This window comes from Triticum aestivum, chromosome 7A (genome assembly GCF_018294505.1).
Source record: "Triticum aestivum cultivar Chinese Spring chromosome 7A, IWGSC CS RefSeq v2.1, whole genome shotgun sequence".
In the NCBI taxonomy this organism is placed as follows: domain Eukaryota; kingdom Viridiplantae; phylum Streptophyta; class Magnoliopsida; order Poales; family Poaceae; genus Triticum; species Triticum aestivum.
In genome coordinates this window covers 100,946,347-101,018,435 of record NC_057812.1, presented here as the reverse complement: position 1 = coordinate 101,018,435, position 72,089 = coordinate 100,946,347, and the positions used below count along the sequence as shown (strand labels likewise).

At 45.4% G+C, this 72,089-nt stretch overlaps 2 protein-coding genes across 2 annotated transcripts; one reads left to right on the top strand and one right to left on the bottom strand.

Annotated features, from left to right (window-relative positions):
• Positions 1–31,781: 31,781 nt before the first annotated feature.
• LOC123151232 (ethylene-responsive transcription factor ERF003) lies at positions 31,782–32,745 on the bottom strand. The gene is made up of 2 exons (XM_044570977.1): positions 32,546–32,745; positions 31,782–32,447 (listed from the first exon to the last, which is right to left on the bottom strand). Exons 1-2 carry the CDS (start codon positions 32,626–32,628, stop codon positions 32,030–32,032), a joined length of 501 nt encoding a protein of 166 aa, XP_044426912.1. The 5' UTR covers positions 32,629–32,745; the 3' UTR covers positions 31,782–32,029.
• Positions 32,746–46,798: 14,053 nt separating this feature from the next.
• Positions 46,799–47,476, top strand: LOC123150917 (60S ribosomal protein L39). Its single transcript, XM_044570723.1, has 3 exons — positions 46,799–46,891; positions 47,006–47,109; positions 47,201–47,476. The coding sequence occupies exons 1-3, from the start codon at positions 46,889–46,891 to the stop codon at positions 47,247–47,249; spliced, it is 156 nt and encodes a 51-aa protein (XP_044426658.1). The 5' UTR covers positions 46,799–46,888; the 3' UTR covers positions 47,250–47,476.
• Positions 47,477–72,089: the final 24,613 nt, after the last annotated feature.

Below are 72,089 nucleotides of genomic sequence, written 5' to 3'. Positions count from 1 at the left end.
TCTTCTATCGCATGCACATTTTTATTAGTAGATCTTTCAGTATGCCATTGAGAATAATTAACCATAATATTATCTAGGAGTTTATTAGCTTCTCCTAAAGTGATTTCCATAAAAGTGCCTCCCGCGGCCGAATCTAAAAGATTTCTAGAAGCAAAATTCAATCCGGCATAAAAATTTTGTATAATCATCCACAAATTTAAACCATGAGTAGGGCAATTACGTATCATTAATTTCATTCTCTCCCAAGCTTGTGCAACATGTTCATGGTCAAGTTGCTTAAAGTTCGTAATATCATTTCTAAGAGAGATGATCTTAGAGGGAGGAAAATACTTAGAGATAAAAGCATCTTTGCACTTATTCCATGAATCAATACTATTTTTAGGCAAAGACGAAAACCAAGCTTTAGCACGATCTCAAGCGAAAAAGGAAATAGCTTCAATTTAACAATATCATTATCCACATCTTTATTCTTTTGCATGTCACACAAACCAATGAAGCTATTTAGATGGGTAGCGGCATCTTCACTAGGAAGGCCGGAAAACGGATCTTTCATGACAAGATTCAGCAAAGCAGTATTAATTTCACAAGATTCAGCATTGGTAAGAGGAGCAATCAGAGTGCTAATAAAATCATTGTTGTTGGTATTGGTGAAGTCACACAATTTAGTATTATCTTGAGCCATCATGACAAGCAAGCAAACTAACACACAAGCAAACAAAAAGCAAGCGGGCAAAAAGAGGAAAATAGAGAAAGAGAGGGAGGATAGAGAGAGAGAGGGCAAATAAAATGGCAAGGGTGAAGTGGGGGAGAGGAAAACGAGAGGCAAATGGCAAATAATGCAATGCGGGAGATAAGGGTATGTGATGGGTACTTGGTATGTTGACTTTTGCGTAGACCTCCCCGGCAACGGCGCCAGAAATCCTTCTTGCTACCTCTTGAGCACTGCGTTGGTTTTCCCCGAAGAGGAAGGGATGATGCAGCAAAGTAGCATAAGTATTTCCCTCAGTTTTTGAGAACCAAGGTATCAATCCAATAGGAGGCTACGCGCGAGTCCCTCGTACCTGCACAACACAAATAAATCCTCACAACCAATGCAAATAGGGGTTGTCAATCCCTATAAGGCCACTTACGAGAGTGAGATCTGATAGATATGATAAGATAATATTTTTGGTATTTTTATCATAAAGATGCAAAGTAAAATAAAGGCAAAGGAAATAGCAAAGGAAATAACTAAGTAGTAGGAGATTAATATGATAAAGATAGACCCGGGCACCATAGGTTTCACTAGTGGCTTCTCTTGAGAGCATAAGTATTCTACGGTGGGTGAACAAATTACTGTTGAGCAATTGACAGAATTGAGCATAGTTGTGAGAATATCTAGGTATGATCATGTATATAGGCATCACGTCTGAGACAAGTAGACCGACTCCTGCCTGCATCTACTACTATTACTCCACTCATCGACCGCTATCCAGCATGCATCTAGAGTATTAAGTTAAAAACAGAGTAACGCCTTAAGCAAGATGACATGATGTAGAGGGATAGACTCATGCAATATGAAGAAAACCCCATCTTGTTATCCTTAATGGCAACAATACAATACGTGCCTTGCTGCCCCTACTGTCACTGGGAAAGGACACCGCAAGATTGAACCCAAAGCTAAGCACTTCTCCCATTGCAAGAAAGATCAATCTAGTAGGCCAAACCAAACTGATAATTCGAAGAGACTTGCAAAATAACCAATCATACATAAAAGAATTCAGAGAATATTCAAATATTATTCATAGATAGACTTGATCATAAACCCACAATTCATCGATCTCAACAAACACACCGCAAAAAGAAGATTAAATTGAATAGATCTCCACAAGAGAGGGGAGAACATTGTATTGAGATCCAAAAAGAGAGAAGAAGCCATCTAGCTAATAACTATGGACCCGTAGGACTGAGGTAAACTACTCACACTTCATCGGAGGGGCTATGGTGTTGATGTAGAAGCCCTCCGTGATCGATGCCCCCTCCGGCGGAGCTCCGGAACAGGCCCCAAGATGGGATCTCGTGGATACAGAAAGTTTGGGGGTACATAGGTATATATACGAGAAAGGAGTACGTCGGTGGAGCAACAGGGGGCCCACGAGGGTGGAGGGTGCGCTTGGGAGGGGGGGTAGGTGCGCCCCCCTACCTCGTGGCCTCCTCTTTTCTTTCTTGACGTAGGGTCCAAGTCTCCCAGGCCTTGTTCGTTGAGAAAATCACGTTCCCGAAGGTTTCATTCCGTTTGGACTCCGTTTGATATTCCTTTTCTTAGAAACCCTAAAACAGGCAAAAAACAACAATTCTGGGCTGGGCCTCTGGTTAATAGGTTAGTCCCAAAAATAATATAAAAGTGGATAATAAAGCCCAATAATGTCCAAAACAGTAGATAATATAGCATGAAGCAATCAAAAATTATAGATACGTTGGAGATGTATCAGTGCCATGGGCATCCCCAAGCTTAGGCTCTTGCCACTCCTTGTTCCATAATCCATCAAATCCTTACCCGATGCTTGAAAACTTCACAACACAAAACTTAAAGTAGAAAATCCCGTGAGCTCCGTTAGCGAAAGAAAGCAAAAGGCCACTTCAAGGTACTGTAATGAACTCATTCTTTATTTATATTGGTGTTAAACCTACTGTATTCCAACTTATCTATGGTTTATAAACTATTATACTAGCCATAGATTCATCAAAATAAGCAAACAACACACGAAAAACAGAATCTGTCAAAAACAGAACAGTCTGTAGTAATATGTAGCTAGCGCAAGATCTGGAACCCCAAAAATTCTAAAATAAATTGATGGAAGTGAGGAATTTATCTATTAATCATCTTCAAAAAGAATTAACTAAATAGTACTTTCCAAATAAAAATGGCAGCAGTTCTCGTGAGCGCTAAAGTTTCTGTTTTTTACAGCAAGACTAACAAGACTTTCCCCAAGTCTTCACAACGGTTCTACTTGGCACAAACACTAATTAAACACAAAAAACACAACCAAAAAATAGGCTAGATAAATTATTTATTACTAAACAGGAGCAAAAAGCAAGGAATAAAAATAAAATTGGGTTGCCTCCCAACAAGCGCTATCGTTTAACGCCCCTAGCTAGGCATAAAAGCAAGGATAGATCTAGGTATTGCCATAATAGTAAGATAGATCATTAAAGCTCATTTCATATTCTCTACGTTCGGCAGCAAGTTTTCTTTGAGGCAAGCAAAAGTGATCAAAAGGGCTAAATTTAATGGGACAAAAGTCCCCAAGGTCAACTTTGGGAGGTATAGGTTCCTCTCTTGGCCCTTCGTATTGCACAACCAATTCATCATTGTAAGCATTCTTTTGACAGAACTTTGTGAGCCTATTGTCAGTGTCAAAACCGGCAGATCTCGGGTAGGGGGTCCCGAACTATGCGTCTAGGCCGTATGGTAACAGGAGTCAGGGGACACGATGTTTTACCCAGGTTCGGGCCCTCTTGATGGAGGTAAAACCCTACGTCCTGCTTGATTAATATTGATGATATGGGTGTTACAAGAGTAGATCTACCAAGAGATCAGAGAGGCTAAACCCTAGAAGCTAGCCTATGGTATGATTGTATGTTGTGATTGTTATCCTACGGACTAAAACCCTTTGGTTTATATAGACACCGGAGAGGGTTAGGGTTACACAAGGTCGGTTACAAAGGAGGAGATATCCGTATACGTATCGCCTAGCTTGCCTTCCACGCCAAGTAGAGTCCCATCCGGACACGAGACGAAGTCTTCAATCTTGTATCTTCATAGTCTAATAGTCCGGCCAATGGATATAGTCCGGCTATTTGGAGACCCCCTAATCCAGGACTCCCATAGTATCCCCTAAACCAGGCTTCAATGACGACGAGTCTGGCGCGCAGTTGTCTTCGGCATTGCAAGGCGGGTTCCTTCTCGGAATACATCACAGAAGAATTTGAATACGAGGATAGTGTCCGACCCTGCAAAATAAGTTCCACATTCCACCATAGAGAGAATAATGTTTTCGCAGATCTAATCCGCTAGCTTGTTTTGGCCACATGACATTACGTCATGGCCCGGTGAGTATTCGAACCGTTTCTTTTAACCAGCCCCGCACATAACGCGAGGTAGTTCTTCGACACGTCTTGTCAAAGCAGAGATCGTGTCCCCTTATTACGGGATTCTCATCAATACGGGCGTGGGTAACCCAACCGCGCCATCAATTACAGCGCTTGGGGGATAAGCGAGTTTTACCAGGCAAGTGGGGACGCTTAGTTTTGTCCGCCCATATAAAGGGGTAAGGATTCACCTTTCTATCCACGCCTTCTTCCTCATCTGCTCATCCGCTCCCGAACACTCGAGCTCTAGCGCCCAAGTCCTCACTTCCATCTCAACCTTATCCAACCATGTCCGAAGCGGGAGGCAAGTGGATGGTCTCCTCCGTCACGGAGGGAGACGTCAAGAAACTGAGGAGATCCGGATACCTGCCCGACGACATCGCACACCGGCTCCCAGATGAGGGGCAACTCATCCCCACCCCCAGGCCCCATGAGAGGGACATATTCCTCACCCATTTCTTCTGCGGACTGGGATTCCCTCTCCATACCTTCGTCCAGGGGCTCATGTTCTATTATGGCCTGGATTTCCATGATCTGGCCCCGAACTTCATCCTCAACATCTCGGCGTTTATCGTCGTGTGCGAGGCCTTTCTCCACATCAAGCCCGACTTCGGCCTATGGCTGAAGACCTTCAACGTCAAGCCGAAGGTGGTGGGCATCCGCCAAGCAGAGTGTGAAGGCGCCATGGTGGGCAAGATGCCCAACATAACATGGCTCGAGGGCTCCTTTGTGGAAACCATAAAGGGGTGGCAATCGGGGTGGTTCTACATCACCGAGCCGCGTGACCCCGCATGGTAGCGGCCCCCGAGTTCCGATCTGGCACCCCCATGCGGCTCACCTCCTGGAAGGAGAAGGGCCTATCCTGGGGTAATTCAAAAGAGCTGACCGGACTCCAGTCATGTATTCAAAACATGGTGGACAAGAAGCTCAAGCTTGTCAACATAGTCCAGGTTATGCTCATCCGCCGGATACTCCCGTGCCAACAACGGGAGTTCACTTTGTGGGAGTTCAATCCGGCGCAGCACCAAACTCTGAACAGGCTCTTCGACACAACTCATGAAGATGCCTGGAGGTTGCTGTTCAAGAGTGCCGAGGTCCCTCCCCCCATTACTGAGGATCACGGATTCAGCGCAAAGCGCCAAGCCAGCGCGGTAAGTTGTTTTACCTTTCACAGGATACTTATTTTTATATAGATTGACTCTATGCGGGATCTAAACTCCCGTAATTTTGACAGGACTGGCAGAAGATGGCCGGACAGATCGACTGTCCGACTCCCTTGCCCGAAGGCCCCGCAGACACTCTTCTGACGAAGATGCTGACTTCGGCCCCTTATAAGGTGCCGGAGAAGACCAAGAAGGCCAAGGGAGCTCGAAAGAGTTCCCGATGCCAGGCGTCGTTAGACTCACCATCCGACGACTCTGCGGCGCACTCTTCCCCCAAAGATGAGGAAGAGGAAGAAGAGGCTCCCCCACCAACTAGGGGAGACAAGAAAAGGAAGGCCGCCCCAACTGGGGAGGCCAGAGGGTCCAAGAAGGGAAGGACTCTCCTTTCGGACAGCTCCACCGCCGCCGACGAAAGTGAAGACGAGTGGTTGCCCAGGGCCAAGCCCTAGGGGAGATTGTAAGTATTCGGATACCAAAGTAACCCATAGGATTCCTTTGTCGCATTGCTTTCCCTAATCGCCGAACATAATTACGCAAGCCGCCATGAGCCAATATCGAGGTATCATTAGACGGCTCCCTGGGTTCGTCGGACATGGATAGCGATCCAGTCCCGACTGCCACCTCCCCTCATCCTGCCGAGGACGCCGAGGTGTTGTCTCAAGAGGCACCGGATCGAGGGGAGACAGTCCTGGAGGCACCTCAAGGCGACCTTCCGGACTCCGGGAGCAGAGGGGACGGGGCCCCTGAGAGCTTCGAGTTCGGCCCTCAGCCGAACACCGCGCCGGAACCTCCAGCGGTTCCGGGCTCGGGCAGGCTGTCTCCTTCTAAGAGGGGTGAGACGCCTGTGCCGGTGACCTCTGTCCATCTAGAGGCGCCGGACAATATGTTGGAAGCGGTTCGCAGCGCTTCCATCGAGGAGGAGCACCGCACTATCATGAGTGCGGTGATCCAGAAGGTTCAGTCCGCCAAGAGCAGATTGACTGAAGCCTGTACTAGCCTTCTAACAGGCTTCGAGGTAAGTATGTTTAAAATGTAGTAGAAATATTACCGCATAGACAGTAGCCCCTGATGCTTTGTTCGGTGTTCACAAAGAAAAGCAGAACAGAGGATCAAATAATACCGCAGGAGTCTAATATAAGTATGTCAATATGCATATGCAGGCTTCGCTGCTGGCGTCCGCCGCACTAACTGCGGAGGTCGCCGTACTGAAGGAGGCCCTCGAGGGGTCCTGGAAAGAGCTCAGCCTTGCTAAGAGGCAGCTCGAGGAGAACAAGGGTAAGTAATACCCCGTCTATAGATGAGAAAAAGGATGCGATTGCTAAATGACAGGATCATTGTATGTTTGCCAGGGGCCACGACCGAGGTGGCGACCCTGAAGCAAGCGTTGTCCCAGGCCGAAGAGAAGGCGGCCCAGGAGCGCACCGAGTGGGAGAGGCACGATGCTCGGGTGGGCGAGGTGCAGCAAGAGCTCCAGGCTCTCGTGATGAAGCACGAGGCGTTGGAGCTTGACTTGAAGACCGAGAGTCTGAGCTTGCCGCGGCCCGTGAGAGCGTGAAGAGTGCCAAGGCCGAGGCCCAGAAGGCCCTTCAGGAGATCGACGCGATGAAGAGGATAGCGGCGGGTAAGGCTTTCTATATGCAAAGCAAGCATGTAAAAGTAAATTATCGATTACTTACCCGGATCCGGAGCTCTTCAGGAGCATTCACAGATTTGCCCCGCGGTGTGTCCGATGCCGCACAATTTTACCAGGCCGAGGACGGGAGCTCGATAGAGAAGCTGTTCTGGTCTTAGTATGCTGAGGCTGAACATCCGGTGCCGATGAGCGACCAACTGAAGCAGATGGTCGAGCTACATAAGGCGGCCGATCAGGCCATGAAGGGCTTCATAGTCCGGTTGTGGCCTGGCGACGCCCTTCCGAACAGCTTCTTCGGCCTGGTGAGGTGGCTTGTAGATGCCTGCCCACGGCTGGAGGTTGTCAAGCGATTCGTCTGCATTGAAGGTGCATGTCGGGCTTTCGCCCGTGTAAAAACGCAGTGGGTCAAGCTAGACGCCGTGAAGCTGATCAAGGAGGGGCCGCCGGAGGGCAAGGAGCACCGCCACCCCGAGATGTACTACGAGGGTGTTCTGCCGGGCGCCCGTCTTATCGCGGATGAGTGTTCACAAAATGTAATATTTGAATGAGACTTGCTCGTTTTGTCCTGTATGTATGAAAAGTTGTATCATATTCGCTGTGCAACACTTGTGTGAATTTAAAATATTTCCTTCTGTTTGGCTGTTTATCCAATCTGAGAGATGGCTAGTCCTCGGCTTCTGCCCCCATGCCACGAGTGCTGGGGTGTTCGGGATAAACCTGAGCACTCTTGTTCCCATGTTTGGGTCCTTCGAGGGAGGTGCTCAGCACAACGAACAAGGCAACCAGACTAATAATGCTTTATCACTCTCACTTAGCCATAGAATTCTATAATTTTAAATTTCGGCGAAGCCCCTGGTATTCAGAAGGCCGAATTCGGGGCATGATACACGCCTGTAAGCCGGACGGAGCCGGCCCCTCGCCCTAAGCGGCATAAGTCTTTAGGGACTCGAAAAACCTCGCCGAATAGCGACCAGTCTCTCGCCTTATCATGACAGTCAGTTTTATCTTTCTCTACTGAGGTGCTCAGCCCGGTAGAACCGGGGCACAATCGCAGTAGTTCTCCTAGCGCTACCTTAGCCGATAGAGCGGAACGTAAGGTACCAAAACATAGGATCCGGGCAAACCCAACATTTGACCAAAGACATGATTCGGAGCTGATGCATATAATGCTATAAGTTCAGGGTGCCGCACTTGTGAAAGTGTTCGGACTTTTCACACCATATTGTGGGTACGTAAGCCCCTGGTGCATTGGTCGTACCAGAGTGTACGGTTGCAAGGCGTCATTAATGAACACAGAGGTATATATATATAACGAAAATGCAATAATAGTCGTAATGTCATGCATTGTATATTAAAAATTTGCATTGAAGCAGAGTGATACAGATAGTGCAATAAGCAAAAAAGTAGGATTGTGTCCCTTCCAAGGGCGAGCTGAGGAATGATATGAAATCTGTAATCAACCTGGGAATTTCGTAGTTGTCTGCCTCCTTGGTTGCTCTATCATGTGTTTGGCAATAGAGCTGTCGGATAGTGTTTCCAGAGATTAAAGTCCTGAAAGAAAAAGAAAAATAACCAAACGAGAAGCCCCTAGTGTGGTTTAGGCTGCGTTTTGGGGCGTGCCGCAGTTGTGCCCCCCCCCCTTCCCACCTGTGCCCATGGTATTTTTAATGCGTAATTATGTACGCGTGACACGAATAACATCGTTGGGCTGGGATTGGGGTGGCCGTCGTATTGCTACGCGAGCTCAGATCGCGCCAGGCGGTCTGTTTGCCAATTGCCTCGAGTGTGCTTGAAGGTGTCCGGGCTTTGAAACGCCGAACTGGTAGATTGCCTTGGGAGGCTGCTTTGCGCTTCTGCTGCAAGGGTCGCGGTGTGCTCCTCTGTTCGGAGAGAGCGCTATGTGTTTCCATTGACTGTAATAACTCCGTGAGGTCCTGGCATCTTGGTATGCATAATGTGGTACCGCATTGAATCTAGCAAATGCGGTTCGTCCGAGCAGCGTGTGATAACCACTGCAGAACGGGACTATATCGAAGATTAACTCTTCGCTTCGGAAGTTATCCGGGGATCCGAAGACCACTTCCAATGTAATTGAGCCTGTGCAGTGGGCCTCTACGCCTGGAATGACGCCCTTAAAGGTCGTTTTTATGGGTTTGATCCTTGAGGGGTCTATACCCATTTTGCACACTGTGTCCTGATAAAGCAGGTTCAGGCTGCTGCCGCCGTCCATAAGGACTCGAGTGAGGTGAAATCCATCGATGATTGGGTCTAGGACCAGTGCGGCGAATCCGCCATGACGGATACTAGTGGGGTGGTCCCTGCGATCGAAGGTGATCGGACAGGAGGACCAAGGGTTGAACTTTGGGGCGACTGGCTCCAACGCATATACGTCCCTGAGCGCACGCTTCCGCTCTCTCTTGGGGATGTGGGTTGCGTATATCATGTTCACCATTCGCACTTGTAGGGGAAACCTCTTCTGTCCTCTAGTGTGTGGCTGCCGGGGTTCTTCCTCGTCATCGCTATGCGGCCCCTTGTCCTTGTTTTCGGCAATTAACTTGCCGTCCTGCTTGAACACCCAACAATCCCTGTTGGTGTGATTGGCTGGATTGTCTGGGGTGCCGTGTATTTGACACGAGCGATCGAGTATACGGTCCAAGCTGGACGGACCCGGCGTACTTTGTTTGAATGGCTTTTTCCGCTGACCGGGTTTAGAGCCTTTGAATCCGGCATTGACTGTCGTATCCTCAGTACTTTCGCCGTTAATGCGGCGCTTATGCTTGTTGCGACGTGACCTGCTATTGTCGTCCTTGGTATCTGAGGTACCACGGTTCTTTGATATGTTATTACTGCAAGCCAACCAGCTGTCTTCTCCCGCACAAAAGTGGGTCATGAGCGTCGTGAGGGCTGCCATAGATTTCGGCTTTTCCTGACCAAGGTGCCGGGCTAGCCACTCGTCTCGGATGTTGTGCTTGAAAGCCGCTAAGGCCTCCGCATCCGGACAGTCAACAATTTGATTTTTCTTTGTAAGGAACCGAGTCCAGAATTGCCTGGCCGACTCTTCTGGCTGCTGAATTATGTGGCTCAAGTCATCGGCGTCTGGTGGTCGCACATAAGTGCCCTAAAAGTTGTCGAGGAATGCGGCTTCCAGATCTTCCCAACAGCTAATGGAGTCCATTGGCAAGCTATTAAGCCAATGCCGCGCTGGTCCTTTGAGTTTTAGTGGGAGGTACTTGATGGCATGTAAGTCATCACCGCGGGCCATGTGGATGTGGAGGAGGAAGTCCTCAATCCATACTGCGGGGTCTGTAGTGCCGTCGTATGATTCAATGTTTACAGGTTTGAAACCTTCCGGGAATTGATGTTCCATTACTTCGTCTGTGAAGCATAAGGGGTGTGCGGCGCCTCTGTATTGGGCTATATCGCGACGTAGCTCGAATGGGTCCTGCCCGCTGTGTTCGGCCCGGCCGGATTTTCTTTTACTGTATCCGATGTGACGTTTATTGTCTCATAGAGTGGTGCGCCCTCATGATCCGTAGATCGATCTTGAATGCTTTGTTTTGTCCTCCAATATGTCTCGCAGGTCTGGTGTATCTCCCCATGCCTTTTTATTTGGATGGCGTTGGGGTGGAGGCTGAGCTTTTGGCTGGAATGCCTCTCTATCACGGCCACAAGGTGGCCGATCAGCCGTTTCATACGCTTCTTCCTCCAGTCGGGGTAGTAACCTGCGCCTTGGATAACTCTTGGAGGGACGCTCGAGTTTATATTCCTCGGCCGCGAGGACTTCAGTCCATTTGTCAGCTAGCAGATCTTGATCATCTTGAAGCTGCTAGTGCTTTCTCTTCAGGCTGTTTGCCGTGGCCATAAGCCTGCGTTTGAAGCACTCTTGTTCGACGGGATCCTCTGGTACGGTGAATTCATCATCGCCGAGGCTTGCCTCATCTTCGAAGGGGGCATGTGATTGTCATCCTCCTCCTCTCCACCAGCCGCTCTCTCAGGAGAGCTGGCTCTTTCATCCTCCTGCTCTAAACCTTGCTGGAGGGGATTGTTGTTGTCTTCGGCGCTATGCGGAGTGTTATTATCTCCTGTGCCGGTATCACCACTTTTTCTTTGGCGGGACTTAGAGCGGCGCCGCTGACGTCGGCGCTTGGGTTGCTTCTTGGAGGGGTCATCCTCCGCTATCTCGTCGACATTGCCTTCATTGGGTGTATCCACCATGTATATGTCATACGACGAGGTGGCTGTCCAGTGCCCTATAGGTGTTGGTTCATGTTCGTATCCTACATCGTCGTCCATACCGTTGATGTCGTCGGAGTCGAAGTCGAGCATGTCGGTTAAATCATCGACACTGGCTACAAAGTGGGTGGTGGGTGGGCGTCGAATTTCTTCGTCGTCTGCATCCCAATCATGTTGGCCATAATCCGGCTAGGGCTCTCCTGACAAAGAGAGAGACCTTAGTGAATTCAGAATGTCGCCGAAGGGCGAGTGCTGAAAGATATCCGCGGCGGTGAATTCCATGATCGGTGCCCAATCGGATTCGATTGGCAGGGGCGCGGATGGTTCGGGGTCCGGAAGAGAGTCCGACACCTTGGAGTCATGGGCTGCGCAGAGGATTATGCTAGTGTTTGGCTCGATCGCTGTCGAGACTGCAGCCCCTGAGGCGGTGTCTAGCCACATGTCCTCAATTAGCGCAGTTGGCTCCGAGCTAAGGGTCGAAGCTCATGTGGGCGCGGCCTCTAGAGTACCGTCCGGTGGCAGAGCTAGGTCATACCCATCGCGATAGTGCGGCGCACCCGGCTGTGGCTCGAATCCGTCGAAGATCAAGTCCCCACGAATGTTGGCCGTGTAATTCAAACTTCCAAATCTGACCTGATGGCTAGAGGCATAGCTTTCAATCTGCTCCAGATGGCCAAGCGAATTAGCCCGCAGTGCAAAGCCGCCGAATACGAAGATCTGTCCGGGGAGAAAAGTCTCACCCTCGCTATCGATGATAGTAGGAGCCATCAAGCCTAACGACGACAACATAGAGGAACTCTCAATGAAAGCACCAATGTCGGTGTCAAAACCGGCGGATCTCAGGTAGGGGGTCCCGAACTGTGCGTCTAGGCCGGATGGTAACAGGAGGCAGGGGACACGATGTTTTACCCAGGTTCGGGCCCTCTTGATGGAGGTAAAACCCTACGTCATGCTTGATTAATATTGATTATATGGGCGTTACAAGAGTGGATCTACCATGAGATCAGAGAGGCTAAACCCTAGAAGCTAGCCTATGGTATGATTGTATGTTGCGATTGTTGTCCTACTGACTAAAACCCTTCGGTTTATATAGACACCGGAGAGGGTTAGGGTTACACAAGGTCGGTTACAAAGGAGGAGATATCCATATACGTATCTCCTAGCTTGCCTTCCACGCCAAGTAGAGTTCCATCTGGACACGAGACGAAGTCTTAAATCTTGTATCTTCATAGTTTAACAGTCCGGCCAATGGAGATAGTCCGACTATCCGGAGACCCCCTAATCCAGGACTCCCACACCTATATTCAAGAGAAAATCCTAGTTCATTATTTTGAATAGCCAAATCATCATTAAGTTCAGAAATTCTATCAACTAGAACATTGGTAGGAACCCTTTTTCTAAGATTTTCATTGAAAGCAACATAGTCTAGAGATTGAAAACGCATTATTTCTTCTTGATCAAAAAGGATAGCCTCTATGGGAGGACGGCAAGCGTCCACCCTATAATGCGCAAAGATTTCTTTGGCCTCTTTTATTATGAATCTAAACTCATGAGCCAAGAAGATAGTAGCGGCATGCTTAACAGAAGAATGCTCAATATTAGGGGGTTCTTCAGCAGGAGCATCGGAATTTTTCATGATATTATTATTGTCCATATCGACAATAATTTCCCCAATTTCAGACATAACGGCAGAAAGTGCAAAAGGCAAAAAGAGGCAAATAGAGAAAGAGAGGGAGGATAGAGAGAGAGGGCGAATAAAACAGTAAGGGTGAAGTGGGGGAGAGGAAAACGACAGGCAAATGGCAAATAATGTAATGCGGGAGATAAGGTTTGTGATGGGTACTTGGTATGTTGACTTTTGCGTAGACCTCCCTGGCAACGGCGCCAGAAATGGCTCGTTGTCGGGAGTCAATTCTTTACTTGCGCGAACCTCTCCGGCAACGGCGCCAGAAATCCTTCTTGCTACCTCTTGAGCACTGCGTTGGTTTTCCCTTGAAGAGGAAAGGGTGATGCAGCAAAGTAGCGTAAGTATTTCCCTCAGTTTTTGAGAACCAAGGTATCAATCCAGTAGGAGGCTACGCGTGAGTCCCTCGCACCTACACAAAACAAATAAATCCTCGCAACCAACGCGATAAGGGGTTGTCAATCCCTACACGGTCACTTACGAGAGTGAGATCTGATAGATATGATAAGATAATATTTTTGGTATTTTATGATAAAGATGCAAAGTAAAATAAAAGCAAAGGAAATAACTAGGTATAGGAAGATTAATATGATGAAGATAGACCCGGTGGCCATAGGTTTCACTAGTGGCTTCTCTCAAGAGCATAAGTATTTTACGGTGGGTGAACAAATTACTGTTGAGCAATTGACAGAATTGAGCATAGTTATGAGAATGTCTAGGTATGATCATGTATATAGGCATCACGTCCGAGACAAGTAGACCGACTCCTGCCTGCATCTACTACTATTACTCCACACATCGACCGCTATCCAGCATGCATCTAGAGTATTAAGTTCATAAGAACAGAGTAACGCCTTAAGCAAGATGACATGATGTAGAGGGATAAACTCATGCAATATGATGAAAACCCCATCTTGTTATCCTTGATGGCAACAATACAATACGTGCCTTGCTGCCCCTACTATCACTGGGAAAGGACACCGCAAGATTGAACCCAAAGCTAAGCACTTCTCCCATTGCAAGAAAGATCAATCTTGTAGGCCAAACCAAACTGATAATTCGAAGAGACTTGCAAAGATAACCAATCATACATAAAATAATTCAGAGAAGATTCAAATATTGTTCATAGATAAACTTAATCATAAACCCACAATTCATCGGTCTCAACAAACACACCGCAAAAGAAGATTACATCGAATAGATCTCCACAAGAGAGGGGGAGAACTTTGTATTGAGATCCAAAAAGAGAGAAGAAGCCATCTAGCTAATAACTATGGACCCGTAGGTCTAAGGTAAACTACTCACACTCATCGGAAGGGCTATGGTGTTGATGTAGAAGCCCTCCGTGATCGATGCCTCCTCCGGTGGAGCTCCGGAACAGGCCCCAAGATGGGATCTCGTGGATACAAAAAGTTATGACGGTGGAATTAGGGTTTTGGCTCCGTCTCTGATCGTTTGGGGGTACGTAGGTATATATAGGAGGAAGAAGTATGTCGATGGAGCAACAGGGGCCCCACGAGGGTGGAGGGCGCGCCTGGGGGGTAGGCGTGCCCCCCTACCACGTGGCCTCCCTGTTGGTTGCTTGACGTAGGGTCCAAGTCTCCTAGATCTTGTTCATTCCAAAAATCATGTTCCCGAAGGTTTCATTCCGTTTGGACTCCGTTTGATATTCCTTTTCTTCGAAACCCTAAAATAGGCAAAAAAACAACAATTCTGGGCTGGGCCTCCGGTTAATAGGTTAGTCCCAAAAATAATATAAAAGTGGATAATAAAGCCCAATAATGTCCAAAACAGTAGATAATATAGCATGGAGCAATCAAAAATTATAGATAAGTTGGAGACGTATCAAGCATCGTACCAATGTTGATCCTTTAAGGCTGCTTTATAGGAAGAAGGGAGTGGTGAAATAGTTTGGGAGGTGGTGAGGGGTGGTTGAGTGAAACCGCGTTTGGCCCAGGTCATCATTTTATGTGAATTAACATGTGGTGCGACGGGGACTACAGGACGACATGGCGGACTGGGGGTGGACAGCTCAGAAGACGATGTTGATGCGGTGGGGTCCAGAGTAGAGGAAGAGAGCGAGGTGGAGGCAGAATCCACGGCAGATCCGAGGAAGATATTGGGGGACGATCCGAGGGAATCGGGTGCAGGCGGTGCATGAGAATGCGCATGGGGCGAATGGGAAGGCGCCGCGGGACACGGGCTGGGTGGGTGGTCAGATGCGATCGGCTCGGTGGGGGAGCCGCGGGGCGTGGAAGACGCGGGATTGGGTGGAGAGGAAGGTGGGGTGGATGGCATGGGACCGCTGGCAGCGGAGGGAAGTGGGGAGAGGATCCCGGGGCGGATACGTTGCATGGCCAGGTGATCACGGGCGGGATTATCTGCGACATGTGTGGGTGTGGCAGTCAGGGAAGGAGGCGTGTATGGAAAGATTGATTCATCAAAAATGACATGCCAAGAAATAATAACCCGACGTGAAGTGAGATCGAAGCAGCAGTAGCCTTTATGCTCCAAGGTGTAGCCTAGGAAAACGCAACGGGTGGAACGGGGGGCTAATTTGTGAGGGCTAGTGACGTATAGGTTGGGAAAACAGAGGCACCCAAAAACCCGTAGATGATCATAGCATGGTTGAACACTGGTAAGAAGAAAATAGGGGCTGTGGGGCGTAGTGCGGATCGATGGACGACGATTAAGTAGATGTGTAGCAGTGTGTAAAGCCTCAACCCAAAAGGGTGGTGGAAGGGAAGCATGGAGAAGGAGTGTGCGAAGGACGTCGTTGGTGGTTCGTATCATGCGCTCGACCTTTCCGTTTTGTGGAGAGGTATGGGGGCAAGAGAGACAGTAGATGATACCGTGGTTGGAGAAAAAGTACGAAGGGAAGTGTTAATGAATTGGCCATTGTTATCACATTGTCTGCACTTAATAAGAGTAAGGAATTGGGTGAGGATGTAGGTAAAGAAGCGTTGGAGAGTAGGCGAAGTCTCAGATGTATGACATAAGGGAAATGTCCACGAGTAGTGGGAAAAATCGTCAAGGATGAGAAGATAATATTGATTGCCTGAAAAACTCGTAAGCGGAGCGGTCCAGAGATCATAGTGAATAAGTTGAAATGGAGCACTATTACAATTATTGGAAGAAGTAAAATATAAATGAGGTTGTCGTCCAAGTTGGCAAGCCGTACAAGGGGATCGTGCAGCATTATTACAATTGGGAAGAAAATCTTTAGAAATAGATGCTAAGGATGCCTTGCCGGGATGGACAAGACGTTGGTGCCACAAATCTCCTGGAGTGATGAAGAACGTGGTGCCGCCAGGGGTGTGCTTGCCGTAGAATGAGTAGAGAGGGCCTGGGCTACTGGACGTCATGATGGGCGTCCTGGTTGGAAGAGCCTTCACGGAGAAACCAGAGGGGTTAAACTCAACAGAAACATTATTATCACAAGACAATTTACGAACAGATATGAGATCTTTAACGATGGAAGGGCAAACGACAACATCGTGGAGAGAGAGATTCGTGGGAGGGAGAGTGGTGGAACCAACGCCAGAAATAGGCAAGCGAGCACCATTGCCGACGATGATGCTAGCAGAATTGTGCTTTGGAAAAGAATGAAACGAGGAGAGGTTACCTGCGTTATCCGTGACATGTGTGGCGGCGCCAGAGTCGAGGATCCAGTCCACACCGTGTTGGGGCAGACCCAGCAGGCTGTAGGCTTGCTGGAGAAGGGCGACATGATCCCAGCCAGGAGCGCTGAGAGGGAAGGTGGAAGGGCCCGGCTGCTAAGGGGTTGGGCAAGAGTACATCAACGGTTAGGCCTGTGAATGAACCCCTGGGCAAGGGCCGAAGATGCCAGCAGCGTTGGAAGGGACCCAGTGATAACCCACAAGTATAGCGGATTGCAAGAGTTTTTGAGGGTAGAGTATTCAACCCAAATTTTTTGATCCGACACAAGGGGAGCCAAAGAATATTCTCAAGTATTAGCAGCTAAGTTGTCAATTCAACCACACCTGGAAACTTAATATCTATAGCAAAGTAATATGATAGTAGTGGTAACGATAGCAAAAGGTAATGGTAGCAAAAGTAGTGTTTTTGGTATTTTGTAGTGATGATAGCAATAGCAACGGAAAAGTAAATAAGCGAAGAATATATGGAAAGCTCGTAGGCAATGGAACGGTGATAGAGAATTATGCCAGATGCGGTTCATCATGTAACAGTCATAACCTAGAGTGACACAGAACTAGCTCCAATTCATCAATGTAATGTAGGCATGTATTCCGAATATAGTCATGCGTGCTTATGGAAAAGAACTTGCATGACATCTTTTGTCCTACCCTCCCGTGGCAGCAGGGTCCTAATGGAAACTAAGGAATATTAAGGCCTCCTTTTAATAGAGTACCAGACCAAAGCATTAACACATAGTGAATACATGAACTCCTCAAACTACGGTCATCACCGGGAGTGGTCCCGATTATTGTCACTTCGGGGTTGCCGAGTCATAACACATAGTAGGTGACTATAGACTTGCAAGATAGGATCAAGAACTCTCATATATTGATGAAAACATAATAGGTTCAGATCTGAAATCATGGCACTCGGGCCCTAGTGACAAGCATTAAGCATAGCAAAGTCATAGCAACATCAATCTCAGAACATAGTGGATGCTAGCGATCAAACCCTAACAAAACTAACTTGATTACAAGATAAATCTCATCCAACCCATCACCGTCCAGCAAGCCTACAATGGAATTACTCACGCACGGTGGTGAGCATCATGAAATTGGTGATGGAGGATGGTTGATGGTGACGATGGCGATGGATTCCCCTCTCCGGAGCCCCGAACGGACTCCAGATCAGCCCTCCCGAGAGGTTTTAGGGCTTGGCGGCGGCTCCGTATCGTAAAATGTGATGAATCCTTCTCCTTGATTTTTCTACCCGAAAGTGAATATATAGAGTTAGTGTTGAGGTCGGAGGAGCTCCAGGGGGCCCACGAGGTAGGGGGCGCGCCTCCCACCCTCGTGGCTAGGGTCTGGGCCCCTGGTCTTCATCTTTTGCAAGGATTTTTTATTATTTCCAAAAATACGTTCCGTGAAGTTTCATGTCATTCCAAGAACTTTTGTTTCTGCACATAAATAACACCATGGTAATTCTGTTGAAAACTGCGTCAGTCCGGGTTAGTTCCATTCAAATCATGCAAGTTAGAGTCCAAAACAAGGGCAAAAGTGTTTGCAAAAGTAGATACGGCGGAGACGTATCAACTCCCCCAAGCTTAAACCTTTTCTTGTCCTCAAGCAATTCGGTTGATAAACTGAAAGTGATAAAGAAAAACTTTTACAAACTCTGTTTGCTCTTGTTGTTGTAAATATGTAAAGCTAGATTTCAAGTTTTCAACAAAGATTATGAACTAACCATACTCACAATAACGCATAGGTCTCATGTTTACTCATATCAATTGCATAATCAACTAGCGAGCAATAATAATAAATCTCGGATGACAACACTTTCTCAAAACAATCATAATATGATATAACAAGATGGTATCTCCCTAGCCCTTTCTGAGACCGCAAAACATAAATGCAGAGCACCTTTAAAGATCAAGGACTGACTAGACATTGTAATTCATGGTAAAAGAGATCCAGTCAAGTCATACTCAATGTAAACTAACAGCAAGGAATGCAAATGATAGTGGTGCTCTCCAACTGGTGCTTTTTAATAAGAGGATGATGACTCAACATGAAAGTAAATAGATAGGCCCTTCGCAGAGGGAAGCAGGGATTTGTAGAGGTGCCAGAGCTCGGTTTTGAAATAGAGGTGAATAATATTTTGAGCGGTATACTTTCATTGTCAACATAACAACCAAGAGATGGCGGTATCTTCTATGTTGCACACATTATAGGTGGTTCCCAAACAGAATGGTAAAGTTTATACTCCCTCTCCACCAACAAGCATCAATCCATGGCTTGCTCAAAACAACGAGTGCCTCCAACTAACAAGAGTCCCAGGGGGAGTTTTGTTTGCAATTATTTTGATTTAGTTTGCATAAAGCATGGGACTGGGCATCCCGGTGACCAGCCATTTTCTCGTGAGTGAGGAGCGGAGTCCACTCCTCTTGAGAATAACCCGCCTAACATGGAAGATACGGACAGCCCTAGTTGATACATGAGATATTCGAGCATACAAAACAGGATATTTATTTGAAGGTTTAGAGTTTGGCACATACAAATTTACTTGGACGGTAGGTAGATACCATATATAGGTAGGTATGGTGGACTCATATGGAATAACTTTGGGGTTTATGGAGTTGGATGCACAAGCAGTATTCCCGCTTAGTACAGGTGAAGGCTAGAAAAAGGCTGGGAAGCGACCAGCTAGAGAGCGACAACAGTCATGAACATGCATTAAAATTAATCAACACCGAACGCAAGCATGAGTAGGATATAATGCACCATGAACATAAATATCGTAGAGACTATGTTGATTTTGTTTCAACTACATGCATGAACATGTGCCAAGTCAAGTCACTTAAATCATTCAGAGGAGGATACCACCCTATCATACCACATCACAACCATTTTAATAGCATGTTGGCACGCAAGGTAAACCATTATAAGCTCCTAGCTAATCAAGCATGGCACAAGAAACTATGATCTCTAGTTGTCATTGCAAACATGTTTATTCATAATACACTGAATCAGGAACGATGAACTAATCATATTTACAAAAACAAGAGAGGTCGAGTTCATACCATCTTTTCTCATCTCAGTCAGTCCATCATATATCGTCATAATTGCCTTTCACTTGCATGACCGAACGATGTGGATAATAATAATAGTGCACGTGCATTGGACTAAGCTGGAATCTGCAAGCATTTAATAAACAGGAGAAGACAAGGCAATATGGGTTCTTTTGTCAGATCAACAATAATGCTTATAAGAGCCACTTCAACAATTTAATTATGGTCTTCTCCTATCGACCCCCAAAGAAAAGGAAAGAAATAAAACTATTTACACGGGAAAGCTCCCAACAAGCAAAAGAAGAACATGAAATCTTTTTTGGGTTTTCTTTTTAATTACTACTACAAGCATGGAAAGTAAACTAATTAAAAGCTACAACTAATTTTTTTTGGTTTTTCTTAAGGTTTATTAAACACACAAGGAGAAAGCATAAAAAGGAAAATAAACTAGCATGGATATTACAATGAAAAAGTATGAGCACCGACATCTAACAATGAGTGTGTGAACATAAATGTAATGTCGGTGAGAAATGCGTACTCCCCCAAGCTTAGGCTTTTGGCCTAAGTTGGTCTATGGCCACGGCTGACCTGACGGATATCCATAGTAATAGTTGGGGTCGTACTGCAAAGAAGAAGACTCTGATTGCCACTGGTTGGCAATCATCTCCGGATCCCACTAGTAATTAGACTGTCATGGAGGATTAACTTGTGGTTCCGACTCTGGCTCTGTGGCTGATGTAGGGTTCCGGTAGGCGTGAATAGCCTCTATAGGAACAAGGTACTTGATGTTCGTGTTGGTTGTGGAGGAAGGCGGTGAGGCCTGCATTCTCATCCAATTCATAAAAATCGTCATAAATCCCGGTTGCTCTCAAGAAATCATCGGAAGGCCATTCACACGGCCGAACCTTCGCGGTGCGAGGCAGATTATATTTGGGCCTCTCTACTTTTTCATTTTGCTTTTCCTTCGAGCTTCGGCTCAATGAGCCCCTCAAAAATCTCTTCATTATTTTCTGAAAAATTCTAAAAGTTTTAGTAACTTCAAAATAAAAGTGAACCAAACTCAACAAAATTGATAGCAACTACTCCTGCAAGTGCCTAGAGCCTACATCATGCATTAGAGCTACTTGGAACCATGTAAATTTGACATGCAAACTCAAGAACATGGTCACCTAGGCAGCACAAATTTGCAATGAATAGAGCACTAGAACAAAAACTAATTGGACCAATGGAGGAGTCACATACCAAGGAACAATCTCCCCAAGTAGTTTTGTGAGAGGTGCTTTGAGCAAGGAGATCGAAAATCGCAGCAAAATGAGCTAGAACTCGTGCTTGAGCTGGATATTGGTGTTTGTGGGAGGAAGAAGAAGTGTGTGGGTGCAGGAATAAGTGGAGGAGGGCCACCATGGGCCCACGAGGCAGGGGGAGCGCCCAGGGGGGTAGGGCGTGCCCTCCACCCTCGTGGCCAGGTGGATGCCCCCCTACTGTGTTCTCAGTGCCAAATATTCTCAAATATTCCAGAAAAAATCATATTTAAATTTCAGGGCATTTGGAGAACTTTTATTTTCGGGGTATTTTTATATTGCACGGATAAATGAGATAACAGACGGAAAATACTTATTTTAATTTTATTTAATATAAATAACAGAAAGTAGAAAGAGGGTATAGAGAGTTGTGTTTTCTAAATTCATCCATCTCATGATCATCAAAAGGAATCCATTAACAAGGTTGATCAAGTCTTGTTAACAAACTCATTCCGAATAACATGGAACCGGAGAATTTTCGAATAACACTAGGTTACCTCAACGGGGATATGCACATCCCCAATAATAAGAATATCATATTTCTTCTTGACAGTGGGAAGAGGAAATTCAAATCCTCCAAAAATAATCGATGGAATTTTTCCAATAGAATTGATACTGTGGACTTGAGGTTGTTTCTTCAGAAAGTGTACCATATGCTCATTACCATTAACATGAAAAGTGACATTGCCTTTGTTGCAATCAATAACAGCACCTATAGTATTCAAAAAGGGTCTTCCAAGAATAATAGACATACTATCATCCTCGGGAATATCAAGAATAACAAAGTCCGTTAAAATAGTAACGTTTGCAACCACAACAGGCACATCCTCACAAATACCGATAGGTATAGCAGTTGATTTATCAGCCATTTGCAAAGATATTTCAGTGGGTGTCAACTTATTCAAATCAAGTCTATGATATAAAGAGAGAGGCATAACACTAACACCGGCTCCAAGATCACATAAAGCAGTTTTAACATAGTTTCTTTTAATGGAGCATGGTATAGTGGGTACTCCTGGATCTCCAAGTTTCTTTGGTATTCCACCCTTAAAAGTATAATTAGCAAGCATGGTGGAAATTTCAGCTTCCGGTATCTTTCTTTTATTAGTAACAATTTCTTCCATATACTTAGCATAAGGATTCATTTTGAGCATATCAGTTAATCGCATACGCAAAAAGATAGGTCTAATCATTTCAGCAAAGCGCTCAAAATCATCATCATCCTTTTTCTTGGATGGTTTGGGAGGAAAAGGCATGGGTTTCTGAACCCATGGTTCTCTTTCTTTACCTTGTTTCCTATCAACAAAGTCTTTCTTATCATAACGTTGATTCTTTGATTGTGGGTTATCAAGATCAACAGCAGGTTCAATTTCTATATCATTATCATTGCTAGGTTGAGCATCAACATGGACAGTATCATTAACATTATCACTAGTTTCAGGTTCATTACCAGATTGTGTTTCAGCATCAAAAATAGAAATATCATTTGGATTCTCGGATGTTTCAGCAATAGGTTCACTAGAAGCATGCAAAGTCCTATCATTTTTCTTTTTCTTCCTTTTAGAAGGACTAGGTGCATCTATATTATTTTTTTGAGAATCTTGCTCAATTCTCTTAGGGTGGCCTTCAAGATACAGAGGTTCCTGAGTCATTCTACCAGTTCTAGTAGCCACTCTAACAGCATAATCATTATTCTTACTGTTCAATTCATTGAGCAAATCATTTTGAGCTTTAAGTACTTGTTCTACTTGAGTGGTAACCATAGAAGCATGTTTACTAATGAGTTTAAGTTCACCTTTAACATTAGTCATATAATCACCCAAGTGTTCAAGCATATCAGCACTGCGTTTTAATTCTCTACCAAAATAAGCATTGAAGTCTTCTTGCTTAACCATAAATTTATCAAACTCATCTAAGCATGGGCTAGAAAATTTAGTAAATGGGATTTCAGCTTTATCATATCTATAGAGAGAATTTACTTTTACTACCTGTCTCGGGTTATCAAGACCATGTATTTCTTCAATAGGTAATGGATTAAGATCATATGTTTCTTCAACAGGCGGTAAATTAAGACCAAGTATTTCTTCAATAGGAGGTAAATTCTTAACATCTTCAGCTTTAATACCTTTTTCTTTCATAGATTTCTTTGCCTCTTGCATATCTTCAGGACTGAGAAATAGAACACCTCTTTTCTTCGGAGTTGGTTTAGGAATAGGCTCAGGAGTTGGCTCAGAAAGTGTCCAATTATTTTCATTTGTCAACATATTATTCAATAAAATTTCAGCTTCATCCAGTGTTCTTTCCCTGAAAACAGAACCAGCACAACTATCCAGGTAATCTCTGGAAGCATCGGTTAGTCCACTATAAAAGATATCAAGTATTTCACTTTTCTTAAGAGGATGATTAGGCAAAGCATTAAGTAACTTGAGAAGCCTCCTCCAAGCTTGTGGGAGACTCTCTTCTTCAGTTTGCACAAAATTATATATATCCCTTAAGGCAGCTTGTTTCTTATGAGCAGGGAAATATTTAGCAGAGAAGTAATAAATCATATCCTGGGGACTACGCACACAACCAGGATCAAGAGAATTAAACCATATCTTAGCATCACCCTTTAATGAGAACGGAAATATTTTAAGGATGTAAAAGTAGTGAGTTCTCTCATCATTAGTGAACGGGGTGGCTATATCATTTAATTTAGTAAGATGTGCCACAACAGTTTCAGATTCATAGCCATGAAAAGGATCAGATTCAACCAAAGTAATTATATTAGGATCAATAGAGAATTCATAATCCTTATCAGTAACACAGATAGGTGAAGTAGCAAAAGCAGGGTCAGCTTTCATTCTAGCATTAAGAGATTGATGCTTCCATTTAGCTAATAATTTCTTAACATCATATCTATCATTGCAAGCAAAGGTAGCTTTAGCAATTTATTCATCCATAACATAGCCCTCAGGCACATCAGGCAATTCATATTTATTAGGGGGAGAGTCTTCATCATCACTATCATCAATATTATTAGTTTCAATAATTTCATTCTCTCTAGCCCTAGCAAGTTGTTCATCAAGAAATTCACCAAGTGGCATAGTAGTATCAAGCATAGAAGTAGTTTCATCATAAGTATCATGCATAGCAGAAGTGGCATCATCAATAACATGCGACATATCAGAACGAATAGCAGAAGCAGGTTTAGGTGTCGCAAGCTTACTCAAAATAGAAGGTGAATCAAGTGCAGAGCTAGATGGCAGTTCCTTACCTCCCCTCGTAGTTGAGGGATAAATATTGGTTTTTGGACTCTCAAGTTCTTCAAAATGATAAGCAGATATAAATCCCAAGTGACTCAAAGAATAGAACTATGCTCCCCGACAACGGTGCCAGAAAATAGTCTTGATAACCCACAAGTATAGGGGATCGCAACAGTTTTCGAGGGTAGAGTATTCAACCCAAATTTATTGATTCGACACAAGGGGAGCCAAAGAATATTCTCAAGTATTAGCAGCTGAGTTGTCAATTCAACCACACCTGGAAACTTAATATCTACAACAAAGTATTTAGTAGCAAAGTAATATGATAGTGGTGGTAACGATAGCAAAAGGTAATGGTAGCAAAAGTAGTGTTTTTGGTATTTTGTAGTGATGATAGAAATAGCAACGGAAAAGTAAATAAGCGAAGAACAATATATGGAAAGCTCGTAGGCAATGGATCGGTGATAGAGAATTATGCCAGATGTGGTTCATCATGTAATAGTCATAACCTAGAGTGACACAAAACTAGCTCCAATTCATCAATGTAATGTAGGCATGTATTTCGAATATAGTCATGCGTGCTTATGGAAAAGAACTTGCATGACATCTTTTGTCCTGCCCTCCCATGACAGCGGGGTCCTAATGGAAACTAAGGGATATTAAGGCATCCTTTTAATAGAGTACCAGACCAAAGCATTAACACATAGTGAATACATGAACTCCTCAAACTACGGTCATCATCGGGAGTGATCCCGATTATTGTCATTTCGGGGTTGCCGGATCATAACACATAGTAGGTGACTATAGACTTGCAAGATAGGATCAAGAACTCTCATATATTGATGAAAATATAATAGGTTCAGGTCTGAAATCATGGCACTCGGGCCCTAATGACAAGCATTAAGCATAGCAAAGTCATAGCAACATCAATCTCAGAACATAGTGGATACTAGGGATCAAACCCTAACAAAACTAACTCGATTACATGATAAATCTCATCCAACCCATCACCGTCCAGCAAGCCTACGATGGAACTACTCACGCACAACGGTGAGCATCATGAAATTGGTGATGGAGGATGGTTGATGGTAACGATGGCGACGGATTCCCCTCTCCTGAGCCCTGAACAAACTCCAGATCAGCCCTTCCGAGAGGTTTTAGGGCTTGGCGGCGGCTCCGTATCGTAAAACGCGATGAATCCTTCTCCTTGATTTTTTCCTACTCAAAAGTGAATATATAGAGTTGGGGTTGAGGTCGGAGGAGCTCCAGGGGGGCCCACGAGGTAGGGGGCGCGCCCAGGGGGGCAGGCGTGCCCCCCACCCTCGTGGCCAGGGTGTGGGCCCCCTGGTCTTCATCTTTTGCAAGGATTTTTTATTATTTCCAAAAAGACGTTCCGTGAAGTTTCAGGTCATTCCGAGAACTTTTGTTTCTGCACATAAATAACACCATGGTAATTCTGCTGAAAACAACGTCAGTCCGGGTTAGTTCCATTCAAATCATACAAGTTAGAGTCCAAAATAAGAGCAAAAGTGTTTGGAAAAGTAGATACGACAGAGACGTATCACCCAGTCGGGGCGGGGAGCCGGCAATGCCATGCCGAACCGAGCGAAGTAGCGGGTCCACGGCGACGGCGGGTAAGACGAGGACCCACGGCCGCCAGAGTTCGAGCGGCCACGACCGCGACCGCCGTTGTGACCACGGCCACGGCCACGACCGCCACCACTGTTGCCGCGGGCGTCACTAGTGCCACGGCCAGAAGGACGAGCGCGGTCGCCGCGATCAGATCGGTCACCATGATCACCGCGGTCAGGGTTGGTGCTGGGATCGCCAGTGATGGTGAGGGCCGCGGATCCCGCCTCAGCTATGCGGAGATTGAGGTTGTACTCCGTGAGATCGAGCCGGGACCGCGTGGCGGCGAAAGGAGGCAGAGGAACGGTGTCGCCGAGGATGGTGCGGATGGTGTCGAAGCGGGCGTCGAGGTCGTGCAGGAGCTGCATTATTAGGTCGTGGTCCTTGACGGGGTGGCCGGTGTCCGCAAGGGCGTCGGCGAGCGCCTTCAGGCGCCGTGCATAGTCCGAGACCGTGAGGTCACCCTGCTTGAGGTTATGGAACTGACGAGTGAGATGAAGGTATTGAGCACCTTGGTTGGCTTGGAAGTAGTCCCGGATACGGGTCCAGGCGGTGTAGGCGTCGGTCGCGCCTCCCACGATGAGCTCAAGGAGGGAGTCGGCCAAGGTGAAAAGAATCCAGAGGATCAGCCGTAGATCGACAGCAAGCCAGGTAGGATCGGGCTGGGCGGGAGGCGGCTGGAGAACGTGATCTTGGACACGGTGTTGCTGGAGAACGCAGTTGAAGAAAGCCCTCCACTTGATGTAGTTGTTGGCAGAGGGATCAAGTTTGAAGGTGATATGGTTGGAGATGTGATCTTGATGGAAGTTGAGGAGGTAGGGATCTGCAGGAGGAACTACCATGGTGAAAAGAGCAGAGGTGGCGGCAGGAAGAGTGGGGGTGGGAGGTGCAGAGGAACCAGGAGGAAAGGACTGAAGGTCGGCAGCAGCAGTGGCGGAGGCGGCCGGAGAGGAGAGGTCGCCGAAGATGTCCTCGAAGGCCATGGAAGCTGATACCAAGATAGACGAGATGGTTCTCATTGTGCTGTTGTATTCAACGATTTGGAGCAGGTTACAGGGTACATATATATCAGAGAACCCAAGTCTCCCATTATGCAAGGCACGCAGGCCATGACGGGAGAGTGGTTAGTGATCCTAGAAAGTAGGAGAGGATACAACAGCTATTACAACAGCTAGTCAAAGTACAACAGAGTACAGTACAAATACAAGTATGTTAACAGTTATGACTCCTGACCAGTTCATCCTCTTTTCCTTGTTCTATGATGTTATACATAGGTACTAAAAGTTGATTGAATCGAGTATATTCATTATTCCAAGTCTTATAAATTAACAAGAAGGAAGTTATTCCATTGATTTTTAGCTTCTACGAAGTCTCTCTCTCTCTCTCTCTCTCTCTCTCTCTCTAATAAATTCTCTTGAATCATTCCTGAAAGGGGTATTGAAATCGCTGTCTTTTTCATGCTTCTCGTGGACAGATTATACACATTGCGTTCTAGCTGGTAAACAAATTCTTTTTGCAATAACTCAAGGCATTTCGAATTGATGTGTTGCTTTCTGTGGTCTAACTCTGAACATTTTTTCTTAGTAAATTTCAATTTTTTACCGCGGGTTACTTCGCACACATGCAACGATCTGAAGGTATATGCATATTTATGTTTCTCGGGTAAGTCATATACATGTTTTAGTGCTGATCGTGATGGCTTACTTTTTTTTCTTCCTGAATTCCGCAATAATTTCATCTATACTAAACATTGTATAAGTGTTTTGTATAGATTTTAGGTAAAGGATCATTCGGCATAAATGGTGAACTATATCCAAAAGAATGAATAATAGATTTTAGGTAAAATGCATATTTGTATGGATGCATTTATAAATTATTCTAGAGTTTCATCTTTCGTATGGTCAATGAGAGATCACTGAAACTGAATGGTGTTCCATAAATTATGAACTTTTCATGGGGGCATAAATTATAAATATTATGGTTTCTCAAGATAAGGATTTAACTTTATTGAATATTTCGAGGTACTTTTGCTCATTTTATTTTCTCAGCCACACTGAAGAGTTTCATGGTGTCATGTGCTTACTCAAAATTTCACATACATGGGTACACCCGAGATTCAGGAAAAAAAAGGTCAATTAAGATATACAAAAAATGCTATAGATTGATCTAATTTTCCCTGATATTCTGTTTGTGCACAGCCTATATTTTATGAACCATGTTCATGAACCATTGAGGAAAGCAATGCTATCATCCACTCGATGCAACTCCCATTCTTCCATTCCCTTTTGAGAATCATATTTGCCAAGATCTTAATGTTGTGTATTGTTGAAGATATTCGACGAAATTGCTATGTAAAAGGTCAGACGTTCTTTTTATGTGCCATCCATAATCTTCTTTGTCGACCATCACATATTTGTTCTTATATTAACTAATTGCAATGCAAATTAAATGTATCTTCTATGAATAACAGAAGTATCTCGATGTTTACAGATTTCTGTTGTTTTGACTATGTAGTTTCCTAACATACAACTTCAACTTGATAATTGCCCAGTCAAGCATGGATGATGATGTAGATGGAAATGGTTATACATACTATGAGGTATCAAATTTTAGAAAAGTGCAGTCTTTCAGTTCTTCTCTATTTCTCACTGTGTTTCACGTCTCAACTACAAATTATCCTTTAGAGAATGGATGAAAACATGAGAATTAGACTGCTATTTTATTTTGCAATCTTGGCACCACCTCAATGAATCCATTTTGTTAAAGGCAATGCACTAATCAGTGGATTTAGTTTGTTGTTTTTCTGCATATGTTACCCAATCCATAGTATTACTCACAAGAGGGAGCTTTCTGATGAAACTACAACTAAACACTACAGAGTCTTTAGAAGGTGAAAGTCTTAATATTCTTTCAGGACTAATGGCATTTGTATGACATTCATTTACGTCCTGTTGTGGGATGGATTAAAGTAAAGTTACATGGGGGTTCTGATGCAGATTAGGCACAATCAAGACTTGTGGTCAAGGTGGTGATGTTTGAGTTGCAGCTTGGTAGTTTTTTCCATTCGCACAAGAATCAGAGATGGTAACATATAAATCTTTAACCAGTTGGTTTCATGGGTAATTGACCATAATATCCTCTGTTCCAATTTTTTGTCTGTTCTCCATATTTTAAATGATATAAGTAGGATGATTGACCTTACTTACATATCTATCAATAGGCATGTATCATTCTAAAGTATTGTTGTCAGCAGAATCATCTATAATTGTTTTGTTGATCCTTTTAAGACAGTCGATATGAGTAAAACACCAACTTTAGGCAATATTTTCCGCAGCAACGCGCGGGGAATCATCTAGTTGTTTATACATACGTGTCTTGTTTTCCTTCTTTGGTTCCTGAATCTGCATTTAATTTTTGTGCATGGATGACCTACTAATTCGATCGGCTGGCAATCGTCAAAACAGATCGGCAGAGTGCAATGTCACAGCATGCGTAGACCGAATCTGCTCTTGATTTTGATTGACCTATGAGTCTGGAATAATTTCACTTAGGTTGGGTGGAGAAAACAAGCAGCATACGGTTTCACATTTTTGTGTTTGAGACTTTGAGTTCATGCACCAACCAGTTCAACCAACTTGAGGAAAAAAAACTATTTGAAAGAAAGAGTGTGTGATTTTCCAAAGAGGAATTTCAGAGTTTCGATGGAGCTGGACAGTGAGTTTTACAACTGAGGAAACGCATGACCAGGCCGAACTATGCTTATCTATCCTCCTCGATCGGGCTTGGCCTAGCCAACTAACTACCCGTCGGCCTTACGCATGGCTTCTCGCACGGCCCATGCGCATGGGCTTTTGTTTTCCGATCCACCGGGATGATTCAGGAGCTGACCAAATTTGTCTCAAAAAAAAGGAGCTGACCGAATGTTTAGATATTCGAAATATATTTCGCTCCTGGTGAATTCAACGCAACTCGGCGCTAGACGTTCAAGCTCATTGCCCTCACACTAGTGGCACAGCACATTGCACAACGATGAAAAAATGCAGCCGCTGACGCGACTGAGCCCGGCTCTCCGCTCTCGTTCCCCTCCCCTCGCCATGATCGGTCCTTCTCCGGCCCTCCAGACCACGGCGGGCGTGTGCCTGCCACATGCAACCACGATCACGAGAAGACTGTATACACCCAAGGAAGACCCAGACCGGTTCTCCCTCGGCTGCTCGGCCGCCGTCAGCGCCAATGTCATCGGTGACGCACCGGCGCGGGCGCAGAGGCGCGGCAATTACCCCGGCACCTACCTGAATCGACCGAGATTTTCTGATCCACGGATTGGCCCCTGCCTGCCAATGGTGCAGCGAGGGAGCGAATCCGGCTTGTTCAGTGCCGGGCAGCGAGGGAGTACGTACCCAGCGCGTGTCGTCCCTGTGCTCTGCTCCGCACGCAGGTCAGGCCATAAGTGCGGGTGCTCCCACCTGCTGCGTACTTGGGGTGCCGAGATTCAGATTCGTAGCCGTGTAGCACTCTGCATTCGGTCTGCTCGCGGGGCGAAAGGTCAGCTTGTTAGTACCGCTCATCATGGTTCATAAGTCTCGGCTGATACGCGGGATATGTACTGCGTCGTGCAATGCTGTTTGCATCTTCAGGACTTCGGCTAGTCGGAGCAACTCTAGCAGATTCGTCATATCTATAATCGTCATCCATCATCATATGAAACGCTCCATATGAATATAGAAGCCGCGACAGGCGTACGAAGAGCCTTCGTAATGTACCCTTCATTTTCTTCAAAATGCAGGGGCAATTTAAGCTCAAATCATACATGCCAAACACATGTTTCATCATGATAAATTAATAGGAATATAATGAAACTATAATGGGGCCCATATCCGTCGCATTAAGCTGCTTGTAGTGGAAAATATCATAGTTAGTATAATGCATAATATTACCTCTGTAATGCATAATATTATAGATCAGTATCATAGATGGCTTTAATTATTAACATGCAAAATATTTAGTACTATATCATTTATTATGATACGGTAGATATCATGCTAAACCCCCTCTTTTTTTATTTAATTCTGTGTCTCATTAAAATTGCCTGGTTGGCATGATACTCTCTACATATAGTTAGCAACTTCAAATGTCGTTAAACAACATTTAAAATAAGCAATGTCGCTGCTCGGGCGACATTGCTACCTAGACTACCTACATTACTCGGCGGCGTGCGCCATCTACTCGCCGCCCTTCACGTTGGTCATCATCCTCCTCCTCCAGACCGAAATATCCTCCATCGAGGCGTAGGGGTCGGACTCACGTGCAGCAACCACGAGCTGCCACTACTCCTCCTCGTTGGTGAGTGCAAACAAATTATCCATGCCTCATTGTGAGCTTGGAGGGCGGTGAGCTCGAGCACCGCGTGGACTGGGTCCTCGGGGTCCACCTCCCCCTTCTGTTGGGCCACGACATCAACGGTCTCGCTCACGCGGACAAGGGGGGCAGCTGGGTCGATGGGGCCAACATCCTCCTCATCCCCCCTTCACTTGAACGAGGAGCCACTGCCACCGCCATAACCAACGACACGCGCTTGGAGTGGACTTTATTTGGCACTGCCACTGTTGCGCCGGAAGGGTCGATGCAGCAGGCTATATCAACCTAGCTAATTAAAAAAAAATTCAAGAGTATACTTTTATAGCATGTATCTTATATTTTATTAGTCATATAGATGATCGAAGTTTGACCCAAAATAAGAAGGGGTCTAATAAACATGGATGGAGGAAGTACGTGAAGCATTTATGTACTATGAAAAGTGCGTATTTTGTTCGTTTTGCAAATGAAAAATGTATGCCCATTGTCATACTTAAATGAGAGATTCCCCTGAAGAAAACACTTACTTTAAAAGAGGACAAAAGTGTGCGTTTTAAAAAGTTAAACTGTTCGCTGAGCAAGGTGAACTTAGTTTGTGGTTGATGAGTTGTGTGTGCTAAATTTTTCCATAATGTATACAGAGCTTAAGATGAAGATCGAAACAGAGGACACTGATTAGGGCATCATCAAGACATCAATAGTAATACAAGAACGAAGAAATATGCTCTAACAAAGCTACTGTATACACAAAGCTGTCAGAGACCTCGGGCGATGACCATACTAACCTCGAGCTCTTCCCGACACAGCTTATGCTAATCTAAAACCAAACCCACCCACACACCACACACGGAGAGACGGAGAAATGGAGCGGAAGCAGAGCAAGCGGGAGGCGCGGGGACAGAGCAGAGCATGTGCGGAGGCGGAGGAGCTAGTAGGAGATCTCCATGGAGAAGTTGGAGTCCAGCAGCTCCTCGATCATCTGCTCCACGTACTGCTCCTCCAGGAACCCGCCGCTCCACCCGGCGGCCGCCGAGGCCGCCGCCGCGCTGGCATTGCCCGTGTAGCCTCCGAACGGCGCCGGCGGCGCGCGCGGGTCCACGCCCACGGACGACGCCGAGGCGTCCTTGTCCTGCTGCTGCTGCGCGGCCTGCGAGCCGCACGCCACGTTGAAGCGGTGGAGCTTGGCGACCAGCGCCGGGGAGAGGAAGGACGAGGACGGGGCGCCGGCGTCGTTGTCGGGGAAGTTGGTGCGCACGCGCGGGCCGCACATGATGCGCGCCGCCTCGTCGTAGGCGCGCGCCGCGTCCTCCGCCGTCTCGAAGGTGCCCAGCCAGATCCTCGTCTTGCTGCAAGAGAGAAAACCGCCATGGTTAGAACTCAGAACACGCCAAGAAAATCGATCGGTCCAGAGCAATCGCATAGGCTTTCGAGGACGGCGACGTACAGGAGGGGGTGGCGGATCTCCGAGACCCAGGAGCCCCAGTGGCGCTGCCGCACGCCGCGGTACCGCTGCTGTGGCCGCGCCATTGGAGGAGGAGCTCTTCGCTTGCTCGGTGAGAGTGAAACCACCTGCTTCCGTGCTGAAAACCGGCGTGTCTCGGCACTGTGTCTCGGGCGTGGAGAAGACGATGGTGGATGGTGATGGTGATTAGTGTGGTGTGTGCGAGCTTTTGGGCCCTATAAATAGAGACGGGCGAAGGGAGGAAATTCTGTTCGCGGCCTGTTTTGAACGGCCTCTCGGTGGGTCCCTGTCTGGGTGTATGTCATCCCTGGCCCACCTTCATCAAGTGGAACTTAGAAACACCAAAGCGGAAATGGTCGAAACTCCCAGAAGCACCGCTGTGCTCTCGCTTGGTCGTCTAGCTTGCTCTCGTATTCTCGACCAGCTAGTTCAGAGCAAATGGTACAAAAAGAAGGTTATAAGTACAGCACAAAATTAGTACAAAGTTGAGTCACTTATTTTGAGACGGAGGAAGTACCTCCTAACCTCTGCATCAGTTCGGTGAATTATGATTGTCATGTTTGTCAAAACAACTGCTGCATGTTTGCTAGTACTATATGTTTCACAAATTTGTCTATGGCTAGTAAATTTAAGGATACCAAGATTCAACAACCACGCCTTGGTAATTTGAAAATGAGTATAATTAAAACTTTCTTTGACTCAAAATAGACAAGTTCTAAATTTTGCGGATTTATTAATAGACAAATTTGACCATTAATATTTGTAGGAATGAATAGTAAAATATTGCATTTTTATTGTGAAACTATTTTCTGTGATGATATAGTTACGTGGTTTTGTCCAATTAATTATTTTACTAGTTAGCTATCGATGTTAGAGTAGTTTGATTGCAAGTTTTCAATTGCATGGTCCATTTTAGCAGAGATAGTAATCAAATCAGGCATGCCTGCTATACTGGGGGAGCAATTAATAAGAAATATTTGTTAAAAGAGTGAAAGGTCATTTATTTAAATTTAGGTTTCTGAAGCTTTATTCGGCATTGGGATTGATTGTGATGTTACCATTGATTTGTGTCTGATTTGGGACAATTGGCCAGTTAGCTCTATTTAGGATAACAAAATACTATGTAAACATAATCACATTAGATATAAATTGACAAAAAAATAATTGACAAAAAATAATCACATTAGATATAAATTGAGCCTATGATGGAAGGAATGCTCATGGTATCCTACTTATTAGCTAGCTTATTGGCCCATTTTGTCTTTGTTACCAAATTGTTCTACAACAAGCTATATTTCAAGCAATGTGCATTATTGTCATTAATTTCCTCTTCGTTTGTGTTAATAAATTTTACATAACCATTGTCATATACACATATTTAGACATATTTAATGGTATCTTTTACAAGTGATCAACAAGTAACCTATCTCGCTTATTTTGCGGTGGATGTCTCATAGGATGCAAATTTGGGTTCCTATTTGTACTCTAGGAACTCTCCTCAAAGTTTTCTTTGAAAAAAGAACAAGTGGCCGATGTAAATACTTTTGAAGTCGGAAACATACAAAGAAGATCTGATCGCATGTTCTATCAGGACACATATTTCTTGACAGATGAGTAACAAATCAATATATCCCATGTAAGCTAGAGTACACCATATGATCTAGAGTACTACACCATATGATCTAGAGTATACCCAGAAGTCAGGAACTAGTGTCAATAATATTCCCGTAGACCATGAGGCAGCCCCTATCGACCAGATCCCAGACGTCACATTTCCCTCCAAGTAAAATACATCCACCCGGTCCATTGACGAACAAGTTAATGATGAGGTTCTAGGGTGGTTTAGGCCTAATTAACTAGCCTCACATACAAGTCCAATCCATGTTAGATCAGCACATGGTCGGTAAGCAGATAATTTTTTTTTATAACCAGTACATGATTAGTTGAGAGCTTTGGATTCCCCACAAGAAGTCAAGAACCCAAATTAAGTAGCCCGCAGATGCCCTCATGACACACACTGATCTGCAAACTGTACGTACCCCGATTTCCCCATAGGATTGACTATCGAGCACCATGAATTTCCCATGACATCACAGGCTCAGAGGCTCACAGCTACTAGGTAGGAGATCTGCCAAAATCTCGATTGGTACGTAGACAGTCAGAAACACACTCACACACACACACACACAGCATCGTCCTACTTGCACTCGGATCACAGGGCAAACAAGTTGCGAACTGCAGCGCCTAGCTAGAAGGCGGAAATCTGCGGCCTCATTGGGCTGCTACATTTGCATCTGTTTGTGATTTTGGCGCCATCCTCCCCATGGCGATGGCATGGCGAGTCCTTGGGACGGGCAGAGCATGCGCCTTGGGAGGAGCACACGCAGATGGGGAGGCTAGCGTTTTAGGTCTTTATCCCCGAAAAAAGATTATGCAGTGCAGGCGCACCGTGCTGGCTTCGATCCGCTGAGCCATGCGTCGAGATTCATGCATATGGCCACCTTCGCTTGCGCGCGCACCTGCCAAATCTGGGCCTGGGCGAGTGTGTGGCGCGTGTGTCATCGATGATGCGTGTGTTTCCTTGTGCAGCGCACCGTATCCAGGGCGCGATCTCCCTCCCCGGCCTGGACGCATGCATGCATGCTCGATCACCTCGCCGGCGCGCGCGCCGTGGTGCGTCGATCCGCTGGAGATCAGGGGCATGATGCCGGCTTGGACGAGGGAGGCGTCGTCCCGCCGCTGGCAGATGGGGCGTATCTATGCTGCTGATCGGACGACGGCCAGTGGTCGGCCAGGGGTTTCATGGGAGGGAGGGTGGTGTCATGTCCTGGAGGGCATGACATGGGCAGCACTGGTTGGTTGCTGGGTGTGCCTGCGTTGCTTGTGTTGGAGGCTCATGGGTCATGGCAAGTGGCAACGGCTGAGCCATGTGGGGGTTCCCAGCTACCAATAGTAGCCTTCCTAGTCAGCAGCTCTGCTGGGTCTTGTCACTTGATAAGGTGGTAGGATTTTCTGTCAAAAAAAAGTGATTGGATGGAACCTTGCCACATGTTTACCTTTTGGCAACTATTTTTATTATTATTTGAGAAACACAATTACACACAGGCACTCACAAGCACACGCACACTCGCCCCTATGAGCATTTCTGAGAGACTAAACCGGCTTATCTTGAGATTAACAAAGTTACTACAAGCACTTTGTAGTTGACGGATACGCCATACCATTGAAGGAATAGTGCCGTAGAGTTTGAAATACACCTGAGAAATATGCGAACACCCATGTTAAATATAGAACTTGAACCCGGGTAGGTTAGTTCCACCACAAGGAACTTAAACATTTAAGCTAGGCCTAGTTTGCGGCAACTAATTAATTAACTGAACGAGCAACGAGTGAACATCACATCTCTTAATTGATTTTTTATCGGATTCTCCCTCGTGCTACTACATCAAACATATATATCTTCTATTTCTATATTTTATTTTCTCTTTATTATTTTTACAATCTTTTAAGGAGAATATATTAATATCGCGAAGATATCAATTACACGCAGACTCTGCACTAACGAGAAGTCGCAAAAACATCCAGGATGGACACAACCCATAAAGAAAACACAAAAAGGAAGAAGAAATGGCCTCGCCACAGTAATCAACTCCTCTCAGCAGCAGCACACAAACCATCACCAAAGACAGCACTTGGAAAACACAAAATGTCTTCAAAAGCGACGCCTTCAAGAAGAAATCAATGCACAAGTGTCGTTGTCGTCTGATCCAAGATCATAGGTTTTCACCCTGGAGTCAAAACAATACCTTCAATAAGACAATTGGCATACACAACCAATAAAGGTCAGACTTTAGGTTTTCACCCTGAAATTCACGATTCAACACCCGAGGAGCACCACCAAAAATGAAATCCTCTTGTGCTGCCGCCCCCACTTGACACTGCTACTACTGAAATTTATCAAACACCTGGCTGACTCCATCGCCTTCAAGGTCCCTTCCGCTTTACTGATCATCCGATGATAAACACGTCACGGCGCTCCCGTGCTCCCCGCCCGCTTGCCACGTCCCGCGCCATAGCCACCAGGGGAGGAGGGAGAAGGGACCCTGCTGCCGCCGACGCCAGCTGGGCTTCGCCCTCCAGCTGTTCCATTCATTTTATTTTTCTAGTGGTCTTATCAGGCAACTCCGGACCAATACAGTGGGCAAAAGGATAACACAATTTTCAAAGAGTTCCATAGACAACAGTCAAAAGGTGCGCTACAAAACCGACAAAAGATTCTAGACAACCTGCAACAAGTGCACTATAAAAAATGGAGTAGACATTTTGTTTAAAGTGCAATTCAAAACTAAGGGGGTACAGTAGAAAAATGCAATACACATTGGTATAGAAAAATACTATCTGCAATAGTAAAATAGTGCACTGAAAAGCTCAAAGGAAATGTAGTACAAAATTTGCAGTGCACATTAGTTCAATAAATACATCACACATTAGTTAAGAAGCATGATACTCATTAATCCAAAATTCCATACTCTTCCTATATCTTTATCTAAATAGCTAGTCCTTGGCCCTCCACTAACATATTTCTTTCAACATGCATATATGCCGCATCATGATTAAAACATGTATGAAAAAAGACCCACCTCAACATGCAGACATGCATGGCAAAATTATTTAATAAAATAAATTATATTTAGTTTTAGTTTTAGTTCTCATATTATTCATTCAAATATTCATTATCTAAATTAACACTCCCTTCGTCCCATAATATAAAAGCGTTTTTGACGATGTATCATGAAAGTATAACGCGCATGCTTTTTTCTAGCTCCGTTTCAACTGGTAGTTGAGGGCACATATGAGGTGATCAAATATATGCAGTATTGTATTTAACTCAAATATTCATGTTCATACTATCAAATCTCATTAAACTATATTGCAACCAATTCCTACGACAACACAAGGGGTATAATATAGTATCATATATATATATATATATATATATATATATATATATATATATATATATATATATATATATATATATATATACACCTAAGAACGTCACCCCCACTAACTTATTTATCTCAACATGCAAGTATGTCACCTCAATGTACAACTATAAATAGGATAAGGCTCACCTCAACATGCAATCATGCATGGAAAAAGACCCAACACAACATTTAACCATGCATGGAAAAATATCTTCCATTCAATTATTTGACTTATATTCAATAAACATGTTACAACTATACATAATGAAATATGATAAGTCATATGTATTTTTAGTTTTTGGCCTCATGTTATCAACTCAAAAAATTTCAACCAATTCCGCAACAACGTGCGGGATATCCTCTAATACACTTAAATAGTTGATCCGCACCAACTCTGATTTTCTCAACATGCAGCTATGATAACTCACCATGTCACCATGTATGAAAAAATGCCCACCTTAGCATGCGCCACACATGCTACTCGTAATTTTAATAAGTATTTTGCAAGTATATAATAACTAAATTCAAATTACATGTATTTTAGTTTAAAAATACTCACATTGTTAATCCAAATACAAATGTTTCATATGACCAAATCTAATTGAAATAATTACAAATAATTCCCGCAACAACGCGTGGGGTATCATCTCTAGTTGGTCTAGAAATGCATCACTTAGTGGTGTAAAAATATCATATATCCCGTGAAAAAACACAGTGGAGGAAAAACTAATCTGATATATCCTGTTGAATCTAAACAGCGGCGACAAATGTGGTACAAAATGTAGTAGATATTATTAAAAAAGGCAACACTAACTAAGAGAAAATGAAGTAGAAATTTACAATAGGCATCATCGTAAACTACAGAGTACACAATAGGAAAAAAGAGTGTAATGAAAAGTCGAGAGGAAAATTAGTAAAAAGTAATAGTGCATAACATAGATCCTGCGAAAAACAAGTAGCGAAAAATCGTCGAATGTACCCGTTGGGTCCAATTTTGAATACTTGTTTGCCATTCATTCAGGCAGTCATATTTTGCAGTGGTCCAATTTTGAATACTTTTTTTTGCCATGGACACGCATCACACAAGTGTAAACCTACACAACAGCATATAGTATGATCTGATATACTTCTTTTGTCATTGACTCACCCGTTCAATCATACTGCCTACAAACACATCACACAAGCGTATATTATGATCTGCCATAACTAGCCATGAACCTCACGAGAGTTGGATAGCGTAGCCATGTAGGGACCTCGCGTATCCTGATAAGCCCGCAACATGGCAGCACATGCCACCACAGGAAGTGAATGAAGAATTAAGGGATGCGCGCCTCGTCTGACCGAATTGCCGCACAGGCACAGTACACGACATCTATCCCCATATCCAAACCGCCGTACACGGCAGAAATTTACTCCGGCCGGCCGGTCGATAGGCCGATTCTCTGCCGCAGCAGCGGCGGCACAGTCTCGACCACGATCCTGAGCGCACGCACAGTCTCGGTGGTTCGTTCGCCACTCACTGCTGAACCAAGACTCCCGTCACCCCCGAAAGGACGGACCGCCCGGCCGCACAGTGCCGGAGCCGGTGGCATAAAAACTTCTCACCGGTCACATCGTCGACGTCGGTACGTACCGCGCCGGAGCCGATCGACGCCGCGGCCGGACGGATCCGCGCGCCCGTGATCGATCCGCCCCGAGCGCGAGGGGTACTACGTGGCCGCACGGCGGCGCCGCGGCCCCTACAGCGGGCTGCGGCCGGATACGGGGGGATCGATCGGCCGGGCCGGGGGCGATGCGTCGCCAGGATTCGGCCTCAGAGAACGTTCAGAGCGGGGAGATGGGATGAGATGCTGCTGCTATCCCTCTCTGCAGTACGACGAGATCTTGGCCGATCCCTGCGGCAGCGGCACTGTGGGGGTCCGTGGGCGCGCGCACAGGGACATCATCAAGCGCCATCGCTGTGGTCGTGCTGTGCGGGCATGCAGCAGCCGGCAACAGTCTGCGTACTCGTACTCAACGTACGTGGCGATGGTCTGATCGTCTGGGCGGACGGAGGGGAGGACGGACGGGGGACATGGGAGCGGCCGTCTTTGGGTGTGGATCGTGACGGCCGGGCTGGTTTATGGGGGTCGTGCATGCATGCATGCGTGCGTGCATGCTCCTTTGATGATGGTTTGATGTGCATCAGTGCATGTACCCGGCCGGCCGGCCATGTGCACGGCCGAGGCTGATGCTGAGCACCACACGTTTAGGTCATTATCTCCACGTCCTTGTGTTGCTCTTGCTCTTTCTTTTCTTCCCCGGCTATGATGGTTTAGAGATGAGAGTATTGGCTTGTCTTCATTTTTGTTGGTTAATTGCTTGCTCATCTTTGATTGTGGACGTCGTGTGTGGAGTGTGAACGCTGGTCTAAAGAAACTCCCGGGGGAAGAAGATAAGGCGGAGGGTGTCGCCACCTAACACATGCATTGCCTGGGTTGCTGACAAGACCCAGAATGGGGTTTTGATGCAAATTTAGTTATATTTCTTTTACAAAACGCTTTTGTTTGATACACCTAGCAACATGGCGACTGGCAAGCATGTTCGTTTGAAAACCTGCCGCTGGAAAAGAGTATCCGTCGAATTGTTATTGCAATCTAAGCCCTCGGTGCTGTAAAAGTCGTCCCCGAAGGTGCGCCACCGTCTTTGCCCCCCCCCCCCCCTCTCCTCCTCATCAGGGTCGGACAAACCGTGTTGTAGTAGACAATCGAGAAGTCGTCCTGCTAAGACCCCATAGGATTAGCGCATCAGAACAATAACTGCCACCGATAAAGAGAAGCGTAGATTAAAAGGATCCAACCTGTAGACAAGGGAACACATACGAACAAAGATAGAATCCACGAGGATCCACCAAAGACAAACGACGACCGAATCCCATAAAATCCGCAGGAGACAAACCTTCGCACGTCCTTCGACGATACTAGAAACACCACCGGAATGGGACTAGGCAGGGAGAACCTTGTTCCATCTTTAGAGAGCTATCGCCTCGCCTCGCCTCCCTGAACAGGACATAAACCTTAACAAGACTAAAAAAAGCATGAAAAATCGGAGCCCCCCCCCTCGTGCCAGCAAGGGTCGTGATCCATCACGCCTCTATGGCCCTAAAATCACAGGAGAAGAGGTAGACCGGCGTGCAGCACCGGCAGGAGGCACAAGAAACCCTAGCCAAAGGTCCTCTTTCTTTCACGCGAATAAAGAAAACAACAAGCTTTGGTAAATTTGACTACTAATACCTGTAGGAAAACTGCAAACTTTGGACAAAAATACTTTCGTGACGGGTTGTAAATACTTGTTACGCAACAACTATATCCACACACCATCCCCGCAACCGATAATCTCTTAACCATTTACTGAGTAAGCATTTATTCTTCATCTCAAGATTTTTGATACCTAAACCTTCTTGGTCTTTCGGTCTACATATGCCCGATTTGGCTAGTCTGGATTTCTTTTCAGTTTTCATCTATTTGACAAAAAGCGAGATCAATAAAAATCCAAAATTTTCGGTACCCCCATGGGTACTTCAAAGAAGGATAGTAGGAATATCGACATACTCGTCAACGCGGAATTTATAAGAATTAACCGACCCCATATGACATAAGCTAGCCCTTCCGACAGCTTAAATTCTTTTTAAATCGAGCTTCAATGCATTTCCATTCTTTGTTGGTTAATCTACTATGATGAATTGGTATTCCCAGATATCTAAACTGATCTTCATATTATCCTACTCCTGTCTTGGTTTCTGTTGATATCAAGAGGTATGATAATGGATGGATTTGGCAAGCACATAAGGCCAGTGGCGGAGCTTCATGGGGCCAACCTGGGTCATGTTCCCCAGCTTACAGGAACCTTTGTATGACCCCCCCCCCCCCCCCCCCCCCCCCGGCGTCAAGCCCATGCCCCGCATAAGGCATACACAACTCATCGAGTAAATAGGCGGTATATATGTCTTCAAACACTCTAAAGGTTCTCATGTGCCTCCCAAAAGGCCCCTGCTTGGTAAGGGCCCTTTGGTTCTTATATCAACAGAGAAGTAACTTTGCGTGCATGTATATGTCTACGATTACAACTTATTTTCACTAGTTACCTGAGGCGTGTGTCTTAAAAAAATGGGGGCTCGTCTATTTTCAATGGACCGAGATTTTCTTAAGCCTTAGCCGATTTAGAGAAGTGCAACCTGAAGCATTTCACCTAGTTGCAAGTGCATATTACATTTTTTAATCGATTGAGACATAAAAACGTCTTGATAGACTGGGACCTCTTTCTAGAAAACGAGGATTACCCCCGGCCTTTGCATTAGAGTGATGCATGCAATCCACTTATGTTTACCTAACTGCAGAGATATAGACAAACATAAACTCAGTTTAATCTGAGCTTGATCATCCAACTAACCATACTTTTGTCTCTCTGCCTCGCTCGGCTGAAACCAGGTGTTCAAAGTTAATTAGGCAATTGCATGTGGTTCGCCGTTGCTTATAACACTTGTGATCCGCGTTTCATGCATGGATCTTGCGATCGGGACATGGCGATCTGGCGCCCCATTTGATAGTACGATGATGAGCGACTAGCTCAGACCAGATGCATGGCCAGATTAATCAAACTAGCTCGAGCCACACAACTTGTCGGCACACAGCATCATATATATATAGTTGTCCTTGGTCAAAATCACTCCTTTATGCACAAATCACACAAATACCCTTATTTTTAAAGGTACCTTAACTTCCCAAATATGAAGCGACTTTGAGATAGGATCGGTGTTTATGAACCAACGAACAAGATGAGACTATCTATCCCATCATTCCCCCACCAGCACCCGCCTGTACTAAATATTTAAAGGAACAAAACCAAGTATTATACGGACGAAAGCTTATTTACGTTGTACAATGTTATACAGAGAAGGATACTGCAAGGCTAGTGGCTTGTCCTCAAGCCAGGTATCTGGATCTACCGGATCGGACAATGATGATACCTTTGATGTCGTTGTCCCTTCTGATGGCATCATTTTGAAACAAGTGTTAGTTGGACGGGACAAGCGGAAGAGCGGTGGCTCATCCACCGCAAGACCGACGGCGGATCTCGGTGGCATGGTGATGCGGAGGTTCGGCGACGGATGCGTGTGGACGGATACGTGCATGATGGTGGAGTTGTCTGGCGTCGTGGTGGCGTCGACGGTAGGCCAGGCAAGGTCGATGGGTCAGTTTCTGCTCTGGAGATGGACCGGTGAAAGATGGCGGTGGCAGACTTTGAGAGTGCGTCGGTCCGGTATGGGACCCAGTCCTGGTATGTGGCTGGGCTGGGGCATTCGGTTTTAGATGTTAGGGTTTGGTGCGATGCTTGTTTGATATTAGGCCCGAATATTCGGCACACCTTCCTCAATGGGATATGAGTAGCAACATGTGTTGCCTAGATGGTGGCTTCAGGCTGGCTGATGTATTACTTTGTATGGCCTCTATAAATAATTAATAAGATGGTCGCATGCATCGTCCAGATGCAGTGTCCGAAGGTCTACCCTCCTTTTTTCAGAAAAAGGTATCTTCCCAAAATCTAGTATTATTTCATTCCCACCTATGAATTTACTTCTGTTAAAGAAGGTTGCTATTGTCCTCATCGTCTCCTTTCAAAAAGGAGAATCGGTCCGCTGAGCAGTGACTTGTGCGTTTGAATTGTAAATACTTGTTACGCAACAACTGTACACACACCATCCCCCTTAACCGATAATCTATTAATTATTTACTGAGTAAGCATCTATTTTTCATCTCAAGATTTTCGATACCTAAACCTCGTTGGTTTTCGGTCTACATATGTCCCATTTGGCTAGTCCGCACTTCTTTTTGTTTTCATCTATTTGACAAAAAAGTGAAATCGGTAAAGATCCAACATTTTCGGTACCCCCACGGGTATTTCAAAGAAGGATGGTAGGAACATCGGCATACTCGTTAACACAAAATTTATAAGAATTAACCGACCCCATAGAACATAAGCTTGCCCTTCCAACAGCTTAATTTCTTCTCAAATCGATCTTCGATGCATCTTCATTATTTTTTGGTTAATCTACTATGATGAATTGGTATTCCCAGGTATCTAAATTGATCTTCATATTATCCCACCATATTATGTCTTGGTTTTTGTTGATATCAAGAGGTATGATAATGGATGGATTTGCCCCCCCCCCCCCGCCCCACCCCGCAACTCATCGAGAAAAAGACGGTTCAATCACTCTTAAGGGTCTCATGTGCCTCCCAAAAGGCCCCTACCAAGTAGGGGCCGTTTGGTTCTTATATGTCCGACAAAGAAGTATCTTTGCAGGAATGCATATTACAACTTATTTTTACTAGTTAGCCGAGGCGTGTGTCTTAAAAATGGGGGCTCATCTATTTTTCGATGGACATGGACCGAGATTTTCTAAGTCTCGGACGGTTTAGAAAAATGCAATTAATCATACTTTTGTTTCTCTGCAATTAATCATGGACCTAGTTGCGAGTGTAGAGTACTTTTTTTTAATCGATTGAGACATAAAAACATCTTGATGGACTGAGACCTGGCAAAACTGTAGAAGAATACTCTCGTTTGCCTAAATGAAGAGATATAGACAAATATACAACTTAGTTTAATCAGCTTGATCATCCAACTAATGATACTTTTGTTTCTCTGCCTTGCTCGGCTGAAACCAGGTGTTCAAAGTTAATCATGCAATTGCATGTGGTTCGCCATTGCTTATAACACTTGTGATCCGCGTTTCATGCATGGATCCTGCGATCGGGACATGGCGATCTGATGCCCCATTTGATGGTACGATGATCAGCAACTAGCTCAGACCAGATGCGTGGCCAGATTAATCAAACTCCCTCGAGCCACGCAACTTGTCGGCACACAGCATCGTATATGTGCAGTGCAAATCCTGATGCAAGTAGTGCAATGTTCCCCTCCAAGTGGCAAGTGGGCATGCATGATGTTAGGTGATATGCAGTACATGTGTTTGTTTCATGGTTGTTGGGAACATGATTTTAATCAAGGTTCGATCGATCCAGTTTTCTCGAGAGAAAAAGATTGTAATCTAAGCATCTTTCTTTTCTGTATAGGACCATGAACTTAAGCTACTTGATTTCTGAAGAATATATAAGATCGTATAACCAGTACCATATATACTCAGGATCATCATAATACAAATCGAGATCTTTGATGGTGTCTTAGCCCTGCTTAATTGCTAGAACAAATCAATCAATCAATCAACCGATCGTAAGAAAACAATTTTGACCTATTTTCGCAGGTGGACCGGTCGGGTTCGGTCGTGCAATGCAGACAAGGGCATTTCCAGGTGTCGATCAGCCTCGAGTCCGCACATGAACTTCCCTGGAACATCGCTAGTTTCTTAAGCCGTTTCCTATGATTAGCTAGCAAGACAGCATCTAGAACGCCCATGTGGCCATGATCAACGCCCATACTGGTAAGACAATGGTATGGTGGCCAATAAGATTCCAGAGGAGCTCGATTGCCATGCATGCATGCATCCTGATCAGCGAGACTGGTAGAGTGTACTCCCTCCGTCCAAAAATACTTGTCATTGAAATTGATGTATCTAGATGTATTTTAGTTTTAGATACATTCATTTTCATCCATTTTGATGACAAGTATTTCCGAACAGGAGACGTGATATAGCTGATCTCTCGTGTCTGGGCTCTCTGATTGGTGCCCCTCCTCATGTTGTCTGTTGCACAGGAGACGTGATGCTGGTGACTCACGCATGGCGACAAGAAAGTTTGTGATCTTTGGGCTTATTCGCTAGCTTTGACCATTGACTGCTGATAACCACACTGTCTACAAAAATACACGTTATTAAGAGCATCTCTAGTTCTTTCCATACAACTTAGGAGCATCTCTCTGAACCATCTCTAGTTCAGCATCTCTCTGAACCACCTTCCTAAGCTTGCCTCTCAAAAAATTCATGGCAGTGGATTTGGGAGGGTAGGAAGTAGCCCATCCACAATACATCAGCTCTCTGTATTTTTCTACACACAATAGCAAGTGCAGTCGTTGAAAGTCACCCAAATGTGCAGAATAATTATTATTTTGATCGAAAGAGGTTTCCCCCCGCCCCATTTTTATTAAAATGGGGCACAAAGCCGTGTTTATGGCTGCTATCGGCCGACTACCACCAGCTCGACTCCTCCTCGTCAGGATCCGCACCTCGGCGAGCGGTGGCGGGACTGAGAGCCGCCACTTGGAGTTGCCTCAGTGCCGAGGCTGAAGGCCATTGCTGCCCCGTGGGTGTCGCCTTCGTGAAGCGAAGGGGTAGGGATACCGGCGCAAGGTGTGGCTAGGGAAACTGTGTAGCAACTACCGGCAAGGTGGGACAAGAGGTGTGGCTGGGAGCGGTCGTGTGCGACGGCGAGCAGCTGAGAATGCGGGAGGTGAGGCAGGACCGGACCGACGCGGATCACGACCGGTCGGCGGTGGGGATGGAGCGGTTATAAGGATTGCCCCCCCCCCCTCTCCTCTTTTTATGGGTTTGGCAAGTGGATTGGGAAGAATCTACTTACCCCAACAGGTAGGGTTTTTAGTAGAAAATACGTAGGGAGAAGAGGGGAGTTTTTTGGGAGCTCCTCTCAGATTTTTTTAGAACCCTTTACTTTCCAATTCTTGACAATTCATTAGGTGAAGGGTTGGTTCCCTTTAGACTCTCCTCGTTTTACTACACTGACATCCAAGAGACTCTGCATTTAGTATATATATCTTATGTAATAAGATCTTATATTATGAGACGGAGGAAGTACATTGTAAAATCCAACCTTATAAGTATATTAGTACAAACGTGTTGCATATCAAACTATTTTTATGCTAACACAGATTTTTAAAATTAACACTTAAATGCGTGAAACTGCTCTGTAACACATGTGTGAGTGCATGTATTTGGAACTCGGAAACAGAAAAGTTCTTGTAGTTTTTTTCTTGAATCAGGAGGAAATCGTTAATTTTTTTTTGAGACAAAGGAAGTCGTTATTGTGAGAACGGAGGAGGGAATCAGAGACGTAACATCATGAGCCCATTAAAGCCCAGTCTCGATGTCTGTTTTCACAAAGGAAAGAGCACAGACATAACGTTACGAGCCCATGAAAGCCCAGTTCTGTACGTTTGACAGATAGGCCCACCAGCAGTAGTCAGTCCAAGGAAACTAGCCGAGCCCATTAGGCCCATACGGCACTGCTCTCCACTATATAAGCCCTCACGGCCTCCATTTCCCCTTCCTCCGATCCAAGGGTTTCCTCGCGCCGCCGCCGCAGCCGCCTCCGTCTCCGCCGCCACGATGGTACGCATCTCCGTTCACTCTCCCCCGAATCTCTCTCCCATCTGCTTCGATTCCTCTCCCCGTGTTCCCTCCTCCATGGATCCCCGCTGACCCGTCGCCTCCAATCCGCCGCAGCCGTCGCACAAGACCTTCCGGATCAAGCAGAAGCTGGCCAAGAAGCAGCGCCAGAACCGCCCCATCCCCTACTGGATCCGCATGAGGACCGACAACACCATCAGGTACCTTCCGCCGCCATTATCTCCTCCCCCGGTTAGTAATGGATCTATGGAGAGGAGACGGCGCCCCTAAGCTGTTTCGTTGCTGTCTCAGGTACAACGCCAAGCGCAGGCACTGGCGCCGCACCAAGCTCGGATTCTAAGCCGGGGATGACGATGATGACGCCCGTTGCCGCCGACGGGAGAAGGGTCTAGGGTACCTAGGGTTTATGGCGTCTCGTTGTTTTTGCAAGCTAGCATGTGACTCCGGGATGCCTGTTTTAAGATTAAGATTTCGCTTGTGTTGAGAGATATTATTATTTACTGCTTGTAGCCTACCTGGGATACCATCATATTTTGCTGATTATGGAACAGCTTTTATCCTGCTTAAGCTCTGTATTTTGCCCGAGTTGAAATGGCCTGACCAGTTGAAATCCTTCGGTACCCTAGTATGGTTACCTACCTGCATTTTGAATGAATTTCTCGTGTAGCGGTTTGGCTTTAAGCTGTTCATTTGTTTGTAGAATTGTTAACTGGTTGCTTGGTAGGGGATAGTTGTATTGTGGTTAGTGTAGAATACCTGTTGTAGGCATGTGTAATTCCTGGGTGACTTGCCTAGTATCCTGCACAATTGGATCTTCCATATGAAACCAGATATGTAGGTTGATTCAATGTTCTACAATTATTTGCCTCTTGTGTGGTTGCTTTACTTGTTCAGTATGGTTTTAAGCTTTGATGTTTTCCTTTTGCTTGGTAGGAGATTGCCCTTTGTAGTTCTACCAAAACCTTGATTTATCAATGACCTTTTCGCCATTTGTATTTCCTTTGTGCATGACTATTTATGCACATAGTTAGGTATTCTGTATGTTTTGTTTTCTTTACAATTAGGTTTTGGATGATTTAGTTGTTTTTAGTGGTGATACCTGTCATTATATAAGTAGTTTAATGTTTGTGGTTTGCTACATATAAAACGTTTCTTTAGTAGCTACTGCTGATACTTGTTTGAACAAGGTCCAATTTTCTTATGCGCCCTCGTTGTGATGGCGATTTGAGGGGGATGGGGGTTATGTATGACCTCAGGGGGAGGCGAAGCTGTTTGGGAAGGTTTGCTTGTGTTGTGCTCTTTATAAGTAATCAAATGATGGAAGATGAGTACATATGACAATTCAATTTTGGGGCTCTGCCTGGTCACCCATTGTTTGAATCCGTTTCTTGTGTATTGATTTGATTTGAGTTGTGGACCACAATTTAAATCAAATCAATACACCTTTGTCATTGCCCTGTTGTAGTGTGTGTTTGACATTTGATTGTTCAGTAAGAGGATTCATGTGATTCCATAGTGGCCAACACAGTGGGGAGTTATATTTCTGTCTTAGCTGGTACTCCCTCTTTCACCATTATAAGACCATTTAGGTATTTCAATATGGACTGCATATGGATTGGAATGAGTCGATGAATCAACAAAAACACTAAAATGTGTATATACATCTGGTTCAGATAAAAGATAGAACATCTCTTATAATAGTGAATGGAGTGAGTAGTTGACAAGTAAGCTATGAGCCCCCTGGTGCTATCAGCCTATCACTGGGAGTCGTGTTTCGCATTATTGTATGGCTTCTAATAGTCTAGGAATGCTTCAATTGCTTTCAGATACAGTGCTCTTTGTGTAGTCATGCTTATGCAATGGTTACGCATGGGAATGTATCACGGTTAATATCTATCTTACAATGGTCTAGGTATATTTGATTAAAGTTGCTATATCTTAACTTTGTTAGTTTTTGTGACCAGAAAGCACTACATTGCTGGTGGTTTTGGTGTTTCTATGTGAATATACATTTTTTGAACGACACATAGGATGGCCTCATTTTCTATTTCTGTGGCATAAGTTTCAGATTAATATTGAAGTTATACTATATTTCAACTTGTTTTTTAGATGTTGTTTCTTGGTCCTTTGTGCTTCCAAATCATCTCTGGGTGGGTTTTTATTTCTATGCTAGTTACTAAATCCTCATTTATCCATTTATGTTGATGTATCATGGCCAGCGCCAGCTGTGAGCTGGCGGACTGCTAAAAACAGCGGACTTTGCAGCTGTTTGATGCAACTTATGTAATCTTCTTCCTCTCGCAAGCTCAGCTGCTCGTTTGAACTCCACAACTGCAACACCGAAGCTTCCTTTGCAGCAGCCTCCTTTACCATGCGGCCATTTTCCGCCTTTAGTCTAGCATCATCCTCAATCTGAAAAGCTACAGCAGCTACCTTCCTCTCCTCAGGTTTTAAGGCCTCACAGCAGCGTCGGTTGTTAGAGCATTACTAGTAGAGCCCTCAAACCCTCAAATCCCTAAAAATAACTGCTTTTTTACAGTTTTCGTCGAAAAAAAGCCGTAGACTAGAACCCCTTAATCCTCAAACCCTCAAATTTTTTTAAAGGTCCAACCCGCAAACCCTCTCCCAATCCTCAAAAGTAAGGGTTGGGGAGCAAAACCTACCCCAACCCTTATTTGGCGGTTATACTCGCGCGGGAGGGAAAATCCTCCTAACTCCCCCGCCCACGCCCGTGACCGCCGCTGCTAGTCGCCGGCGGCCGCCCCGTTGACCTCCCGCGCGCAACGACAACGTCGTTCATGGGGAATATTCCGTTATAAGGGTTGGGTTTGAGGGTTCTAATCTTTGCCCCTGTTTTTCAATCCGTAAAAGTGCACAAAAGGATCATTTTTGGACCCTTAAAACGCTAGAGAGGGTTCGAGGGTTTGAGGGTTCTACTAGTAATGCTCTTAGCCCCTCGCAACAGCAGTCCTCTTTTGCAGCTGATAGAAGCACACCAGTGGTTGTCTTGCAACATCAAACACTGCCTGCATCATCCACTTGTAGCAGTTTGCAACCTGGTTGCAGCACCAAGCTCATCCTCGTATAGTGTTGTCGTTGCGTCCACGGCGAGAACAGGCGAGATCGAAGCCATAGAGGAAGCAAAGAGAGATGGGAGAGGAGGCAGGCGGCAGCATGGAAACGCATGGGGTGAAAGCAAACATTTTCATATAATCATCATGTTTTATTGTTCGCCGAGTGAATGTATTTTTTGGACATTGCCACGACCGAGATGCTGGCGAGCTTTGATCTGGTCTTGGCAACTCCGACGCCTACCGCGCCGGGCCGTTGTTGCTACCGGAGACAACAGCCTTCGAGGAGCTCCCTCTGATGGCCCACGCTATTGTTGCGGGCGATGTGCACGTCATGCAGGCGCCTCTGGTGCGTCTAGGTTTGTGAAATTGGAGAGGATGTTTCGACCGTGAGGCGTCGCCGACAGCCCCTGTGTGTCAAGCACCAAGCTGGAATGCATTGGGGGGATGGCAGCTTGTCTCAAGGGGGCGACGCTCGACTCCCGTTGCTTTTCATCGCCAGCTATCAATATGCGGCGTCCTCCTCTGGCGTGGCTGAGAGAGTGTTTCCGATGCCTCTGTTGAGGTCACTATGCACACTCTTACAAGGATCCAATCCGGTGTATGAACTGCCTTTGATCTAGTCACATCGCCCACTTCTGCTGTGCTAAGAAGCCTGTCCACCAAGCTTCGCCGCCCTAGTGTTATGCTCCACCGCCTGCATCCACCGGTGATGTCTCCATGACAAACGCACAGTTCCAGTTTGTCTCGGCTCAGCGAGTCGGGTTGGCGGAGGGGACCAAGGTGCTTCTCACTGAGCTTCGTGATTGCCTTGCGCGAGTCGGGTGTGTTTTAGTGAGGGCGGAGGTCGCTCTCGCCAAACTAGAGGTGGTGCCGGATGTGTCTTCGCTGCCTGAGCTTCAGATTGAGGTTGCCTCCGATGTGTCCCTGTCGTTCGAGATCTTGGTTGATTCTGCCGATGGGGAAGCATGCATGTATGGAGATCTCTCCCCTCGTGCTAGATCATGTCGGTTGTCGTTGCCTGTCATGTCGATTACTTCTGGGCGTGAAGTCGTTGTCGAGGTCGTGACTCCGGTGCTGCAGATTATGCCTGAGCTACAGAAGCTTTGTGGGGAGCCCACTTCACCTATTTCAATGGTGCTTCCTAAGGAGATGGGATCGCTTGGACGACACTTGGCGATGCTGACTGCGACCTTACCGTCGTCGTTGGAGTCCAGTCAGCCGCTCGCCTTTGTGACCGTGAAGGTTTGGACGCTGCTATTGCTCTCTCACCTGAGGTTGTTGCCCAGGTGGCGTTTGTGGGTGCCGAGGTTGATGAGATAGGTGGTTTGGCAGCTAATTTTGAGGCGCTGAAGCTCATTCGGTTGCCCACCTTTGACCGTGACGCTATGTTGGCACGTATTGACGAGACGACCTTTGTGAAAAAGCTTGGCCGCTTGCTCGCCTCCTTGGCTGCAGTTTGTCATGGGTCTCGCGATGTGATTGCTTGTCTCCTAGTGGATGAGGTTTTTACAGGCAAAATAAAGAAGGTGAAGAAGACTGTCAGGAGTATAGGCAAGAAGAGTGGTGCCATTGATAAGGCGTCCGCGATTGCTTAATGGAGGATACTCACTCTCTTTGTCCTTCATCTTCGGTTGGCTCGTTTTGTTGAGGGTTTCTTTGCGACATAGAAGTGCTAGGGTTCGTGGTTGTTGCGTGTTATATATGTTTGTCGGGTTGACTGTGGGGTCATGGAGTTTCTTTTTTAGCGAGTAGTCCGCATTTGATCTGTATGTATCGGTTTTCGTCTGATTTTTCGTTAATTAACCGGACAATTCTCTTTTTTTAATTAATCGATGAGGTAAATCTTTTGCCTCAGTTTTGAAAAAAAATAAAATAAAATAATTAGACATTATGTTTTCCCCCATCTTGTTGGTCTCCTTGATGTGATTCTCGGAAAGGATTCTGTCGCTGCTTACCCTGGCCGATGACCTCCCATGGCCGCAGCACCATTTTCCCCAAAGTGCTTTTTCTGCATCTTCAGAATTGTGTGCATTGTGTCTCCATCCTGGTCCGAGCATGCTTTGTGTTGCACCACTCCAATATCTGCGTACTGCAGGCAGGAGGCTGCGCACCAACACCGGCGTTGGACCAGTCGGGGACGTGCATGGAGCCAGGCAGGAGGCGACCAGGTCCAGTGTCCGAATCCCGGCTCGATCTCTTCTTCGTCACCACATCCTTTTCCACCCAGCACCACAACATTTACCCTTAACCTTATTATTCTGACCACCGCCCGATCCGGACGGCAATGTTCTTCTGCTCCACGTGCACGAATTCCATGTCGGCAGGTCAAGCGAGTGGAACCCAACTGGAAAGACCACACGCGCGCACGTACTGGTCAACCGAACCGACCTGAACAAACGTGATCAAGATCCAAATCCCTGGATGCTCTCCGGAAAGGAAACGAGATAGATCTTCAGTCCGGCATGCAGTGTGTGTGGTCCGGTGGTGGTTACTTGCTCTGGTTGATCGACACCTTTCGCCCTTGTCAAAGGCCAAGATTCTACTCACCTGTATCAAACATGATGCGGCCTCACCGAAGTCGCCCCTGATCTGCCTCCCCGGCCTTCTTATAAATACATGGCCAGGGGCAGGGCATGCAGGCACCATCCTTGGTAGTCAGTTCATTCTGAGTGCACCAAGCAGTTCACATGACACATGTGTGAGTTCTTGCATGGAGGTAAGCGGCCATCTTCGGTAGCCAAGGATGATTTGCCTGTGGACCTACTGGGAGGCGATCGAGCTCTCGGGGCACCCGAGAGGTTCCACAGGCAAGTCAGCCTGGCTACCCGAGTGCCTCTTACGAGTTACCCGATGGCCAATGCCAGACCTGCGCTCATTCCATTCTTCCTAGCGGCCAACTTTAATTCGCAAGAACCGGAGATCAGGTGAGCACCGTGCTTACACACACACACACACACACACAAAAGTTCCAGTGGTTACCTTGACAGTGAGCCTTGTGTGCGCGGCCAAGGCATCGTCAGCCTACGCGGGCATTCTGCTTTCCACGCTCGTTGTGTTTGGAGTTCTTTTCATCACAGTGATCATGGGGTGTTTCTTTAGCTTTGCAAATTCCATGCACAAGGCACCATTAGGCAGTTGATCGCGTCACTCATGCAACTTCGAAAATTATCCACTATGGGATGATACATCGTACCCCTCTATTTTATATTAGTTGTCGTTGATTTAGTACAAAGTTGTACTAAATCAAATAGATAGTCCTCGCTCTCTTTCCTTTTCTTTGTTTCAGAGGATAATTGAGCTTGCAGACAATTCCTTTCCTCATGGGTACAATAGGTGCAAGGCATTCCCGGTAACAAAAAGAAGCAAATATCAACTGATGCCTAGGTGATTCTACCTTTTCTATAGCCTACACATGTAGTATCACTAATTAACTAATGGTGTGGCCCGCATTTGCGCGGCTAGGTTGACTATATAGATTCTTTGTCTATGATTTGTTTCTCTACCATTTATATGGCGTTTTGATCGGGTATCACCTGATTTCGTTTTCCACTAACTATATGATATACATATGTCTGATCGATTGCATTATAGTTTGCCGATGAAATGCCCTCTGGACTTGTATAACATATCAACCTTCCTATTTGCCCACTTCGATCCACTCCTTGTAATCATATTGCTCATGTTGTATTGTGCTGTATCAACTTGTATTTTTGAATATTTTTCAATACTCTCTGGACCACAATTACTAATTATATATAATATATATGACTATTTTGAAATTTATCTATTTATAGATTCATATGGAGTTAAAATACAAATAGTTATGCCAATTCTTTTTATGCCTTATTCTGAATATTTCATACAGCAAATCTTAAGTATATTTACCTAAAAAGAAATATATATACTTATACTATGTACTAAGGAGTTTTATACACATTTCGACTCTTCTACACCGATATAACCTTGGACAAAAATCAACGGTGCAAAATTTTTCATCTTATCTCGATGAACATGTAGACTTGTCATGTTAATATAAAATCTATAAAATGGTCCTCTTAGAACTTGGATCAAGCCTTCTTTTTCTATTGATGATTTTAATATTATAAGTGATATATAGTCAGCCAAAATTAGTAGTTGATGTACATATTATTATGGCTTCCGCACGGTAGTTGGGTGCTTACCAGAGTTTTTCTTCTGTTGTACTCCCTCTGTAAACAAATACGGAGGGAGTATGCCTTAACCTCCTATCACATGCCATGTTAGGTGTCTATTTTATTGCTAGACGTGGACTATCAAGTGTGGTGCATTTTTTCCTGTCAATCGTTTACTACAATATTATCTTACCTCATAGATAGATATATTTCGTCATATTGCTTCTATCATCCTTATTATTTGTCCCGTGGAATGATTTTTCATACCTGAAAGTAATTACTATGTCTTCATATGATGTACTCCTTACAACCTCTTGGAGTACTATCTACAGCCTCTTGCATGCGCCTGCATTCATTGGATCATGTGGATGCATGAGGAGAGGGCATAATCTATGTGGACCGACCTGAAACCTTGTGCAGTCAGTTCGAACAATTTTGTTTTCTGAGACTTGACTCTAAAGTTGTGTCGAGGCGTCTCATTGAAAATTAGCCCACGTAAACCAAAGTCACACCGTGTGATGCCAAATCCGCGCCTCTGTTTGTCGTCTTTGTGGTCACCCACCATTATCCTTATGGCCTTCTGACATTGTCACCTCTAGCAATATCGATAGCACCATATCAGACTCTCCATGTACCTTGCCTTTGACTCGAGGACCCCAAATCATGGCCTTCTGTAACCATAGCTTTGTCGCAGACTTCAGACACCTTGCGCGTTTGTCTGCTCTACCAGCTTGAAATCATCGTCATTTCTCAAGCTCATCACATAATTTATGCGGGTTGTTGCAGTGGTTGCGGCCAACTTCAAATCCACTTGACGGATTTGTAGTTGCTATAGAAGATCCTTTGATGCGGGTGCTTCTCCTGGTCGTCCACAAACTCTAGACGTCGTGGTGCACATCAATTGATGTAGGGGAAGCAGCACCATGGCATATGTAGAAAAAAAAGTGACCGTATGTGTATCAAATTTATTATCTTTTTCAGTTTCTATTGCGCAAATAGTCCTGCTGTACATGGTGCATCCCATGTGGATCCTTAACTGCCAATTTTACGTGGATCCCAATTGGTGGCTTTCCTAAGATAGACGGATCTCCATCAAGTATACGTTTCTTTAGGGATCCATATAGTCTATGTTTTTTTAAACACATCTATGATCTACATTTGTTGGCTGTAGTTCCGCATCTTTTTTTTAGAATCCATGGCGGTGTTCAGTTGATCGGATTTAGCTTAAGAAAAACTTGATCAAATTTTTTATCTATCCATCTAGTATATACTGTAGATAAGGATGACGTATTTCTTTTAGTAATATATTGTATATGATTTCATGTGGTCTTCATGACTATTTCTAATTAACAAATTTTACTTTATACTATCAGCCATTACAATTAGAACACACTTTATATTCATTTTAAAAAACGAAAATGTTAACACCCACACGTGTGGGCGTCTGGCAACTCGCCCACACGCATGGATCCTCGTCCAACCAATTATGCACGAATCTTGGCGCGTTCTAGCAGTTTTTGTGTGCCACATAGGACTAAGCTGGTGTGTGGGCATTCATCCGGTCGTCCACACGTTCTTTTTTCACCACACGGGTGGCTGGTGTGTGGGCGTTTAGCAACTCGCCCAGACACTAATTTCACGCACGCAGAGGGGGCTGGTGTGTGGGCGTTTATCACTTCGCTCACACGCCCGTCTCCTAGCCCACACCCAAAGCTGGCAGTTGCCATGTGTTTCTGCAGGTATATGGCAACTGCCCTAGCTTTGCTTGTAAGCAGATGACAACGCTTTTTACCCGAGTTGCCATGTGTTTTTGCATGGTACATGGCAACTGCCGTAGCGTGCATGTAAGTAGATGTCAACTCTTTCTTTTACATGGCAACTGCCCTAGCATGCTTGTGAGCACATGACAACTCTCTCTTTTACCCAAACATATTTTTTTGCCATGCCTTTTTGTAGTGCTACATGGCAACTGCCTAGTGTTTAATGGATGGCAACTCTTAAAGTTTTGAAAATCATGGCAACTGCAGTAGATCAGACCATACATGGCAACTGCAGTTGAGCAACCATGGCAACTGTAGTTGTACGACATGGCAACCGAAGTTCAGCGACATGGCAACTGCAGTTAAACGAACATGGACGAGGGTCTGAACCATGGCAACTGCGGGATGCACGGTGACTGTCACGCGGGCGTGCGGGACCACGAGGTACGAGGCCTGACGTACGGGGCGTGTGGGCGTTATCTATTTCGCCCACACACACGCGTGTGAGAGGGATCGGGAGGGGAAAAAGAGGTGTGTGGGCATTACTTTTTTTGCCCACACGTGGTGTGTGGGCTGTTCCTTTTATACACCACACAAAATGTGTGGGCAGCCTCCCTAACGCCCACACGTGTGGCACTTATCGGCATCCTTAAAAAAATGTGAGAATAGAAAAAAATTTGACACGTAGATGTTCACGTATTTTGACATCATAAGATATATTTGTATACGTATTTTGGTTGGACTCTTTTTTTTGCTTGGCGCTCGGACTCCTTTATATGTCAGCCGTACCTGTTTTAGCTATCTGGCGGCCTTGTTTTTTTCACGGGAGTTACAGCCGTACTTTCCAATGCCAACGTAAGTTTAGATATTTGTCTTAGACATATTTTTATGTGCCATGGCCAATAGTGCCTACGCCGGCCTCTCAGTTTCCTTTCTCTTACGCTGGTTTCTTACATCCTTCTAAAAACAGAGTCCATTGTTTATAAAATACAGAGTTCAAGTGCGTCTTCTTATCCATCCTAAAAAAAGAATTTCATGAACGTGTTACCTGTTGGTTACTGCCAGCTTGATCGCTTGGCCTCTTGCCGCGGTCCTTCGTATTGTTTTCTTTTTCCTAAAATCTTAAAAGTGCACGCGCACTATTTGGCAAGACCGAGCGGCCGGCTCCTAGCCGCACGATCTCTCGGTGTTGTCCCACCTGCAGGTGCTACTTGGTCGGGGGAGACACTCGCTACGCGACACGCGATTACTCTCTCGTCCTTTTTTCTCGACTGATTCCCTCCTGCGGCGCTGCCCCTGCTTCTCGCCTTCCTTCCCCATGGCGCCGCCCTGCTGCTCTCCTTCCCTTCCTTCCCATGGCGCCGCCCTGCTGCTCTCCTTCCCTTCCTCCCCATGGCGCCCCCTGCTGCTCTCCTTCCCTTCCTTCCCATGGCTCTGCCCTGCTCTTCCCCTTCCTCCCCATGGCGCCCGCCTGCTCCTTCCCTTCCTCGCCATAGTCGACGTTGCTGCTGCTACAGATGGCTGGGCCAAGGACGACGGAGCGGCTGCCGTAGAGGGCGGCCTGTGCGGCGCGGCCAAGAACGACGGTCCAGGCCACCACAGCATCATCGACAACCTGTCTCGTTGCTCCTTCCCCAACCAGATCCAGCCCCCTCACGACCATGATGAACACATAGTCAGAGAATCTTCAGATCCCCAACCAGGTTCGTCCCTCTGGATTAACATCCATGGATCTGTAGTTCATCTGCTAGGGGAAGGTAGAGCACTAGCCCCAGCGGCTTTTCACATGATTTTTGCTGATTTTGAGAGGGGGAATTGCTATGTGTAGTCAATCTGTTTTTTTGTGCAACTAGGGCGCCGTTTCTGTGCAATTTATCATAGCCACTAGCCAAATTTGTAAGTCAGTTTTTGGTGTTAGTTCTGTGCAACTAGGGATGCCTCCCTGTGCAACTAGGGTGCCTTCCTGTGCAATCTATTACATCTGGTAGCCAAATTTTGTAAGCAAACTAGGCAAAGTAAATTTTGTTTTCTGTATATCATTTTTTGGTGTTAGTTCTGTGCAACTAGGGGTTCCTTCACAATCTATCATATCTTTGTAGCCCAATTTGTAAGGAAACTAGGCAAATAATTTTCATTATCTGTATATCAGTTTTTGGTGTCAGTTCTGTGCAACTTGGGGAGCCTTCCTGTGCAATCTATCATATCTTCTAGCCAAATTTGTAAGCAAACTAGGCAAATAATTTTATTTTAGTTCTGTGCAACTAGGGCCTGGGATCCTGCGCAACTAGGGATACATTACTGTGCAACCATAGGAAATGTGCCTGGTAGTGAAACAGAGGTTCATATTTTCTTTTTCTTTTTATCCTATGGCCATTTATTTTATGCTCCTTTCTTTTACCCTCTGAGTAGTTCAATATTTTTTGTTCATTGTAGGGTTCTCCAAATAGGACCTCTCGGCGGAACTCAAAATGGGCGGTGAAGCGGCAACCACATGGCGCTGATAATGACGGGGATGGAGAGGATGATGATGTGTCCTAGAGAGTATATAAATGAGCTGGCATCCTCAGGCTTTTTCTAGTTGCACAAGAGTACCTGATTAGTTGGCATCCTCAACATTTCTAGTTGCACAATACCATCCAACTAGTTGCATCCTTAGTCTTTTTGTAGCTGCGTTGACACCCTCTTCTTCTAGAAGCCTGAAACCTGAATGTGCAATTTTTTGATGGGTCATGCAAGTGCTGAATATATCTTTTCCCAAGAGTATCTAATTAATTGGCATCCTCAAGATTTATAGTTGCACAAGAGTATTCAATTAGTTGGCATCCTCAACATTTCTAGTTGCACAGGAGTATTTAATTAGTTGGCATCCTGAGCATTTTCTAGTTACACAATAGCATCTAACTAGTTGACATCCTCAGTCTTTCTAGTTGCACAAGAGTAACTATTTTAGTTGGCATCCTCTGCATTTTGTAGTTGCACAACTAACATAATATCAAGTTGGCATCATCAACATATTTTATCCGGTTTTTTAAAGGACAACAAATATATTTTTTATGCAGTGTTAACTAATCACCTTTGGCACCTTTTGTTTGCAAAAACTCAGGTGATCACGTCAGAATGTGATCACCTTTGGCACCGTTTTCGGATGACAGGAAATAGAATTTCATCTCCTTTTCTATTTCACTTTTAGTATATAGAACATCCTATAGAACATATTTCCCCTGTTGCAATAGAACATATTGATGTTCAGTTGGCAGGAGAACTAATTGCACACACGATGATGTTTGTTGGCTTGTAATGCAGTCTACTTGCACACACAATAATGTTTAGTTGGTAGGAAAACTAGTTGCACACACAAATGCTCAGTTGACTTGTAATGTAGTCTAGTCGCACACACATTGATGTTTAATTGGCAGGACTAGTTACACACACATATACTCAGTTGGCATGGCAATGTAGTCTAGTTGCACACACATTGATATTTAGTTGGCAAAACTATTGGCACACACATATGCTTAGTTGGCGTGACAATGTAGTCTCGTTGCACACACATTGATGTTTAGTTGGCAGGACTAGTTACACACATATACTCAGTTGGCGTGGTAATGTAGTCTAGTTACACACACATTAATGTTTACAGGTGAGACCCTCAAGATGCACATCTCACTAGCTGGGTTGGATGGAAAGGGGTGCTAGCAATGAAAACTACACATCCACGGATATGAGGAAAGTTACACATGCACATCAACCGTTAGGTAGTTGGCTGGGAGGACAGTTTTCGAAGTTGCACATCCACTGCTTGGCAGTTGGCCGAGGTAGCAAACAGTAAAAATTGCACTTCCAACTAGAGGAGAAAAGTTGCACATCGACTACTAAGCGGTTGGCTGGGGACAGCAGACATAGTTGCACATCTCACTTGATAGTGGGTAGTTTGAGGTGAGGTGTCATCATTGAAAACTGCACATCCATGAATAAAGAAAAAGTTGCACATCGACTATTAGGTAGTTGCACATCAACAACTAGCCAGTTGCACAAAACGGGGACAAAATTGCACAAAAAAAAGTTTATCGAAACATATTCATGTGGGATCTAGTTTCGAAGAGCACATCGCGAGGATTTCAGCAGTGAAAGCAGATCTTAATTTCGACTTTTCGTTCAAAAGTTATGGCTTTTCTAAAAAATTTAAATCTGAATTAAATGCGTTCACACATGTTCGTGTGTGTGCTTTTGCAATTCTGGTTAAACATGTCGTGTAGTCTTTGTCTTTTTCTGGCTAGGAGGACAAAATAATTCCTAATTTGTTTGATTAAGACAAAAACATACTAAAAATGGAGAGGCCGCCACGGATTCCTATCGAGCGCCCAGCCGCTCGGTAGACACGTCCTTTCTTTTTTGCTATCCTATGTAACGTGACATCTTGCCACGGTCCGTCGTATTGCTTTTTTTTTCTATCCTATGTAACGCGACACCATTAAGGTTCAATAATAGCGGTTTCTATATTTTACGATGTTATGCAAAAACCTTTAAATCTTAGCCGTTATTATTCTAATCAAACAACTAAAAAAATATTAGCACATGTGGACGAACGTGATGGCTAATTTGACTCTTGTTTTAAGTATATACTAGATAGAAGTACATAATAAATTTAACAGGTTGCAGAAATTAAGCAGTACTGGTGGCAAACTAGAGCTATAAATAGTGTCAATAGAAATATAGAACACACATTCCCACTAGAAGGTGTTGGAGTATAATGTTCGACCCTCTCCTACCCATAGCTTGAGCTTTTAATGAACCGGATGGTGCGTGCAGTTCTACATGGTATCGGAGTTAAGAGGTCTTGAGTTCAAAATCTGGCTAGCGCAATCAATTTGCAGCTCACTTTCAGTCCATGTTTAGACCCGAGTGAGCCACCCGTGAGAGGGAGTGTTGACGTGCAAATGCGTCACCCATCTTTTCTCATCAGCTTCAGCTTATGGGTGGATTGGTTAGGTGTATAAACTTGCAACCAAGAGGTTCAGGGTTCAAAACCCAATAAACCCAATAAATAATTACGGCAATGCCCCTGCTTCCGTTGTCCATGTCATACATATGGACCTGTAAATTCAACCAATTTACACGTTGTTGCAAAACATAGAAACATGTAACAAATTAATTAGTTTTAACATAAGGCGTGTTTTGTTTCATTAATTCAAGTCTTTCACTTAGTACCACTTTGTTAATACGCGATTCATGTGACATAAAATTGGTATCACTAGATATTTTTTCTCAAAAATAGCTAATTATACTGTAATTTTACATACTTTATTAAACTTCTGGACAGGGATGGACCGATCGCTTGCATCTCCTCCGCCAACAACGAGCACCACCCGGATAAGGTGATTTATCTTCCCAATGGCCTCGCTGTGATGGTTAACCACAAGATCACCGTGCATGCCATCTCTCCCACCGACCTAAAGGAAATATGAGGCAATAATAAAGATGTTATTTATATTTTTTTATATCATGATAAATGTTTATTATTCACATTAGTAGAAAAATGGCCTAATGTTCAACTCATTAGTGCCGGTTCTAACGACTAGGCGGGCCACTCTCATTAGTACCGGTTCGCTGCAAACCTTTAGCACCTGTTCGTGCCACGAACCGGTGCTAAAGAGAGTGGTGGTAGGATGTTGTCAGACTGGGGCCCCTCCAGCACCTTTAGTACCGGTTCGTGGCACGAATCGGTACTAAAGGTCGTCCTATATAAACCCTTCGTCCACCCGAGCTCGCTCTGTTCCCTCCTTTCCCCTCTCCTCTCTGTTCTTCCCCTCTTCCCCTCGAGTTCATCACACATTTTGTTCGAATTTCGTCAAGATTTGAAGGCCCCCATCCATTCAAGTGATCACAAAGGTAATCAACTTTGTTCTTTCATCTCTCATTGCTAGATTAGCTCTTGCAATGCTTTATATAGTGATTAATTTGTGGGTTTTAGTAATTTGGGAGGAATTATATATGGTAGTTTATTTGATTTATATGCAATTTGAGCTCAAAATAAGTCTTAGTTTGCATATGTAGGTGTGGTTTACTTAGTGCCTCCCGTCTCCGTCCTAACCACCGTCGATCGTCCGCACCGTCCCGTCGCCGCACCACCTTGTGGTGAGCCTCTTGTTCTTATCTTTTTTATATAAAAAATCAAGTTTGTGTGATTTAGATATATAGTTACTTGTATAATTATCTTACCCATACGTTGTTTGTTATTCATAGTGCCATGGTTTCGATATCTGTCCCCGTCGGCCCTCGTCCGGGTTATGATCCGGATGTGGTATATTTTCTTTTATAACTATTTGTTGCATTTCGTGTTTATGACAAATTATGCCCATCAAGTTGACAGATATTTTTATCCAGGAGGTATGTGAACCAGAAATTCCAACCGACCCTATTGTCGAGAGGTTAAATTTAGTTGAAAGAGAAAACGAGTATTTGAAAGAAAAATTGAAAAGAATTGAGGGGGAGAAGATGGAATTGGAGTTGCATGTTGTCGATGATCACAAGATCAAGATGGAGAAAATGCGCTTGAAGATTAGAAAGATTAGAAAATATGCCATTGATAGTCAGGATTGGTATCATTATGCTGTTGGATCAATTGTTACCTTAGTTTCTATCTTGATCGCATTTGTTGTTGCATTTAAATGCTTTAGCTGAGAGTTATTTGTATGTTTGTTTTATGAGAATAAGTGTTGTATGAACTTTATGTATGAACTTGTATTAATTTGGTCTTTTCGGTGCTGTGTAATGAAGATGAGCCGGCAATGGATGTACGATGACCGATGCTCTCCCCATTTCGTTGATGGTGTGCATACTTTTCTGCTTGCGGCTGAGGCAAACAACTGGGCGGATGGTTTTATGCCTTGTCCATGTGCTGGCTGTAAGAACGGTCAAAATTACTCTAAGTTAAAAACCATTCACGTCCACCTGTTTAAGTCCGATTTCATGCCCCACTATAATGTTTGGACCAAGCACGGAGAAAGAGGGGTTATGATGGAAGACAATGAAGAAGAAGAGGACGACGATAGCTATCCTGCCCATGGGTTCCCTGAATACGATGATACAACAATGAGGGAAGAAGCTGAGCCGGTAATGTGGGAAGAATCTGAGCCGACAATGCAGGAAGAAGCTGAAGAAGAGGCATCAGATGAGCCAACTGATGATCTATATCGGGCCATTGCCGATGCAGAGAGAAACTGCGCGAGTGAAAAGGAGAAGAAGAAGTTGAAGCGCATGTTAGAGGATCACAAGAAATTGTTGTACCCGAATTGCGAAGCTGACATGAAAAAGGTGGGCACCATAGTGGAATTGCTGCAATGGAAGGTAGAGAATGGTGTATCTGACAAGGGATTTGGAAAATTGTTGGTAATGTTAAAGAAGATGCTTCCAAAGGAAAACGAATTGCCCGAGAGTACGTACGAAGCAAAGAAGGTTGTCCGCCCTCTAGGGTTAGAGGTGTAGAAGATACATGCATGCCCTAATGACTGCATCCGCTACCGCGGTGAGTACGTAGATTTGAACGCGTGCCCGGTATGCGGTGCATTACGCTATAAGATCATCCACGATGACCCTGGTGATGTCTAGGGCGACCGCCCCAGGAAGAAGATTCCTGCCAAGGTGATGTGGTATGCTCCTATAATACCACGGTTGAAACGTTTGTTCCTAAACAAAGAGCATGCCGAGGCGATGCGATGGCACAGAGAAGACCGTAAGAAAGACGGGAAGTTGAGAGTTCCCGCTGACGGGTCACAGTGGAGAAAAATCGAGAGAAAGTACAGGGAGGACTTTGTAGGTGACGCAGGGAACGTATGGTTTGGTCTAAGCGCAGATGGCATTAATCCTTTTGGGGAGCAGAGCAGCAACCATAGCACGTGGCCTGTGACTCTATGTATGTATAACCTTCCTCCTTGGTTGTGCATGAAGCGGAAGTTCATTATGATGCCAGTGCTCATCCAAGACCCTAAGCAACCCGGCAACGACATTGATGTGTACCTAAGGGCATTAGTTGAAGAACTCTTACAACTATGGAATGGAAAAGGTGTACGTGCGTGGGATGAGCACATGGGGAGAGAATTTGACCTAAAGGCGTTGTTGTTCGTCACCATCAATGATTGGCCTGCTCTCAGTAACCTTTTAGGAAATACAATAAGGGATACCGTGCATGCACACACTGTTTGGATGATGTAACACCCCCAGTGTCATGCTATAGTAATCCTCTGTTAATGGTGCCATGTCGTCATGTTACTGTTGTTAATCTTCACTTGATCCAAATCACAATGCAAATTCAAATCAAATCTAAAGTCAAAAATCCAAATTGCTCAGACATGAAATCTAAAATGTTCATCTTGTGCCAAATAATTCATAACAAATATTGGTGGTGAAGCAACATTTTGCAAAATGTCTAAGTGCCCTAAATTGGTTAAAAAATGTCTAAAATAAATAGATTAAATGCCTTTTTAAATTATAAAAGTGGCAAACTATTTCAAAAGCCTCACAATCTTTTTTAGCAGTGCCAACTAGTGCAATGTAATTATGTGCCCAAGTCCCACATTTTATAGAATCCTTTTGGGGAGCTCAAATATTGCAAAGCTTTTTTCTGTAAAAAGAAATAGCAAAAAAGGGGGAAAGCAAAAGAGGGAGAGAAAGCCCCTGGCCTCCCCTTAGGCTTCGGCCCATCCCAGCAGGCCGGCCCACCTACCTCTCCCCGGTCCTGTCCTCCTCCCCTTGTTCAATCGACCAAGGGCGTGCGCTCGCGCATCGCCGCCGGACCACCTTGCCGGCTTAGGCGAGGGGATAAGGCCCCGCGCCTCCCCTCCGGCTCCTCGAGTCCTCCCCCACCTACCTCCACCCACTCCCAGAATCCCCTCGCCCTCTCTGCCTGTGCGTTGCCTCTCCCCCTCGTTCCCCATCCACCTCCGAGCGCCATCGCCGTCGCGTCTTCATCATCTCCGCGGCCACTGTGCCTTCTATGCGTCCTGGCCGTGCTCGTCGGCATCGCCGTGGAATGCCGCATCCTCTGGAGCCGCTGGAAGGAGCCGAGGAGCCCTGCATCACCGGCAAACCGCCTTCTTCCTCCTCGGATCCCGACACACCGCCGCCGCCGATCCTCTCTGCTCTGTTGCTCCTAACCCGTCGAGGGCTTTTCTTAGCCGCTCGGTGAGCATTCCCCTCTCTTCCTCTCCCTCTGGCCGCCTGCTTTTCGCCATAGCTTGCGGTCGACGCTGCTGTGCCATTGCCGGAGCTTTTCTCCGTTGTTAAACTCGTCGCCAGCGCTGTGGTAGCTCTCGTGGTCACCCGAGCCCACCGCCGTGCTCAGGGCACTTCTGTGGTGCGGCCAGGCCTCTTAGATTGCTCGCGCGCGCCGTTTCACTGATTCCGAAGATCGATCGAGAGCGCCGCCGCCTACCGCCGCCGTCGCGCCCGTTTCCGGCCACGCCAGCCCTTGCCACCATCGCGGTTGGACGCGTCTAGGTCGTCCCGTTCTAACACGCCCAAAACCGTGCGCTTTGGTCGTCCCTAGCACGAATCCGACCGCCCCCGTGGTCCTCCTCCGCGTCTGGAGGTCGCCGGTGGCTCGTCGCCGGTCGCCGCTGATGTGGTTGGACAGGGCCACTCCCTGGGTCGCTGGCAAGTGAGCCCAGGGGCCCCAGTTGACCACGTTGACCGGTCAACTAGCTGACATGGCAGCATAGTGCCACTGACACGCGGGCCCCACCGCATAACTAACCTAATTAAAACATTTTCCTAAGTAAAAACAATTAGTTAAACTAAATAGTCACTGACATGTAGGGCCCAGCTGTTAATTAACCTCATTTTAGTTAGTTTAAACTTCTATTAGTCCACTGTCTATGACAGGTGGGACCCACTGGTCAGTTTGACCTGGTCAGCCGTCCTGTTGACTGCTGATGTCACAATGATGTAACACTGACGTCATAATTCCATTTCTGTTAATTTAGATAATTCCCGAAAATGTTTAAAAATTTGATAAATCATAGAAAATAATCCGTAACTCGGATGAAAAAGTTTTCTATATGAAAGTTGCTCAGAACGATGAGATGAATCTGAATACGCGGTCCGTTCGCCTGCCACACATCCCTAGCATAGCGAACATGCAATATTCCCCCTCCAGTCATCTGTCTAACACATGTCCGGAACTGGGAAAGCATTCCCGGTTGCAATGCCCCTTCACCCATATAGTGTATCCATACGTTAGGTCACACCCGGCACACCATATTACTATATTATGCTTAGTGATTCATCTATTTGCTTATATTTATAGTTGCCTCCCTCTCCTCTCTCCGGTAGACTTCGAGACTGCCGCCGATGCTGCCCTGTGTTCGACTACGTCATCGACGACCCTCCTTCTTGTCTGAGCAACTAGGCAAGCCCCCCTTTGATCATCCTGATATCGCCCATTCCATTCTCTCATGCGTGCATTAGATTTTGCTACTGATATTGTTTGCTCCTATTCTGATGCATAGCTTGCTTTTGTAACATGCTCATTGTACCTTACGTGCTTACCCTAAACTGCTTAGTATAGGTTGGTTAGTGATCCATCAGTGACCCTCACCTTGTCCCAGTTGCCCCGCTTTATGTTCGATGACTCGATCAATGTGATTGACGTCCAGGCCCCGACATCGCACATCACTCCCCTAGTTGTACGACTCTGCAGAGTTACTATCGAGTGTAGAGGGTGACACCTCATACATCACTCCTAATGAGATCTCTGTAGTGTAGCTGTTCGGTCGTGGTCATCAAGGGTGATTTCCTCCTTAACCACTTCCGATATGACGCTATCGTGCAACCCCTCAAGAGTAAACCTCGAGGGTGGTTCCTCTTACGTTCACCTTGATGATTACATCGAGTGGAATCCATCGAGGGTGGTTCCTTAGGGTTCCCCTTGGTGTTAGACACACAATTACTATGGTTACTATGAATTTACACTGAACCTTGTTACTAAAGACGGGTCGGCCCTGAGGGGAACCCGCGCGAGCTTAATTGCGAGTGATGAGGAGTCGGGTTGGCCCGGAGAGTGCCCGTGAGATAACTATGAGGCGTGGCCGGGCATTCTTAGCCCTTGCCACAAGTCCTCAAGACGGGGCGACGGCGTCACATCTTTCGCGAGTCTCTGCTCGTGACCGCACTACCAACACACTAACGGTTTGGATATTTGATCCGAGGGGCCTCTAGCCTGATAGCACTAACCATCATGTGGGCATAGTATGGGAGTTCTGCGTCGTATACATCAGCCAAAGCTTAATAGACGTTAGCGACTGAGCGGCGCGCGCCGGGTTGGACTGCGTAAGCACCTGCCTTCTTTAAGGAGGTAGCTAGGTCTGCTCACCGGCCGCCCTCGCAATGTGCAGTAGTTCCCGGGGCGATGGCCCATGACCCCTGGGGGCATAGGTTTAGTCCGGCGTGCTGACCTCTCTATTAAGCCTAGGTCACGTTGCGGCATATTGTTTGGCCGAGGCCAGGCATGACCCAGTAAAGTGTGTCCGACCGGAGTTAATCGAGCATGGTGGGTAAGTTGGTGCACCCTTGCAGGGAAGAAAACATCTATCGATAGCCTGTCCTATGGTAACAGACACTTGGAGTTGTATCCCGATCGATACAACTAGAACTGGATACTTGTGATGAGAAATGGATAGTATGGCTCTGGGATTGCTTTCTCGCCAGGAGTCGAGAAAGGATCTCTGGCTGAGGTTGATAACACTACTACTACTTTACATTATGTTGATCTGTACTCTTCTAAATGTTGCAAGATGCTTGAAGATGCTAGTCTTCGATAGGCTAGGCTTTCCCCTTCTCTTCTGGCATTCTACAGTCTAGTCCACAGATACAACCCATTTCATTGACATCGATGCATATGTAGTGTAGATCCTTGCTTGCGAGTACTTTGGATGAGTACTCATGGTTGCTTTGCTCCCTCTTTTTTCTCTTTTCTATTATTTCCGGATGTCGCAACCAGATGGTGGAGCTCAGGAGCCTGATGACACCACCGACGATTACTACTACACTGAGGGTGCCTACTACTACGTGAGGCCGCCGATGACCAGGAGTAGTTAGGAGGCTCCCAGGCAGGAGGCCTTGCCTTTTCGATCGTTGTTGCTTTTGTGCTAGCCTTCTTAAGGCAAACTTGTCTAACTTATGTCTGTACTCAGATATTGTTGCTTCCGCTGACTCATTTGTATTCGAGCCCTCGAGGCCCCTGGCCTGTAATATAAAGCTTGTATTATTTTGATTTGTGTCTAGAGTTGTGTTGGGATATCTTCCCGTGAGTCCCTGATCTTGATCGTACACATTTGCATGTATGATTAGTGTACGATTGAATCGGGGGCGTCACAAGTTAGTATCAGAGCCAGCTGCCTGTAGGTATCCCCCTTTCCAACTCCTTGGCCGAAGTTGAGTCTAGTCAATGAAAAACTTTTACTAACATGGTTGTGTGTCTTACGGGCCCACGTCACCATTGGGTGGTATTAGGATCTTTTTATTCCTCGTCTATACTCTGGGACTCTGATCTCTCATCTATTCGGGTTAAAGATTTTACTAACTCTGACTCTAGGATCTCGTAACCACTTCCTCCTGGAGAGCCCCTTCATTCCATATGATGGCTTGATTCATCAGAAGACCCTGAAGATACTCTCCCATGTTATCCCAATATCTTGTCCTCATCGCGTTTGCAAGTCCCTTCCACCGTCAACCCCTATGGATAACTACATACACTTGCCATTCTTACATTCATCCCCAATTTCTCTTGTTACTACAAGATACCCGGAAATCCTCCCGATTGTTCCGAGAATACTTTGTGCCTACTGCCTTGCAGTTCTTTGTCACCTGAATATCCGTACGGATAATTCCTCACACTTATCGAGTATCCTCTCATCCCCAGTTGATTAATGTATTTCACAAAAGTCTTCAAAATACCGTTCGATCTTCCAAAAATCCTCAACAGCCTATTATCCTTGAAATTCTTGCTTGCTTGCATTATGATTAATCCCATAAGTCTAGTAAGCTTATTGGCCTCCTCTGTCACTATCCTTTTGAGTCCGTTGATTCAATATGTTGCGGATGCTCGCAATCCTCAGTCGAATCATCGAATTCATCCTTCCGACTTGGACGTCATTTGACCAAGAGCTGATTCTCGACCAATCAAATTGCCGTCGATTGTATCCCTAAGGCTATTCAACTTACTTATATTTTGATCAGAGCGTCTGCTTCTAATCTTCTATTTTTGAAATCATGATTTCTTTGCATTTAAGCATCGAATTATTCAGATGTTTGTATAATCTGAATCCTTTTTTTTGACCGGGAAACAGTAGGAAAGGCTCCTACTGTGTAAATGTATTAAGGATCAAATAACACTGTACATGGGTGATAATTACATGGGGGGGGGGGCTTGGCCACTTTGTGTCCAAGTCAAGCTAAGGGAGACAATGCAAGAGGATTTAGTGTAGAGAGTTTACAAAGTTTAGTACAAGAGGCCTACGGTCCTCTTTGACCCGATATTGAAGGAGTTCAAACTCCTTTTTGAATCTATCAAGCCAGGACCGAAAAGAAGGATTTATTGCTCTAAAGTGCTTGTTGTTCCTCTCCTTCCATATGCTCCACGCTGCCACAGTAAAATTTTCAAACAGCATAGGCGTGGGGTGGTTGGTTTTTTGGTCCTCGATAGCTTGTAATCGGCCAGGGAAGGGCTCCAATTAATATGCAAAGCATGCCAGCACTGCCTACTGAATGGGCATGTGAAGATCATGTGCTCAACTGTTTCTTCAATGCTTAGTCCACAAAGGAGGCAGTTGTGATTGTCACCAATGTTTTAGTGTCGTCGTTTGAGCATATTCCAGGTGTTTAACCTGTCATTGAGCAAGAGCCAAGCAAAGACCTTCAACTTCATCGTGCACTTAGATTTCCATAGCCATCCAAATACTTGGTGAGATTGGACCTCCTTGAAGAAGAAGCGGTAGTAGTCTGTGGCTTTGAAGATGGTTTTGCCCCAAGTATAGTGCCAGACGTCTGATGAGGATGCCATGGGTTGAAACGATGACGCAATCGTTTGCATGTGCCGTACCTCGTCCAGCGCTTGTGGAGAGAGCGGCAGGTGGAAGGTCATCCCAAGTGACGTGATCCCCAAGAAATCACGAACAAAGACATCTTCATTGGTTGTATGTGAGAAAGCCCGGGGATGTGATTCCTGTAGTACTTGGTCGGCCCAGAGATCTTTCCATAGGAGGGCCGTGGTGCCACAGACAATGTTGATACGAGATACTCCTCGAAAGCAAGGAGTTAGCTTGAGCACATCCTGCCACCAGAAGGATCCGACTGGGTCTGTTGCATGCGAGATTTTTTGGTGATAGTACGTGTCCCAAGTAAGTTGCACCCAAGGAATGTCCAGTTTGTTATAAAATTTGTGAAGGAATTTCATGAGTAAGGCTTCATTCTGGATCTTGAGGTTGAGCACACCAAGGCCTCCTTTGTTTTTTGGTTTACATACCATATCCCATGCCGCAAGAGAATTACATTTCTCCCCTTGGCCAGTCTTCTTGATCCAAAGACATCTTCTCCTGATTCTGTGCAACATTTCAATGAATTTTGGTGGGAACTTTAATGTGCACATGGCATAAATGAGCAAGGATGTGACTGAGGTGTTGAGCCATGTCAGCTTGCTAGCATAAGACATAAGGGAAAGCGTTGAGGTCAGGTTCCTTTCGACTTTACTGACAAGTGGCATGAGATCATGTGTTGTGGGTCGGGAGGTGCCAAGGGGCAGGCCGAGGTAGGTGAAGGGCATGGAGCCAATGGAACACCCAAAAATCCTTGCAATATCGTTGGACAGTCCCACATCCAAGTTGATGGGTATGAGCGTGGACTTGTGGAAGTTGATCTTTAGGCCAATGGATTGAGCGTAGTCGGTCAGAATGTTCTTGATGATCAAAGCTTGACTAGGGCAGGCTGGCATGAGCAGAATCATGTCATCGGCGTATTGAACAATAGGATAGTCCATATTGCCATTGGATGGGAAGGGCAAGTTAATTAGACCTCTCCTGAAGGCGTCATTAATTGCAGATTGTAGCAAGTCAGCTGCTAGGACGAAAATGAGTGGGGAGAGGGGGTCTCCCTGTCAGACCCCACGTCGGCAGTGAAATTATCGCCCCGGCACCCCATTAAGAAGTACGGAGGATCGTCCAGAAGAAAAAATTGATCTTATCCATGACAACCATTTATCATTAAACCCCATGTGTTTCATGATGTTGATCATCGCTTCGTGCTCGATCGTATCGAAGGCTTTAGCAAAGTCTAATTTTAGGAGAATTATCTGCCGCTTGGATGCCTGGCACTGATGAATATATTGGAATGTCCAGGCTAAGCAATCTTGGATCGAGTGCCCCTTGATGAAGCCGTATTGGTTGCGGTATATGATACGCAGGATGACCTTTTGCAAACGGTTGGCCAGAAGTTTTGTGATTAGCTTAAGATAGCAGTTAAGCAGAGTGATCAGCCGGTAATCATTGACTGTAGTGGGAGAGCCATTTTTGGGGATCAAAGTGATTAGGCCATCATTGATGCTTTGAAGGTCGAGATTTCCCGCATGGAATTGCGCGCAGAGGGTATAGAAGTCTTGTTTGACGATTTCCCAGCAGGCTTTGAGGAACATTCCACTAAATCCATCAGGGCCTGGAGCGCGATCAACAGGCATGTCTTTGACTACCATGTCTATTTCTTCCTTGGTGAATGGAACCGTGGGATGGTCGAGGTTCTCAGTCGGGCGGATGAGGGATGGGAGATCAAACAACATCTGTGTTGGGTTTGAAGTGCCCAGTCTGTCAGTATATGCTTGAAAAAGGAGAGCTTCTTTACCTGTATGATCCTCCACCACAAGACCATCAGGAGTGTGTAGGATAGCCACATTATTTTTTCTGTAACGTTCTGTTGCAACTGCCTGGAAAAATTTGGTGTTCTCGTCACCGAATTTAACCCAACGGATGGTGCATCTCTTCTTCCAATACTGCTTTTGGTAGTCCAATAATCGGAGGAGATGGGCTTTGATTATCTTGCAGAAATTGCATTCGGGGAGGGTGAGAGCACGTAGGTTCTCAAGATCATCCAGCTCTGTAAGGGTTTTGTTTGTGTTTTCAATTGCCACCGATAATCTGGAGATATTCTTGCTCCA

What these genes read in the sequence shown, in the direction of transcription:
- LOC123151232 (XM_044570977.1), bottom strand. Translation starts at nt 32,628, where the DNA reads ATGGCGCGGCCACAGCAGCGGTACCGCGGCGTGCGGCAGCGCCACTGG. An exon ending in GAGATCCGCCACCCCCTCCT is followed by an intron (nt 32,448 to 32,545) that starts GTACGTCGCCGT and finishes TCTCTCTTGCAG; the next exon opens with CAAGACGAGGATCTGGCTGG.
- LOC123150917 (XM_044570723.1), top strand. An exon ending in AGGACCGACAACACCATCAG is followed by an intron (nt 47,110 to 47,200) that starts GTACCTTCCGCC and finishes TTGCTGTCTCAG; the next exon opens with GTACAACGCCAAGCGCAGGC.